Source organism: Pseudopodoces humilis, chromosome 19 (genome assembly GCF_049639895.1).
Source record: "Pseudopodoces humilis isolate 2021_Gansu_Grassland_sample_001 chromosome 19, ASM4963989v1, whole genome shotgun sequence".
NCBI classification, from domain to species: domain Eukaryota; kingdom Metazoa; phylum Chordata; class Aves; order Passeriformes; family Paridae; genus Pseudopodoces; species Pseudopodoces humilis.
The window spans coordinates 13,110,143-13,181,701 of record NC_142218.1 but is presented as its reverse complement, the minus strand read 5'-3'; the positions used below and the strand labels follow the sequence as shown (position 1 = coordinate 13,181,701).

At 44.3% G+C, this 71,559-nt stretch overlaps 2 protein-coding genes across 5 annotated transcripts in view; one reads left to right on the top strand and one right to left on the bottom strand.

Moving 5' to 3' along the window:
• TSHZ2 (teashirt zinc finger homeobox 2) overlaps nucleotides 1–19,423 on the top strand; it is a 201,973-nt gene extending 182,550 nt beyond the window's left edge. For both annotated transcript variants that reach the window (XM_088064761.1, XM_088064760.1), the window contains exon 3: nucleotides 18,904–19,423. In XM_088064761.1, the coding sequence (XP_087920887.1) occupies nucleotides 18,904–18,905 (2 nt within the window). In that variant the 3' untranslated portion in view covers nucleotides 18,906–19,423. The remainder of the gene's footprint in view (nucleotides 1–18,903) is intronic.
• A 15,661-nt stretch (nucleotides 19,424–35,084) lies between these two features.
• ZNF217 (zinc finger protein 217) lies at nucleotides 35,085–62,396 on the bottom strand. 3 transcript variants are annotated; one of them, XM_005524863.3, is made up of 6 exons: nucleotides 62,281–62,396; nucleotides 46,663–48,465; nucleotides 44,449–44,574; nucleotides 42,037–43,617; nucleotides 38,580–38,703; nucleotides 35,085–37,420 (listed from the first exon to the last, which is right to left on the bottom strand). In XM_005524863.3, the coding sequence occupies exons 2-5, from the start codon at nucleotides 48,059–48,061 to the stop codon at nucleotides 38,594–38,596; spliced, it is 3,216 nt and encodes a 1,071-aa protein (XP_005524920.2). In that variant the 5' UTR covers nucleotides 48,062–48,465; nucleotides 62,281–62,396; the 3' UTR covers nucleotides 35,085–37,420; nucleotides 38,580–38,593. The 3 variants fall into 3 exon arrangements, with proteins under 3 accessions (XP_005524920.2, XP_014109683.2, XP_014109684.2); XM_014254208.2 differs by lacking the exon at nucleotides 62,281–62,396 and adding an exon at nucleotides 61,615–61,738; XM_014254209.2 differs by lacking the exon at nucleotides 62,281–62,396 and adding an exon at nucleotides 54,284–54,378.
• Nucleotides 62,397–71,559: the final 9,163 nt, after the last annotated feature.

The following is a 71,559-nucleotide window of genomic DNA, read 5'->3' as shown; positions in this document are numbered from 1 at the left end:
CTGTTTTTTGGTTTTGTTTGGTTTTGTTGCTTGTTGTTTTTTTTTTCCTTGTATCACATAACATTCTTCCATTTAACTTTCACTTTAATTCTCATATTGCTACAACCAAACTTTTGTTCTAGCAGCAGATTTGTACCACAAATGAGTTTCCCATAGGACAATATAGGAAAATCTTAATTTCTCTGTGATTGTTTCTTTCTTCCTTTTGATGTGGAACAAAAAGATCACAGCTAAGGAGCTCAAGTCCTTAAATGACCCAGAAGATCAGTTGTGCCTTAGTGACCAGAAGCAGGGCCTGGCACTTGCAGTGCTTTGCAGGATCCATCCCTGCTCCAGCATGGATTTCCCATCTCAAGCACACACAGATTTGAGCTGATAGCCTTTGGCTCATACTGCAATCCATCACGTGCAGCTGAGGTGCAGTTCCATGACTGACATCTGACAGACACACATTTGATAGCTCAATTATTCCAGTCATGGGAGCCAAAGCTCCTCTGAATTTTACTTAGAGTTGTCAGAATTGCACCAAAGTACCCCCAAGACCATCTCTTTTTTTATTTCTTTATTTCTTTTTTTTTTTTAAATTAAGTTTTTCGGTATATTGGTAAAAATATACAATCCCCAATTCTCTAAGCAACTGCACACAGCTTGCACTGTGTCAAAACATGCCTAAATTGAGTAAATATATTATTACTCTATGTTAATGTGTGTTATGTAACGGTCATCTATATTAATGTATTCTCGGTGTAAGATAATAGCATTCATTTGCTGGAGTTTGTAGCTTGTGCTGCTCTCTACACTTGGATTTTTACTGCAGAATTTCCTCTTTCAGGTCAGGCAAGAAAGTCTGTGATTTAATAGGCAATGCCAGTCTGCAGTGCAATGAGTTGTGCCAGTCTGCACTGCCCTGCTCAGAGGAGGTTTTGGTTTCTGTGCTCATTGGCACAGAAGGTTTAAGGCACAAACAATCTGGGCAGGGTCCCTGCCCAAGTAAGACAACAGGGCAGCAAGACCCTTCTCTTTGTTATCATATTTTGGGTCCAAGAGTCCCCAGCCCCAGCCCTGGCAGCCACAGGAGCCCTGCTCACACGGAGGGCAGAGCTGACCCTTTCTCCCAGTGGCACTGGCTCTGGTGAGGGATCATTTCAAAGCCAAATGTTGATGGCTTGCCTTTGCTGATTTTGACGGTGTCTGAAGCGACCGAGGGCAGGCACGGGAGCAGCTTGGGAGAGTGAACCCCAGCAGAGCTCACCTTGTGCAGCAGCAGCAGGGGCTGAGCCCTGATGGAAACGAGATCCTTACGGTGCCAAAGCCTCCTTCACCTTTGCAACATTTCCTTGGGTTTTTGGCTGAGCACAGGGAGCAGCCAGAACTTGATTAACACCACCCTGTGCTGGCTCCTCGCAGCAGAGGCTCGGTGCGATGGCAGCAGGTGCTGACTGCTCCCCTCCAGGGAAGCCTCCTGGAATCACTGGACACATCCTCTGGCCAGATCACCAGGGCTGCTTTTCTTTGCTACTTGGCAGCTGCAAAAACAAAACTCAGCTGTAAAAAAGAAGAGTCTCTTGTCTATTTGGCAAGGCCTCTTTGGATTTGGAGTAGTGTGTGTCTAGGCAGGACCAAAGCAGGCTCGGTGAGCAGCGTGGTCTGGACACGTTTGCCACCACTGATATTCTCAGATATTCCCAAGTGCTGAATGCCTGGGTGAAGGAAGGTGTGTGGCTGTCTCTAACAGGGTGCTGACAATCAGGCTGTGCTCTCCACCCCAAAACAAAGCACGCTGTCTCTGTGCTGCACTTGCTTTAAATGCAGAGCAGAGCCCCTGTTTGGGAGTGTTGTGCTCTGGTCACTTGGCAATGCCCAGCTTTCCATTCACGCATCTCAAACAATTCTGTGTGCAAAAGTCACTTTTGGTAATTGCAAGGAGAGGAACTCAGCCACAAAGAGATGGATTCTGATTATTTTTTTTTTCCCCCATTAGGATGATTTAGGATTGTACAATATGCATCACAGCATGGCTGCTGGATAATGCATGTTATTAATTTGGCACATACTATTGGTCTATTTATGTAATATTTCATACATTTTGTAGAGCTTTATATTCAGAGAGCACCCATACAAATAACAGACCCTCAGGTCTGCTCCTGCCACTTCATTTCTTCCTGAGCAGTAGAACAGTAGCACAAGGAACTCCTGAATCACAGGTTTCCTTGTGCTGTCTCCACAATCAACCCTTCAGATGGTCCTTACTAGTTTGGGGACAGCTAATAATTAAATCCTAACTCTTTGAAGCTTAAACAAATGAGGACAAGTGGTATAATGAAAGCAGAGAGGTACCTGACTTTTCATCCTCCTTAGAAGTTGCCAAGTGGCCTGCACAGGTCTCTCTTTTTTGTGCCAGAGTTTTTAATTTCAGGCACTTCACCTTGCAGGAAGGGACCTGCTCCTCTGTTATCAGGGCCCAGGCACATTCTCCACTTGACAGAAATAGCTGAGGATCCACAGGATTAACCTGTGAAAGAAGTATTAGGGGTTGAGGACTTGCAAGTCTGGACCTTTTTATGAAAGTCCAGCATGTCAAGAGAGAGGAGAGTGAGAATCCTACAGGGAAGAAGTTGGGAAATTGAAATTATTAAGAAAATAAAAAGTTTATCTGAGAGTGAAACTGCAGACAGAAAAGTGATCCCATCAGTGGAGCTCACTTGGGAAACAAAGAGCTGAACTTTGGTTTCCTCCTCCTTGTGTCATTACTCTGCATTAGCACCAAAGATCAGTGCTGGCTGGATCCAGGAGTTTATTCAGGAGCAGGCCAGGGCTGAGGACATTGCTGTGAGCCGTGTCTCCAGTGCTGTGTGCCATCAGGTGCTGCTGGAGCTCCTCTTGCCCTCCTCCAGCGCATCTCGGTGCTCTGTGCAGGCTCTCTGCTACAGCCGTGGTGATGAGCAGTAGGAAAGGTTGTTGCTAAGTGACATGACAACTGCAAAGTGCTTTTCAATTCCTCTTTCTGTTTGCTACTCCCACCCTCCACGCTCATCCTGCATGGAGAGTTTGCTGCTGGAACATCCCTGTCTGGCAGCGAGCAGGGTGTGACAAAGCTCCAGCTCTCATTTCTCACTGAAGTGATACCGAAGCTTCTGCTGCTGCCCCAGTGCTTCTAAAAGTTGGGGAATTGGGTTTGGCCAAAGATTTTTCCCATTTTCTTTTGCTGATGTGTAAATTTGGGTGATTCAGAGTGCAGTCTGGAAGGGGTTTGGTGGCATCTTGCCCATCCTGTGTGGCAGCTGCTCCCGGCCCTTCTGAGCTGTGTACTCAGCCCTGCAAACACAAAACACAACCCTGGACAAAGTTTTGACTTTGATGAAGCTGCTCTTGCTGCTTCAGCCTGCTGTGGGTAACTGCCATGGGCTGGAGAGCACCAGGTTGTGCTGTAGTGGAAGATTCTATTTCCAAACCCTGCTGGTAGCCCAAGTCTCTGTTGCTGAAGCTCTCCTCAGGTTATTTCATCTACTGGCTCCATGTAGGAAGGTAGTTTAATAATAACAAAAAAACCCAGCCAAACTTCAAACAAGCAGATTCTTTGAACTTTACCTCTTAGAGCAATCTTTATGCTGCTTACACCTCCCTGCCTTGAGTATCCTCGGCCAAACCATCTCCTTTTGCTCTGTGCCAGTGCAGTGACTCTCGGGTTTGATGGGAACAGCAAACCAGTGAGAGGAGAGCAGTAAATTGAATTACAGGGCTTGTGCATCTGCCTGTCCTGGGCCCTTCTCTGTTCCACACCTAGGTGAAGTCACAATTCCTTGCCATGCAGAGTTTGTGAGTGAAAGACTGGAATTCTACCTCAGCTGTCTCTTCTTTACCACATTAAAAAGGTCATAAAAGGAGAGTCAGTTTAAAAATCGTGCTGCTGAAGAAAGCCTCTGCACTGAAATAAATCCCAAGCATGATATTTCTTTTTTCAGTTTGGGAGGAGGGGTGCTGTTAGAAAAAAATGTGAGCTCAACTATTAGCTTTCCACTTGTAAAACTTCATATATCACTAAATATATTGCCCGTAGAGGACAGAAGTTGTTAAGACGGAGAAGAATTTTGAAGATGGATGAATGACAAAGACAAATGAAGATTTTTATTTTAGCAGAAGTTTCCAAGTGCTGTCTCTGGGTTGGGAGGGTACTGTTAATAAAGTACACTTGACATATAGCTGTTCAAGTTCCTGAGAAACAGCTTTGCTTTAAAGTTCGGTGGAGGATCAAAAAGAGTGAATTCTCTGTTTTTCTCTATAAAAAAGAAAAAGAAAGCCCTGAAAAAGGATAGGTTTTTTTGGGAAACGGCATCTATGCCTTTTGTCTTTTCTTCTCTTTGTGGTCCAGAGACAGTGCGTTGACTGACTTCTTCAGAAAGGAGATCAGTGAAATTGTCAGTTGATTACTTCTCCTTGATTAGCATTTATAAGAGCCCTGTGATACATTATTTGCATTCCTATTTAGCCGTGATTTTTGTGGGGCAGCAATGATTAAACTTGTCACAGGGCCTGATTGACAGGGTCAGATCTTCACTTTCTACTCTTTTGAAATTAAAAACAAATGTGTCAGCTCCCTTCATGGGCCGCAGCGCTGTGAAGCTTGCTTGCCTTGTCATCGCAGATAGGTCAGGAATGTTTTAATTTTAGGGATGGATTCTGCTTGTCAAGCAGAGTGTGATGGCGTGTAGTTCTGGAGATGAGATGTGAAGGGTGTAAAACAAAGAATGGAAAGAACAAAGACAAAGACACTCACATTATTAGACAGATTTAATTAGTCTGAATGGATATTATGCTAGATGAAGCAGTGAGCTGTGAAATTAACCCTTGATTACGGATTGGCGGATCGTGCTCATAAAGGGAATCAAACCTTGGTGAATGGGAAAGAGGTGCTGTCCTACCCTCCCAGCCTCCATCCCCATGACCCTTCCCGAGTCCAGGAGGGGGTGGAAAGCTTTGAAGGAGAAGCTGTTGTTGGTGGCATTTGGGAAGTTGGGGCAGTGTGTCCCTTTTTCCCAGCCTCAGAGGCTGGCCTGCCCAAAGAGCTGGAAAAGCAGCAGGCTCCAGGGAGAGAGGCTTTTGCAGGAAGGATGGTGAGGACTGACTCCCACCGAGTGCAGCCCGTTCCCTGTGAGCAGCACAGAGCCCAGATCCCCTCTGGAGACACATCCCCACCTCATTCCTGCCTCCCTTCCCACCACTGCCACGCAGCTTTGATATTTCGCCTTAAAAATGTACTTTATTATGATAAGCTGTGAGTTAAGGTGAAATTACTCACCCCTAGGTGAGGATTCAAGCATTAGAAAGGCTGGTCTGTCCCACCTCTAAAATCAATGATGTCCCAAATTTGAGGCAATGGGGGAAGCAGGGCAGTGACAGTCCAGAGGATGCTGCTGTGTTTGAGCATCCAATGCTCTGCAGAAGAGGCACTCCAGCCTTTTGTGCGTTTCTCATCAGCATTCCCAGAGCTCTGTATCAAGAACTCCTCTAATTAGCGCCACTGCAAGGAGGAAAACAAATAGAAAATACAGTGTTACCCTCTTGTTAGTTCCTTGTCATTTCTTCCAAGTTGTTCAGCTAATGGAGTAATCAGCCTTTCTGTTAAAAAAGAGGGGAAAAAAGCCAAAGGGCGTTAGGTGCACTGATCTGCCAATAGGTGTGAGGCCCCTGCTTCCCTCTGGCACATTTGGGAGGATCAGTTTCAGTGCAGATTTGCATGCCAGAGACTGTGAGATTGAAAAGGAGTGAGACATGAAAACAAGCTGGGTCAAAGACTGCTTGGAAATGGTGGCTGGTAACTTCCTGAGCAGCAGGCTCACCTCTAGTGTTGAGCCTCTGTGGGTACTGTGCTGCACTGTGCTACCTCTCACACCATTTTTGTGTATCTGATATCAAGAATTCTCATTTTTACTTAACATTTAGCAGCATTTAAGTAGTGTCTCTGCGTGGAGTGAAAAAAACCCTTTGATTAAAGACCTACAGAAGATTAATGAAAGTCATTATCTTTATATGATAGCAGAGAGTTACTACCCACAGAATAAAAGGAATTTCTGCCTGCACATCTTTTCTGCCCTGGTTTCCCCATCTCTTTTCATACCCTGAAAGAGAAGAGGCAGCATGGGAAGGTGATGAGGGAATAGGACATGACACAAATCCCATTGAGAAGCCTACTGCTGAATCTCTGTTGGTGTTAGAACAAGTCACTGTGCCATTCTCCAGATGAAAATTATTATTTAAGGACAAAAGCCTAGTACTTATCATGAAACCTGAAGACACAGACTAGTTCTTAGGCAGAAAAGCCTTGTCATTGAACTGGTGTTTATGTGAGCAGTCACATATTAGTGTTGCTGCTTTCAGGGGCTTTTCATCAGAGTCTTTATTATTACAGATCTATTGAGCTGTTCCTCAGGTGCTGGGAATCAGCAGAACTCTCCTGAAATTAATGGTGCTACATAGTTTTACATCAGCTGAGGATCTGGCTCTTAATTTCTGGTTGTTGTTAATTATTCAGCTGAACTCTTCCAGTACAGGCCGAACCTTCCGAGAAGGATCTGCCCTATACCTTCAGTGTTGGGCCTGTAGGCCCCTGGAAAAACCAAGTGTGTGACAGATTAATTTAATTAAACTGTTTTAAGGTAATGATTTGACTCAGTAGTTTTTGCCATCTCTGCTGGGTTACCTGCAGCAGGGCAGCTGAGCTGGTGTGGGCTCAGGGATCTGGCCAGGCTGCTGGTCTGTGTTGTTAAAAGAGAACAAAACACATGAAATCCTGGAAAATGAATGCCAGTGAGAGGGAAATGTCTGTATCTCCTGTCTGTGTATTTACAGAAATGCAGGTGAGGTTTGGGTGTGCTTGTTTTGCCACAGCTGTCGCTCTGGGCACTGCGCTCTGGCTCACACAACCTCCCCATGGCTGATGGTGTCACCGCGCTGCTCCTCCCGCTCACTCTGCACAGACACACTTCAGCTCCTGCATTCAGCTCCCATAAAAACCATCAGCACACAAAAGGGATCCAGAGGAGAGGTTTGGACAGAGCCATTCAGTGCAGAGACTGTTGAGTAAATGCTCCAGACAGCCCTACAGCGTTGGAGGCGCTGCTTCAGTGAGGAACAATGAGCACTCACGGGTGGAATACAATGCGCATCGCCTGGGATGCTCAGTTTGCCATTCCCATCCTGCTGCTCCTGAGCAGAGCCGAAGGAGCAGTGCTGGCAGCACTGGCCCCATTTCCAGGGGCATTTCTGCCTCACTGCTGTGCCCTGAGAAGGAGGAACTCTGCTTAAACCAGGGAATTAACTCTGGTGTAAAACAGGAGTGAGCACGGCAGGCTCTTCCCCCAAATGTGAGCTCAAACTCACATTTCTGCCTCCCAAATACAGCAAATATTTCCTAATTCTCCACACGGGATGCTGGCTCACCTGAGGCTCAGGTCTGCAGCCCTGGTTCTCCTTGCTGCCTGGATTCAAAGAGCAGGAGCAGTCGTGTGCCCCTCGCCCTCCCTTTATTTCTCCCACGGAATTGTTTCGGCGCTAGCTTGGTGTGTCAGCTTGTAAGTCTATAAAACAGTTTTCTACCAGCTGGAAATCCAACATGCTACATGAATACATAACAGTGCCTAACCAAGAAGGTTTGTAATTCAGTAATTAGCTGTAATTAATGAACACAAAGTGAAGACTCATTTACAGTTTAAATTATCACATTAGCTCCTGTCACCCTCTATGTACACAAAACAGCAGGAATTCAATTATTTTTATTCTTCAAAGCTAATTTAAAATTTAAGGAATGCCATTACATGAAATAATAGGTAGGAAATGTAATAGAAATCGCTGAGAACAGTTGGCCATCCTTAGAATGGGAGGAAAAAAATGCTATCAGTGATGATTTGGAAATGTTATTTCGTCTGTGAGCAGATGAAGGATTGAAATCTACACTCTTTTCAGTGTATTTAAAAAGAAAACGAGTTTGGTGGTTGCTAAGTCTTTGTGCAGGAAGAGCATAATTGTGCATTGTGCATAATTGTAGAAGCAGTTGATACTGATAATGCTGTTGATAGCAACACGATGACAGCATGGAAATGCTCACACCATTATCTTTAATGGGGCTGAGCCGACTGCAGCAGCACCGAGCCCCTGGAATCCTCACCAATCTTACTTGGGAAACTTCAGCCTAGCAGGCCTTAAGTAATTGTCACTTTGCAATCTGCCTCCAGTCCGTGTGTGTACGTAGGGCTGTGTAAAACACTTTCATTGTGCTTTTAAACCCACCGTGATGCTGCTCTCTGCAGCTGCCACTGATTATTTTTTCCCTCAAACAGTTGAAGAGCAAGAGAATTCCAAACCCATCTGATGCCACATATCTGCATTCCAGCCCTTCTTCTTTTTTTTTATATGTTGTTTTTTTTTTTTTGTTCTTTATTTCTTCTTCAGTTCCTTTTTCATTTTAAATAGGCCACTGGAAGCTCCGGCGTCTAATTTTTCATAGGTGATCGACTGCTGAGTTGTGGGTTTATGTAGACAGAGGGAAGGTAGCGATAAGCCAAGAGAGAGGATTCTATTAGGGAAATGCAGCAGTAACTAATGAATCCTGCCAGTAATTGGGAAGGTGTAAGCCTCTGTAATATCCTAATGATAGTCATCCGTTGTGTGCATCCCCCGGCAGCGGCAGCGATCCCTCATCGGCTCCGTGATCTCAGACACTTAGCCATGCAAATCTTCCTGACAGGACTCTATGTCTTTGTCTCCCTAATTGGACAGTATAGAGTTGTTTATGGATATTGCAGACATTTAGACCTCAGTTGGAGGTTGTTCAAAAATCGTTAGCAAAGTTGCCTTAACAGCATTGTCAAATATTTATTCCCCTGTTTCAATATCTGTTTTTAACCCAGGCATGGTTGGAGAGAGGATTAACATTTTGAAGATAGAGTGTCTCCTTCCAGCCTCTGGTTGAGGTTTTTATTAAGCCATTTTCTTGCAGAAAAAGAGAACAACAACAAAAAAAAATCTACCAAAAGTCCTCATTTCTTAAGGATAAAATGTGAAATTGTAGGGCAAATGTGCTGATTTTTAATACCATTTCCATGGGGAAATACTAGGAATGCTGACAAAGGCAATTCCAATTATAAAAATTACAGGAAGCTTATGGGGCAAAAATTCCAGTTTAGTGCAAGCCAAAATAAATGGAGAATATTCCCATTCACTACACCACTTCAAGTGAGTGCAGACTCAGGGACTGGCTCAGATATATTAGAAAAACCATATTTTTTTCCCTTGGTCAAGAGTTGAGGGGTTTAATTCTTGTCTCTAATCATCTCTTGGTAGTGGGTGAAAAGTAAGATATAATAGATACATCCAATGCTGTGCTTTACCAGAAGGAATTTTTTTTTCTTTTAAAAATTTGACACTAGGGGGATTTCACATTTTGTGCATAAAACATTTCTTATAGAGAGTTTGGGGTTTTCTGAGCACAAGGCAAAGTCTTACAGGCACTTCCATGGACCACGAACACGAGGAGGAAAACTGAGTTTAGGAGAGCAGGCTGGGGATCAGAATAGCCACAAATATTGGAATTTGTGAGGAAGATCAGCTGGATCAGGCAGCAAAATTTACAATCCATGGGTCATGTGCCATTTTACTCAAGTTGTCCCACAAATCAAGAGGATTATTTGCCTCAATAAAAGCAATCAGATCCCTCTTTTTTGTAATTACTAAATTAATCCTTTGAAGAGTTAACTCCATATAGACTTCCATTGCCATCTTGTCTCCCAAGGCTGCTTATCGTAAACTGCATCTATTTTATAAATATTAGATAGAAATAGATATAAACCCAGAAAAAATATATGCAAAAATTGCCTAAAATAATCATTTGGCTCTTTTTTTTTTTTTTTTTTTTTAGCCAACTCTTTACACAAATAGAGGGTGTGAAAGCTTCTGTTCATGGGAATATTTCTAGGAACAATTTCTGAAAGTATTAATTTGCGCCTGTCTGGCAACTATCTTGAAAGCTGTTTGTAGTTTTGGAAATTATTCAGCCAGGGAGCAGTAGAAATGACACATTATATCGTTGATTAATGTAGTAAAAAGCAAATTACTGAACAGGGAATAATCAAAGCCATAGTTGTAGCAAATAGTTCCCTTATCTGATTTCTCCTGGGTTAATCCAAAGTTCTAGGTACTTCCCACAATCAGATCCAAAAGATAAAGATAGAAATTAAAGGAGAACTATTTGTAAAACAAGGGAAGAAATAGAATTATTTTTACTTTTATTTTTGTGAAAAAAAATTTGCATATTTGTCATAGTTCTTTCGGTAAGCTCCCATTTTTTCAGTTTTTAGGTCTTTTTATATGAAACTCCCCGTTCCCCTACAGCACTGCTGACACCATCTGTAAACCCATCAGCTTTTCACCTCTCTCCCTAAACTGCTGAGGAAAAAGTTCCATCCCTTTAAGGTCAGAGAAGGCAGAAGTGCCTGGGTATAGAGCTGAATTCATGCAATGGTGGAATCAGGCTGGAAAAGCCCACTCAGAACTTTGAGTCCAACCATTCCCTGTCCCACCATGTCCCCAGTGCCACATGCACATGGCTGTTCAATCCCTGCTGGGATGGGGATTCCACCCCTGCCAGGGCTGGCCAACCCTGTGGGGAAGAAATTTTTCCCAATATCCAACCTAAAGCTGCCCTGGTACAGCTTGAGGCCATTTCCCCTTGTCCTGTCACTTGTTCCCCAATTCCTGACCCGCCAAGCTCAGGATTTGCCATCCCAGAGCTCACAGGGGGGACAGGGGCTGGAGCAAGGCTGTCCCAGCTCTCAAATATGCCTTTTTCCTGAAATGAATCCCTGTTTCCCACAGATCTGATGGACCCCTGGCTGCAGGGAACATCCTAGTCTCATCCCAGTTAGAGCCACTCAGCCTCTGAGGTCACCAGGTTTCCACTGCCGCTGCTCCAAGGTGGGCCAGCAGCATCAGGATCAGCCTCTCTTCTCCCTGTGATGCCATCCTGAAGCAAACAGGCTCTGGATGTGCTTGCTAGAACCTTCTCCTCCAGAAAACAAATGTATTGGCATTTAGGGGTTTTTTATAGACACACACTCACCTATATATATTTAAAATGCCAGCATTACAAACTTACGTTGGTGCAGCAGCCCGTGACACGGAATACAAGCTGCTGTGCAAAACAATTGCCAAATGTTTACATAAACACATAAATAAGACAAATAAATTCATTTTCATTATTCATATTTTCTGCTCTTTCTTCTCCTTTTTATTTATGCCTTAGACAATGGCTCCTGTAAATATTCTGATTAAAAAAACACCTGCAGTGGACAGAAAGATGATCAAAAAGCCCTGATAGAGAGCAATTCATGTTTCTTCTTTACAATCACTAACGAATCTTAACTTGAACCATGTTATGTTCCCATGTGAGTGATAAGCAATGATTTATTATGAAGTGTCAGGAAATCAGAATGCCATACAGTGAGACATGAGCTAGTGGAAAATGTGTTCCCTGTTTCCCAGCCTCATTACTCAAAGATGCAGTGTCCCTTTCTCCAAGTCTAATTTACCTGGCTTTCCAAGGCGCTCTGAGAGCAAAGGAAACGGCTCCAGGAGGGGAATACCTGATCCAGGCCGTGCCTTCACCTTCCAGCACCGCTAAACACCGCGGAGTGACCGGGGAGAAGGGCCTGGAAACGCAGAGCTCTCACTGTATCAAACATTTCCAACCCTAATGATGCTCCCCCCAAAAGCAATCGCTCAGGATTACAGCATCCTTTGCCTCATCAGCGCTGTCAGCGCCTGAAGAGGAAATAAAACAGGCGGCGCTGAGGAGACAAACGGATAAGTTTTCTTTATGTGTTGGAGTTTCTTCTACTCTCTAATGATTCCCTTCTCCCCATGATCCTAATTCAAGTAACTGGCATGTGATATATTTTGTAGACAAATCAGCAGCAGAAGAGCATGTGCAGCTCTGGCACCACGGAGCCCGTGATTTACTCGCAGCTCGCGCCCGCTCGGGTTTTAAGGTGGGAATTTGTGTTTTAAGAGCTTCCTCACAAAGAAAGGAGAAAGCATCAGATCCCACACTAATTCACATGAGCAGCCTCCACTCCTACCCACTAATACTCTCTGCAGAAAGGAACCCAAACAGGCAGAGTCTTAAAAATTAAACATTTTTCTGGATGTCTCTTTAAAGGCCCCAATCCCAAAAGCATTTGGGCTCAGTCAGATGTGGATGGAAAAAGGTGCATTTCCCTAGGGAAAAGCAGGGGTTGAATGTGGTTCTGTTCTGCAGCAGCAGACATGGAAGTGGCAGCATTCCCAAGGAGGTTTGGCTTGGATGGTCTGGGCACATCAGAGGCACTCACACCTGAAATGATGAGCAATATTTTGGAAAGGCAAAGTCTTTTTTTTTAAAAAAAAATATTTTAAAATAATATTTAAATAATATTTTTTAAATATTTAAAATATTTTTTAAAATAATCTTATTTTCCAAAAGCATGGATTTAATCACAGCAGATTGGTTAAAAGCTACCAATGGTAGCATTTCCTATTACAAAACATTATCCCCTTCTGCTGTGATAAAATGGGAGAGAAAACCAACAAGTTAAACTGAGAAGAATAAACTTAAGGACAAGAAATTTGTGTCCTGCAAATTCCTTCACATGAAAAAAAGAATCTCATATCTAGGCATGTTACAACTAGTTCAGTCTGTCTTAAGGCAATGGTAGCTGTTGTTTTCCCTCGCAGAAAACGTGGAAATCATCAGAAAAAAAATTAACCAGAACTCATCCTTGTCTGAAAGGCTGAGAGACTCACGAATTTCAAAAACCTTTTTTTTTTTATTTTTCTTCTCTATAGAAATGCTTTATAGAGAATCTTTGTGAAGTACAAACCAGAGAGTGGTTGTCTCCCAGCACTGACAATGTCTGCTGTTCCAGACGAGACGGTGTGTGATGTACCATCCTGAAATATTGTCAGCAAGCCTGCAAATATGAAGGCACCTTCATAGCGAGGCAGGGATGAAAGGGAAGAGCTTTGGGTTTGCTTTTTTGTTTTGCTTTGTTTCTTAGTCCTAATAAAATCTACCAGCATGCTCTTAACTTTTCCCCTCCCGTTTTGTTCCGAGGAGAAAGGGAACATCATTCTCCTGTGAAAGCGTTCAGGAGAGAGGGAGGAGGTACAAATTCCCTCCTGGAGGGGTTTGCTGTAGCCAGGACGAGGTTTGTGTGATATTTAAGTAACTCAGAGTGCAGAGACAGATCAGCATCTCCCCACTGTCAAGTGGCCTTTGCTGCCTCACAGTGAATTGTGATATTTTAGTGGCACAGCTCAGAGGTGGGGTTGAGATAAAACCCACCCACAGCAGCCTCTGGTTTGGTCATTTAGAAATTCTCTTCAGGGTTTAAAAAAACGTGGGTTTTAATCTCAGGGGGAATTACACCCCAAGGAAAACAGGGAGGCAATTGTGGATTATGCAACAGTTGAGTGAACACTTTGCAGATAATTCAGCCTTTTTAAGCCCCCCACATGAAATGAGGGATCTTCCTTTGAGTGACCCACGAGTTCCTCCTGACCTCCATCCCTGTGCACCTGGGTCTGGAACACACAGCCCTTCTCCAGATGGCTGGTCCATAATTGCTTTGTCTCATCTGCTGTAAATTCATGTTTTGCAAGGTGTGTTCCAAAAGCTGTTTCTCTGCTGGGATCCTTACAGGTGGCACTTTAAAATGTAGTGAGCACCCAATCCTCCAGAACCTGCTTGTCACAGAAAATGGCACAGTTTGCATGTGACCTGTAATGACAGTTGCTAGTTGAAAAGAAACCAGAAATTCAGCTTTATCTTCCACACTTTGGTTGCAGCTGCCATCAACTAAATCTCTCTCCAAGGGCAGATGGTGCCCTGTACAATGAACAATTTAATCTTTAGGAAACTTTGCCAAAAAATCCACTTTTCTTCCCCCCTCCAAGAATAGGCTGTCAATAACATGTGCTCCCAAATACATTGTGATTTGATGGCTATACTTTATTTATAGGAAGAAATAGAAGTTAAATGTTTTGTGTTTTTTTTCTCTTTCCAAGTCTGTGATTGTTCCAGCCACCCCTGTAACAGGCTTTGTCTGCAGAAGCAAGTGGGGGGGACCAGGTGAATGTCACACCTTTGTGCTCTGTGTCACCTCGAGCCTCAGACTGGGCTCAGGGGGGAAATCCTGGCCTCTCTCAACACCAGTGGCACAAATCCCCCTCTTTCCAGCAGCCCAGGATTCCATCGGGTCTCTCTGGGACCACGGGGAGCTCCAGCCCCAGATTTTTGTCTGACTCATCCACAGCTTCCCTGGCACCTCCTCACCCTCAGGGGAAGAATATTTTCCCAATATCCCACCTAAACCTCCTCTGTGTCAGTTTGAAACCATTCCCCCTTATTCTGTCACTCCAGGCCTTTGGAAATTGTCTCTTCCCATCTTTCTTTTTGGCTCCCTTCAGGACTGAGCTCCTTGTCCCTCCTGCACCATTGCTGCCTCAGCTCCCTGCAAAGCTCTGGACTGCCCATACAATTGGGGAAAAAAGTATCATCCCAGGCAAGGTCTCTAAATTCTTCCACCTGGGTGTAACAACAATTAATTCTGTGTTCAGGCAGACACAGCCCAGAAATAGCTGAGTTGGAGCTCACATCTCCTTCCTCTTGCCCCACACTCTCACAAGCTGAGGTCAGAAGTGGTTTCCACACCTCTCTCTCCGTGGGGCTGATGGCTGGGGGTGAATACACAAGGATTGGTGGCTTCCGCAGGGGCATGAGTGGCTCAGGGACCTGCTGGTGACACTGGGGGCTGTGGGAGCCTTCACTGTGCAGGACATGAGGGATTGTCCCTGCTGGAGCCTCTGCCCACCTTTGGGTGGGTGCTGTGCCCTCAGCAAGGTGAGAATTTGGTTTTCCTGAGGGTTATTCCTACCTCTCCCAAAATGTTTTCCCATCCTATTAGAGCGTGTTTGCTGAAACAAATATGTTCTGTTTATTTATTTAATGTGCTGTTAAATGACCTTCTGGAAAGCTATTCCTGCCACGAGGCTTTAGAATGGATGGGCAGGCAGAACTCCAGGGAGCATGCTCCTCCCAATCAGGATGAATCATTCCAGTAGTTACTGTTTAGATTGATATAATTTTAGTTATAATTATGGGTAACGAGAAGGCGTTTAGAGCCTGTAACATTGTAATTCATGGTGAGAAGAGTCCTAAATGAAATAAAATATATCCAGATTTGCTGTTTCTCCTTTTCTAGGTACTGTGCACGTGGCATGGTTCTTTAAGGAACAGATTTTGTGCTGCTGCAAAAATCTAGCAAAAGTAGGTCAAAAATGACATCTAGAGATAATGTGTTTGGTAACCACAAAGGGCCTGTCTGTGTCTTTCTATGTGGCCTTTAAAGAGTCCTGCAATTTATTGTGATAGGTACAGCTGCAGCCTGGAAAAGTTTTGATCCATAGGCTCCCATGGACTGCGGTGGGTGGATCACAGAGGAATATTGTCAGTTTTGTTATCCCATTGCATAAATAGGAGCTGCTAAAATGATATTAGCAAAGATATGGAAATACAAAGCAGACAGAAATACACGAAGCTGCTGACATCTGCCTGGCTCTGGACTTCCATCCCACCTCAGACTCCCACTGAAGAGGTGGCAGAACCCAAAAATCAAATGGCGACAGCAGTCCCCAAGAAAAGGACTTCAGATACTGGAAGGACCTCACAGCACCTTCCAGGATCTGAAGGATCTACAAGGAAGCTGGAAGTTCTTCAGCAGGAACTGGAGTGACAGGACAAGGGAAGATGAAAGGGGGACATTTAGGTGAGATATCAGGAAGAAATCCCTCCCTGTGAGGGTGGGCAGGCCCTGGCACAGGTGCCCAGAGCAGCTGGGGCTGAGCCCGGGTCCCTGGAAGTGTCCAAGGCCAGGACTGGGGTCTTGGAGCAGCCTGGGACAGTGGATGGTGTGGAACAAGATGAGCTCTAAGGTCCCTTCAACCCAAACCATTCTGGGATTCCATGACTGGAGAGCCATCCCATGAGCAGGGAGCCCCCAGGAGGCCGCGCCACTCCATCGGTGTGGCTTTTGGCCATGAGGAAAAGGGGACACTGGAGCAAGCAGAGCCCTCTGGGGTGTGGGAGGGGAGCTGGCCACTGCTGGGTGAGCTGGGAGCCCAGCCCAGCTGGCCCCAGGAGCTCCATGAGCCCGGCTCAGCCTGGCAGCGCCGGTGTCACCGCCGGGGGCTGGCGTGCCACGAGCTGCTGACACACACTTGACAGTTGTCTGGGGCTGCAGACGTGTGTGAGAGCTCCCATTTCAGAGGTTTCACAGCTGTGTTTTTCTGGCAGTGCTCGGATGAGGAGAGGGAAGCTGTGCCATGGACAAGGAGAGGGAAGGATGCTGAGTCCTGACACATCCACATTAAAATAGATACGACTTTTTACATCTGTTGATGGCTCGATAATTAGTGTTAAATAAAAGCAAAGCTTCAGTATCTGCAACTGATATTTCACATATGCTGTACAAGACATCAGTATAATGAACACCCTCAGCCACGTTTTCAGAATATGATTTAAGTGATGGAGTTTTCTTTATGGCACAGGGTGAGCTACATTTCAGCAAATGCCCAGGAAGCACCAGACTCTGCCCATCAGGTACTGTTGGAATGTGCAGGCTGCTCTGCCCTGACTGCAGGTGACAAGCTCTCCACAAACTCCCTGAATCTCTTACAGACTTGATAATGAAATACATAAACTATGACCCTTATTGATCAGGGCTCACACTAATTAATTTCCCAAAGTCCTGTCCCAGCCTGTAGTAACAAAAAAAAACCCAACAAACCCACAAGGATGGAGATTTCAGTTGGCCAAAAGACCTTGGGGGTGAAGTACTTATCCCATGGAAATCAATGCCAAGTCCCAATTGATTTGACTTGTGCACAGATGTTACCATTAGTCAAGTACATGGACACTGAGCCTCCAAAGTTTATTTGTTGCCAGAAGAGTTTCTCGTGGACCTTCCCTCTGACCAATGTTCCTCTGAAGCATCTGCCCAGGGCTAACAGCGTCCTCAGTGTTGTTCTGTGACAGGGAAGTGACCAGGAATATTGCTTTGCTGATTAAAAAGTGTCAGGGCCTTCCTCACAATGGCACAAAAAGAAAAGGAGGCAGGAGTTTGCCTTTTCATTTTACCAATCCAAGTTTTTATAAATATTTCCCACTGACAGAGAACCAGTGCTCTGCAGAAGCTTCAAGACTCCTTCCCAGATTTAGCACTTTCAGTGACAGTAATTTGGCCTAATTATCCTAAGGATGTTCTGGAGGCAGGGTTGACCTAGTGAAGAGTCACACTCCTGCCCTCAGCTGGGTCACACTGTCCCTTGTCACAGCCCGTGGTGCCTCTGTCTCACCTCCATGAGGGAGGCAGGTGTTGCAGGGCCTGGTGTGATCCAAGGCAGGACTCAGGTGGGATGTCACAGGGCAGGATAAGCCCCAATGCCTCTTCCATCCCCACAGTCTCTCTTGGATCATTTGCAGAGGTGATTCCACAGTGAGAATTTGGCTGCAGAGTTGCTGCGTGTCAGCTCCAGGTGCTGCAGCAATTCTTCTGGGTTTCTTTAAGATCTGAGCAGGGTATAAATGGCACAGCTCTGCCCTTTTGCAGTGAAAAATAATAGCTTTGCAAAGTGAGAATTGTTCTGGAGCGTTACCTCTGAAACCTAAAGGCAACATCTTAAAGTGTCAACATGGATTGCTTTTAATATCTTTTAAGTGGGAATAATGATCCAAGGTATTCACCACAGTTTCAAACTGACTTCCATGCATCCTCAATTGCCAAAAGTCTCTACGTTCAGCTGCCAAAACCTCCTCTTCCCTTCCAACAGTTTCTCCACAGCAGGTCTGGGTTGCCAATGCAAAACTCAGCATCACTGTGAAAACTGAAAAGGTGAAGATATTGTAAACCAAACCAAATTATAAACTAGCTAGCATGAAGTCAATGGACTTTTTTGTTTTCATATGGAATTTTTTGAAAAGCTGAGTTTATTTTACTTTAAATAAAGCTGCTACTGAATTTCCAGTTGATTTAGCCAGAACACAGAGAACACACTGCAGGATTTGAGTTGTGTTTGCTGAAATATCCATGGCCTTGAACAGATAATATATTTTTCAGTAACATATTTCTCTTTGCCCACTGCAGCTCTTTTCTTCCTCTGTGCTCTCTCCAGATTGACTTTCACTCTGCTTATTGCCTGCCTCATTTCTCACCCTATTTTTCCAGTTGGTTTTTTCTACTGCTTTCCTCAGTATCTTTCTCCCAGGTTATAAGCAAAGCAGAACTCAGCTTTGGGCTGAACTTTTAAACCCACATCTTGAAATTAAATAAAACAAGCCCCTTCTGTTCCTGTGTAGCTGTAGCTTCACAACTTGAGTCACTTAGCACTTTTAGCAGCTGCAGGATGGAAAAGGTCCATTGGAAGATGGCTTTTAATGCCGGGGAGGTGCCACAGCAAGTAGGAATAACACAGGAATAGCAGGGTAATTAGACACGGTGTGGGTACTGAGACATCCAGCTCTCCACGAGGGTTTTAGAGCAAGGAACTCCAAATTTAAGGAGCATGGGGGAGAAGCAGAGTAAGAGGCTCAGTGGCCAGGCAGAGCCTCAGCACCAGCTGGAGTTCACCCACGGATTCCTGCATGCTTGTGGAACCAGGATTCCATCCACACCTGTGTGTCCTTGCCTGCTGTGGGCACACAAAATGAAGCAGAGCCCCCCTGCAGACGTTTCTGTGGCTGAAGGTGCCTGCTCAGTGGTGTGGCCACGATCACAGCGTGTAACTGTGGCTGTGTTGTTGTTGTTGTTGTGCTTGCAGGACGAATGCCTTAGCCCAGCTCTCCAGCCCAGCTCCGCACCCGGCCCCGCTCGCCACCGCGGCCCTGACATTGAACTCACAGCAACCCGGACCGAGGAGGCTGCCAAAAAACTCCTGCTATTCTTCTTCATCCTCACTTACAATTTGGTAATGAAGTATTGATTTCCACTCCCCTGCTTATGGACGATATTAGATTTTCATTGATAAACTGCACTGGGGCTGTCTGGTCTCCACTGTCCCTTTTTGCTGTCACTAAAACAAAGTGCCACTGAAGTAAGATAATGACTGAGAACATTGATGTACTTATTTCGTCAATTTGTAACATTTGACAGGAAAAAAAAATTCTTCATAGTTTAATGTCCAAGTGTGCTACACAAGATGCAGTCACATTGGAAGCTTTACTTTTCATGGTAATGTCCATTTCCTATTTATAACCCCTTTGGGATAGTTTGTCTAAAGGAAATGTTTCTATTCTGTGCAGCTATTACTGTTGCACCTGGGTTGCCCAATCCAGTCATTGCACTAGGGATCAATACATCACAGTAAGTACAAGAATTATTAAGTTAAAACAGATTCTGAGCCAAAAAACCTCTGAACAATGTTAATCTTCTGTGCAAGTTGTTCAAATAGTTATGCTTAACCATGTTGCTGCCAAAGATTTGTTTGAAATGGATTATTTTCAGTTTGTTTTATTCCTCAGATATATATATATATATTTAAATCTCCATTACGGTTTATGACGAGACATATGGGATGGAGGGATTTTTAAACAAAAGTACTATTGTTAGATTATTGAACATTATATAAATATAGATATATCTATATATAAATATCACTATATAAATATCTATATATAGATATAAAAGAATAAAAGTAGAATTCCTTTCTCAGCTAGGTGAGTGTAAATCTGAAACTCTGTTGTGGTCAACAGAGTGACTTTGGATTTGTGCCACCAAAACTGGGATCAGAATCTGGTGTCCGAGCTCTGTCCGGCCCGGCGAGCACCGCCTTCAGACCCACCCCGACCTGGGAGAAGGGGGCTACAAAAATGGCAATTTCAAATTTGTGCTTGTAACTTTTTTCATTAAAACTTCGAGGCCCCAATTTTAATTTGTGGAATATTCACGTTAATAATGAGATCTAATTAAGACATCCATTAAAAGCCCGTTAAAGTTAATTTAACGTAAAAATTCCAATAGAACTGTATTAGATTTTCTCCATTAAATTAACGTTATGGATTTTTAACGGATGTCTTAATTATACATTATTATTAACGGGAATACTGTATTACACAGATTAAAATCGGGTCCCAAGTCAACTCCCAGAATCTTCCAGGATATGCCAATGTCACTGTTCCTAGTGCACTGCTTGGAAATCCAGGCGCAGCCCTGTTTGCTCTCGCTCAGAGAAAACAACCTCCAGTAGACAAATCCATCTCTGCATTTAACGATGAACTTCCCCTATTCTCCAAGGAAAAATAAGTCTGGATCAAGTTGTAAATCGCTATTCCGTGGCAAATGAAATATTCAAAGTATGCGAGGCACAAGTGGAGAAGAGGCTCTTTCTCAAATCAGAAAGGGCTTTGGAGTGTCTTTTCCTGTTGTTTTGTTTGAGATGTTCAAGAATATAATTGAAGTGCAGCAGTCACAAAATCAGACTAAATATGTTCCCTGCGTTCCCTGTGGCCTGTGCAGAAGGGCCTGTTTTGGCACTGCTGGGGAAATTTCGACATGATCCCTAAACTCAACGTGGAGGAGAAAAAAAAGGCCCTTCTTATTTACCTCCTAGGGAAAGTGTTGCCCTTATGCCACATATAATAGCAAATTGCTTTTTTTATGGCATGCATAACCTAGATGGGAAAAAATATGGCGCTTGAGGGAAGGAGGGAAAAAGTAAATGAAGTTCCAGGAATGTCATTCTGAAGTAATGAGGCATGGACAGAAAATATACCCCTCACATCATCGGATTGAGATGGCAGTCGAAATAGCTTCATTGAAGTGTCAGCACTCATCCATCAATCAATCATCCACAAGGAAAAATAGCGACAGTACAACGGGGCGGCTTTTATGGGATTTACTCATGGGCATAGGGAATAGCAGCTCAAATGTAGTTCTGACATGAAAAGCAAGGTGCTGATATTATTTTTTATGATGGGAGGATCATAAAGTGAATTGAGAACAGTGAGGTCTGTCTTTGCTTAACCTATTCAACTGGAAATGAACGGAGCTCAACTGGAAACGAGCAGAGTCTTCAGATGGGTTAAGATTGAAGCCTGCACCGTGCTGAGCACCGGCCATCGACAACAAAATTCTATTAAAGCAAAATCAATGCATTAGCATCGAGCTCCTCAGAAGCCGTTAAATTGCAGAGCCCAGGCCGGAGTTATGAGGTGAAGTTGCACCGACCCAAGGGCCACGAGCACTGCAGAAAATGGTCTCTGGGAGAAACCGCACGTGTGGCTCCTTTCCCCTGAGCTTTTGGTGCAGGGAGAAAATGTCAGGCTGCTGGCAGCGTGTGACAGGTGAAGCTCCGAGCCCTGGCACTGTCACACTGGGAGTTTGGCTGGTTTTTAACAGGATTCTCCATGCTGGGGTTTGTACCTGTGGCAAGGCCAAGCTGTAGGAATTCCCACATGGGGAGATCTCCAGAGTCCCTTCCCACAAAAAGGAGGTCTGGGGTCCCCACCAGCCCTCAGCACCCAGAGCTGGGGCTATTTGGGGCACCAGCTGCTCGGTTTTGGCAGGAAAGAGGCATTGCTGGTGCCCTGTGAGCTCGGGGTGACCATAGGACACACAGCCCCACCCAGGACCCCAGAGCTGCAGAGGTTTGGGGAATTCTGGAAAGGCCAAACCCCTTGCAGGAGGTCAGGTTTTGCTCAGGAGTCTTCACTGTGTGGGAGCAGCTACTCTGTTTAAAAATCTGGCCACAAACCTTTATCAAACGGTGCTAAAGCTTGATCATTTTGCCTGCATCGCTGTCCTCGGGGAATGTTTTAGGTACACATTTGAATTAAGTGATTTTTATTTTTTTTTTACAATACAATATAAAAAAAGGAAAATGTACGTCTCTCCTCTCTTCTCTGTACAAAACTGGATGAGTTGATAGTTTTTCTGTCATATAAATCAGGTAACACAAAAAATCATTGCATCTTTTCTCTGTCTTCACTACTCAATATCTATCGTTCTGACTTTTATTCTTATTGGAGATCATCAAAACATTAATTAAAAGCCTGGTGATCAAACAGCCAAATATTTATGATTCACATCCTTGCTTATTAACAAGTGGCATATTGATACACCACATATCCAAGCTGTTTATGCTCTTGCACTGAAATAAAGCAGGAAGAATTGTTACCCTCACACACTGCTTTGAAAGATTTATTCAGAAACCGGAGCTCCCTTCCCGCCACCATCCATGTCAAAATAAGCCATATCACCTGAAAAAAAAAAATGTTCTATTTTAAAACAGGGAAATGTAATTAGCATCCCTTTGGGGCCTAATACATGAGAATTTCAGTGAATCAGTCTCAGGTGTTTTTTCCAGGTTTTTGTTACTTAAGCTGAGAGGGAGAAGGACACTTAACTTTAGAAATGGCTGTCATTAGTACAATAATAATTGTTGGGTTAAAAAAAAATCCTTGAGAATCTGCTAACAAACCTGCCCAGTAATTACTTGTCAATGCAAGTTATCATGGGTTTTATTGCCTACTTGTAAAAGTATTTACAAGACTGACCTCCCTAGCTTTTTTAGAAATCAGGGAGGATATAAAAAGTCATTTTAAAAATCAATAATTATATATTAGCAGAATAGGGGGTGAAGCCTTCCAAGCCAGCTTTACAAGGCTATTGAGTCAACTCTCATGCATTCAAATGGCAGGGATTGTTTCCCTCATTTTTGGCCTCTTTTTCTTTCCTTAATCATGTTTTGATAAAGTGCCATATTTATTGATTATTTCATACCCACAGTTCAGCTTCTAAACCAGAGGGGATATTCCCACTGGGAAGCACCAGTGCAGGATTTGCATGGAGAACGAGCTGCCCTTGGTGACCAGGAAAAAGGAATATTGGAGTTTGGGATGGGAGCTGCTGAGGGGACGCTGGCCCTGTGCCTGTTCTCCGTGGCCTGATCCAGCCACATCCCAGCCTCTCAGGGTCATGCTGTGGCTGTTATTTTGGGATTAAACCTGAGTTAAAGGCACAAGGGAATGAGGAAGGCAGCCTGACTTTTGGCAGAGATTGAGGAGATGGCTCTGGCTGGGCTGTCCCCTGTCCCCTCTCCCTATTCCATCGTCACTCCGGGGCTGGCGGAGGGGGATCTCCATCACACAGGGCTTTTGTCCTCACCAACAGATATACGATGCAATTTATATTTAAAATTCTCTCTATAAAGACAGTATTGATCACAGATTCCAGATCAATACATTGCAATTACAGCAGGCTTTAAAGGCCATCTGTCCCCAAGCAGGAGCACCGATAGAGCCACTTCCACAGACTGTGAGCGAGTGCTGCTGCTATGTGCCCATCTTCTCCCAGCACAGCCTGACATGTCATTTCTTCTCCCAGGAAGTTTGGTTAGGGATTATGGAGCTGTAATTCCTGGATACTGACCACCCAAGAGCCTCCAGACCAGCTTCTCAGTGAGTTTCACAGCAGGGTCAGTGACACTGTGCTTTTCCTCACCTGGGTTTCCTGCTCCCCATCACAATTTGTCCCATGGGTCACAACTTTTCTTGTCCTCAGCTGGAAATGGTCAGCAAGAAGTTCTTGACTTTCACTAGAAGTGAGAACATTTCCATAATGGGTGTGAAGAGTTTGAGCTGGACATTGTGGGTGCAAACAGAGCCTTTTTTATGTCACAGAATTATTCAGGTTGGGAAAGATCTCCAAGATCCTTGAGTCCAACCTCTGACCATTTGTGTTAGTTTGGACCACAGCAAGTGTAATATTTTTAAACATAACAAAAACACAAAGGACACACATCTAAAGGCAGATTTCAATTACATTTCATCAATGAGGTCTTGATTTGCCAGCACCCAAACTCAAGACCAGCCTGTTGGTTGATGTCCTGGGTGAGCCACTGGGTTGTCATTCCAGAAATGCTTCCTGACTTTTCTGTTTATCTTCATTATTTCCTGCAGTGGAAGGCACGCAGAATTTAAAACTTTTATTGTCCAGCTGTCTTCTGAGGGAAAAAACAAAGACAAAAAAGTTGTCTTTCTGAAGGAAATGATATAAAAAAATGGGTTTGCAGTGGTACTGGAAGCTGACTCACCTCTGCACCCCACATGTGCTGTGCCACATCCCCCCTGATCCTCCCTGCAACCACCTCCCTCCCATCAGTCCAGTGTCTGAAAAGCAAAGCCAGATTCTGGATGGATTTATTCCTGTACAAATCCAGAGCCACCCTTTCAAATCCAGCAGATTTACCCTTTGCCTACCCAGCTCCAAACGCCATCCTCGTGCTCCCAACCTCAGATTCCAAACATATTTAGGCCCTTTTGAAAACAAGTCCAGCAAACTTCAGTCTCTAGCTCCAGGCAAATTAAATCTGCACTTCAGAAGGTTTTTAGTTATGTCAGAGAGGTGATTGCAAAACTTTGATATTGTAAAAGTAACACCAGTTGTATCACTATAAAGCACTTTATACTGGTACAGCTCCTTTTGCTCTGCTGGACCACTTTTACACCAGTGCAAGCACTTTCATCCCAGTATCCTTCAGCCTAGTGCTGTTTTTTGCTTTGATTATGCCAGAAGAGATGTGAAGAGTAGATGAAGTTTCAGACAACACTTATTTCTTGTACCAAAATATCTGCACAATATTTTCTCGGAGAGTATTTTTAAAAGTGAACTTGCAATACCACTGGACTTAACTGCAGAGTAATAAACTTCCAGTTCATCATCCCTCTCAGCTCATGAAATGTCTTCAGGCCTTTGTAAAAAGCCCTGTTTGAGACAACAGATTAAACACTAATCCTGGCGGATCGTACAGCTCCACTTCACACCATCGAGCTGAGCAAACTTTTCTTCTTATCCTTTTTTTGATCCAAGTAAAGGCAACAAATTCATTTGTTAGATTCCTTAGATGAGATAGCAGGGGGGGAAACGTATTTCATGATCAGTATTTCACGAAGAAAATGGAAATAACATTTTTTTTCCCTTAAAGGCAGGGAACGCTTTCCCCATCCTCACATCCTCACAACCGCCTGAATCGTGGGGTATTGCTGAGGGTGATATTTTCACACAGAAAGCGCTCCAGGTGACAGGAATGGCATGCCCAGGAGGATATGCAGGTGCCCACAGACATTTCCCTGCAGCACCCATCAGCCACAGAGCTGTGTGGTGTTCGTGCATCCCTTGGGGAGCGGGCTGGGCTGGGGCAGCAGCTGGGCTCTGCTGGCAGCAGCACCCTGCAGGGTGTGCAGGGCAGGATCTTGGCTGGAATGTGCAATACAGGTTGCAAAAGCTGACAAGCTCAACAGTTCTCATTTGGCTCAGGGTACTTCTCTGTCCTATGTCTCTGGTACAATGCGCCCTTTTGTCTCGTGCTCAGGCACCTCTCCTTAATCCTCTGTTGGTCTTTTACCCTGTGTGTTTGTTTTGGGTTTTATTACCTGGAACATGTCAGCACGAATCAGGAGGGCCCCACCTCCATTTAGCTGATGGAGCTCTGCTGGCCACACCGGTGGATTTGGATGGGTTTGCTCTGCCCCAGCGCTTGTGGCTCATCACACGTTTGTTGTCGGCAGCATCCTCAGGTTGCGTCGTGACCCGTGGTGTTAGCATTCTCTTTGGAAAACAATAAGGAAAATAAAGAATCAAAAGCTCATTTCTCTTTAACAAACAAAATGTATATACCCCAAACGGCAAAAAAGGCGAGATTAAACCCATTTTTTATACGAACAACGCAAACGGGACTCGTGGTGACTTTCCCTGGCGAATGTCTCAGTGCTCCTGCACTCATTTTGTAACCAGTGCATGCTGTATAGAAAATATTGCCTGTAACTTAGAGAGGAGGGGACCAAGCTGCTCTTCCTCGGGCACTGCAGCTTGTTTGGATGAAAAGTTGCGCCTTTGATGCATTTTTATACTGTACATATTTGTATATATTAACTATATTGCCATGTTATGAACACAGATTTTGTTATATTTGCTTGTTTCGGTTTCCTACAAAAAAAAAGAAAAAAAAAAAGTGGTCCATAATGGGGGATATTATTTTTGTTTTTCCCATAGAAAATACACTTGTAATTTTTGTTTGTTTGTTTTCTTGGTCATCATCTTTTAATGGGTCATAAAGGAATTAGAGAGGAGTTTTTGGAGGAACTCGGAGAAGCAAGTCTGTGTTTGCATGAGACCTGCCCAATTGCTGGCTAGAAAGGGGGGCGGGGGGAAGAGGGGAAATCTAAGTCAAGTTTTGCTTTTAAAGCATGCTTAGTCCCACGGGAAACTCATACATGTACAATTATTCTCTTTGTATTTTATCTAATAGTGCCTGAATTATTTTTTTTTAATGTCTTCTTGGAGGAACAATTCATAATTGTCAAAATTTGAAACATTAGCTTAATTTTGTTTTCATGACCTCTCATTTCTTCTCCTTATTTATTTTGTTGCTGTTTATAATGGGCCCCAAGGCCATCTCTGACATTGCAGTGTTCTTCTTCCACATTAAGGATGTTTTTAAAATTACCGAGATTATTGAGCCAACAGGCTGCTTTAATCAAAACCATGTTTCACTTGGTTTGGATGATTATGAATGGTCCTTGCATGGAAAAAGCCCTTTCTGCTGGGAGGACCATACCATCTAGTGGTCCCAGAGCTTCATCACACACAGACATCTTCCCAATATTCACTTCCTCCAAGCCTGCCTGGCAATTTGGCTTCCAATTATTTGCTTATTATACCTAACTTCAACTAAACAAATTGATAATGTTAATGGCTTTTTTTTTTTTTTTCCCCCTCCCTTCGGTTGATTGCTAAATAAATTCGTATAATTTATACTAGAGGAGATTATTGCTTTTATTGTTTTGGGTTCCCCCAAACCAATTATTAACAATCAGGACTATGTATCTCATTAAATTTAAATCAGGTCAAACCTATTTATCTAAGGCCTTTTCTGATTTACAGGAAGATGACTGCATTCCAGAGCATTTAAAATGTATTTCTGTGTATGATTTTGTAGCATTGAAATCTATTAAGGGTGATTTTTTTTTGTTCTGTATTTTCACCACGGTAAAGGCATTGTATTAAAAAAAAAAAACATCCCTCAACTTTCCCACAGAAAACGTTACTTTTTATGCCCAGGGATTTTTATTTTTTTTTAATAAAATCACTGCAGTTTTAGAACTGTAATTAAAGCCCTGAATAATAGATCACACATCTTTATCTGTTGTGTTTTAAAGGAAAAAAAAAAAAATAGCCCAAACTGTTCACATAATCCTGAATGCCTCATTTCCATAAAAAAGGTTTCTATACATATATTATTTACATTTTTAAACATGGTAATTCTTCCCTTTGTGGCATAAAATGTCTCTTTTCCACTGCAGCTACTGGAAAGCGACTGCTCACATCTGAAATGTTATCGTAATTTGCATCAGGAAACCCAACTGCAGACATTAAGGACTTGGGTGTGTTCAATTATGATTTTGCTGGAGGCTGTCCCTCATTTTAATGCTGCACTCATTGAACTACCTTTCTGAAATCTAGCTGATATGGCTCACCACAGACATGCTTCACAACATCATTAGCTTTGCAAATGGCTTCATTTCAGTCAATGCAGACTTCAGTTTTTTTGGCCAATTGTAAAATGGAAATTTGAAAAGGGAAAAAAAGAAAAAATAAAAAAAAAACAGAAAAAAAAAACAGATGCACTTAAAACATGAAAAGAATTATTTATATGATAAAAATATATTTAGATTTTCAAAGCACAAGACTGAACAGAAGTGCTCTTTTTATGCTTTCTGAAGATGTTACTGTTAAAAGTCTTTCTACATCAGGCTTAATAAATCTGTAATGACATTTGATGGATTGATTTTTGTGTGGGTTTTTCTTTTCTTTCGTTCTTTTTTTTTTTTTTTTCCTTTCTTTCTCTGCAGAGAATGAAAAAGACTGACCTGGAGAGGCTGTGGGAGTACAAAAACCACAGGAATGTGCCTGTTTCAGTAAAACTCACGCAGGATTTCTCACAGGCTCCTTTCCCTTCGATAATAATCACTGAAAGGAATAAAAAAATGGGGGGAAAAGCAACACCACCACCCTGTGTTGGTTTTTCCTGATCTCTCCTCTCCCTTCTGTGGCTCTGGGGTTATTTTTGGGGTCCCCATCCCTGTGGGGAACACAGCCCACTGTGTCTCCATCCTGCAACACCCAGCTCTTCTCTTTTATTTTCCAAAGTGATTAAAAAAAAATAAAAAAGGAATATATTGCACACATTTCAAGAAACCCCTCTAGGGTAAAATAAAAAATATATATAGATGGCTAAAATAACAAATGAATCATAAAACTTCGAGATGGAAAAGGACTATTAGATCATCCAATCTATCTTGCTGTCTGCCAATGGAGGTTTGCTCCCCGCAGACCGTTCCCCCGGGCTCTGTCTCGCCTCCCCCCTGATCTCCCAGCCGGGAATGGCTGCTCACGGCTCCAGAATGTTCCAGGGGATGGGGCCAGCTCCTGCCTGGGGCAGCCTCACCTGCCCAAGGATTGCAGTGCCCCCCTGGGAGGGCTCTCAGCTGCCTATGGACCCCCTGGGCTGTGGGGCTGGGATTGGGATCCACAGGGATCCACTGAGATCCACAGGGATCAGCATAGATCCACAGGGATCCACAGGGATCCACTGAGATCCACAGGTATCAGCATAGATCCACAGGGATCAACAGGGATCCACTGAGATCCACAGGGATCCACAGAGATCCACAGGGATCAACAGGAATCCACAGGGATCAGCATAGATCCACAGGGATCAACAGGGATCCACAGAGATCCACAGGGATCAACAGGAATCCACAGAGATCCACAGGGATCCACAGAGATCCACAGGGATCAACAGGAATCCACAGAGATCCACAGGGAGCAACAGGGATCCACAGGGATCCACAGGTATCAGCATAGATCCACAGGGATCCACAGGGATCCACAGGGATCCACTGAGATCCACAGGTATCAGCATAGATCCACAGGGAGCAACAGGGATCCACAGGGATCAACAGGGATCCACAGGGATCAACAGGGATCAACAGGGATCAGCATAGATCCACAGGGATCCACAGGGATCCACAGGGATCCACTGGGATCCACTGAGATCCACAGGGATCAACAGGAATCCACAGAAATCCACAGGGATCCACAGGGATCCACAGAAATCCACAGAAATCCACAGAGATCGGCACGGATCCCCAGTGATCAGGAGACATCACCAGGGATCAACAGGGATCCCCAGAGAGCAGCAGAGATTCACCACAGATCTACTGAGATCCCCAGAGATCCCCAAAGATCCCCAGGGATCCCCGTCCCCCCGTGCCAGAGCCCAGCACAGCATTCCCAAACCCTGCAGCAGCCTGGAGAGACGGCTCCAATTTATTCCAAGGGTTTGAACTCGCTGCTCTCCCTTTTCTTGTTGTTTTTTTAATTATTGGTGATACACTCCAGCAGGAGAACAAACAAACAAACAAGTAAAATCCACCCTTCAGCTTCTCAGATGGATGTTTTGGCTACAGGGCAACTTTGAAAGCTGGTTCAGTTGTTTTTCTGCTTTCTTTTTTTTTTTTTGTGCTGCTCCTTAAAACTGTCTTGATTTAATAAAAGTTAAATGTTTTCATAGGAAAATCAGGCTGGGTGGTTTGTGATTCTTTTATGTACAACACGGATATTACATTATTCAACAATTCAGGAATCAGGGTGGTTGTGCCTACCTTGGCTGTTTTGCAGTGGGAGCGGTGGGGAGGCAGCAGAGCCCAGGGGATGCTGTGACACCTCCCTGCCACCCACGGGACACAGGGGACATCCCCTCAATCCCTGGGAACATCTCCAAGGACGCCAGGAGGGAGGTGCCAGCTCTTCCCAGGGACAGGACGAGGAGCAGTGAACACAAACAAAGCTCAGCATGGGGACAGAGCTCTTGTGCAGGGTGGCAGAGCTCGGGAGCAGCTGCAGGGAGGGCGTGGATCTCCCTCTCTGGAGACACCCCAAAGGCACCTGGAGGAGCTCCCTGTCCCCAGAGGTGCCTCCAGCCCCACGCTTTGCTCTGCAGGGTCCAAGAAGATCGGCTGGAGCTGCTGGCCCTGCCCTTGTCCCCTCCAGGGTGAGGCCATCCCTGGCCAGGGCATCTCCAGCTGGGGCTGCCAGGGCCGGGCTGGGCTGGAGCCCCACGCTGCAGAGCCAGCTGGGACACCACGCCTGGCACAGCCACTCGGGGAAGTTTCTTAGGAAATTTCTGCCTGGGAAGAGGAACATTTATAGGAACAAACCTCAGCATCTGTTCCCAGCTCACAGAGACTCCTCAGCCCCGCTCAGAGGCAGTTCTGGAGCAAACCAAGCTCTTCACAGGGCTCCAGACCTCAGGCTGCCCTCGGGGAAAGAGCAGCAACAAACATCACAAAAACCAATCCAAAATCCAGCATTGAACATCAGGCTGCATCCAGCTTCTCCCTCCTGCTGGGAAGACCTTTGTTCAGGGAAGGAGCTGAGTGCTGAGGATGATGATGATGATGAAGGGGATTCTCCTGGGATGCAGCACACACAGAGCACCGGGCTCCATCCACTGGGCTCTGTCCCAGCAGGGATAAACAGAACCCCCAAATTTCATCTGCAGGGCCCTGTGTGCTCGTGTTCCCTGGTGCTGGTGCTCAGCAGCACACCTGGCACCACAAATGAGAATAAAAAGGGATGTGCTCCTGTAGGATTCCATCCTCTGGTACCTCCCCAGCAGCCCCGCGCCCTGGAGCAGCTTTAACCAAGCTGTGCCTGGGGCAAACCCCCCTCAAATCCTGCACTCATTTTTTCTCAGTGCTCACACCAGCCTCACGGAGCAAAGTCCAGACCTTGTAATTTTGTAAAATTTAGGACTTAGAGTTTTCTGCAGCCTGAGGCTAAGGCTTCTGCCACCTCCTCTGTGTCCTAAAAAATCCACCTGAAACCCTGAAATCCGAAGTGTGAAGGCCTGGCTGGGGTCCCTGGGCTCCCTGGCTGTTCTGCAGTGACCACTGGGGTTGGATATTTCAGGTGGCACTGCACTACAGAAGAATTAAATTACATAAAAGATAGATTTCCCAGAGAAATCCACCTGAAATGCATTTCTTTTTTTAGAAATGGATGCCTGCTTTATGTTAATACTCAACTTTAGTTTATAATGATGCAAGCACAGCTACGGTTCCTTGGTTACCAGTTGTGGCCCTCCACCAAAAAGTGCTTTTTGCTGTCCAGCTATCACTTATTCCTACTTTTAAAGCATTCCTGGCCAGTGGTGTGGGGCAGCTCAGGTGGGATTAAGGTGTCCTTAGAGTGGCCTCTATAAATCTGTGCCAAAAATCATTAACAAACCTTTAAAAAAATAAAAATCCAGAACCAAAGCCAAATCCAAAGCATTTTGTGCACCAGGATATTCAATATTTCCCTTTAACTGATAAAAGCTGAACAGTGTCACAAGCGTTAAAGAATTTTGTTTGCTTGTTTTCCCAAACTAATAAAACACCAATAGCTCTGGCTAAACTCATCCAGAACATATTGAGGTTAAATTAACAAAAGGAGAAGCCCCTGAGCTCAGGCAAACAGCAATAATGCCGGCTTGGAGAAGGGGGAAATCACATTTTTATATGAAAAGTCCATCTGTAAGCAATTGTGCTAATGCTTTAAAGATGATCAGCTCAGGCTTTTGGAGTCAAACAGGAAAACAACCCAAAATCTTATCAGGAAAGAGATTTTTCAGCCTGGAAACAGATTCTGTCAAAATGTCAAAGGCCCAGATTTAGGTTCTGCCAAAAGAGACTTTAACAAGACCCAGTTTGAAGAGAAATGCTGAGTTCAATTACCTTGAACCTCGTGTAACAGCTGGAGGGAGACCAGAAATGCAACCCCAACCACAGCCCCGAAGGGGAACCTAAAGGAAACTGAAATTAAATAATGCCAAGCCTCATCCTCAGCCCCTCTGAGAACACACAGAGTGAAACCACGGGGCAGGTGTTCCACTGAAGGTGGAAAAACCAAAAAAACTGAGCCTGGAAATGTTCCCTGGACAATCCAGAGCCACCAACTGAGAGCAGGAAACATCCCAGAGATCAGGAATATCCCGGCCTGCTGCTGGAAAACTGGGAGGTTTCAGAAGGCTTTGGTGGGAGGGAGCTGGAAAGAAACAGAGGCAAAAAGAATCGAGTTTGGTGAAAATGTATTTCAGTGTTAATTATCATTTCACTCAGTTCTGATCTTCTCTTTTCCCAAACTATTTATGCTCAACTTTGACATTAAAATTTCATTGGGTTTGCTCAGATCTACTTTATTTAGCAATGTTTAATTAGACTTTTGAGAGCATACATATATATATTTATTAAAAATTCAGAACTACCCTAAACTGAAATAATATTTCATGACAAAATGTGATTTTTTAATTTTTTTTTGCTTTAAGTGCAAGCTCATTCCTGATTTTCCAGAATTCTCAGTAAAAAGAGAAGTCCAGGGTTTCCTTGGCTCACAGGGATAACTCAGGCTCTGCCCGTTCAGGCTTTCCCACTTGTTCCACTGAAGGGATGAAATCACAGGAAAGTTCTTTGGAATTACTCAACAAGACAAAAAAAATCAGTAATTAGGTCACGACTTTCAGAGAGGATTAATGAAAACATTTCACACGTGCAAAATGAGTTTTAAAGTGTGCTGCAGTTATTTATGGGGCTGAATTTGCTGATGCAGAAGGCTCTGTCCTGGGGATGGGTCCCACATTCCAGCCCCCAAATCCGCTCGGTGGCAACGAATTTCAGGAAATATGGATGTGAGGAGGAGGGAAAATCAGGGATAACCTTCCAGGACGGGCAGATTTGCTGCTGTTCACATCCCTGGAGCTTCCCGGCCATTCCCGGTTATTGGACGGCTCCGCGCCTCTCTCGTGCGGGGCTGCTCGGGGTTTGTTGGGAGCTTCGATGGAATTTCGCGTTAATTTGGGAATTTACACTGACCTGGTCCTCGGGCCGCGGCTCCGGCTCCGCTGCTTGGCCGACACCGCCACCTAATGCCGGGCTGTTCCCATGAGTACCGGGAATACCGGGAACACCGGGAATACCGGGCACAGGGAATGCCGGGCTGCTCCCGGGAACACCGGGAATACCGGGAACAGGGAATACCGGGAATACCGGGCACCGGGAATGCCGGGCACAGGGAATACCGGGCACCGGGAATGCTGCTCCAGAGCCCTGGCACCGGGAATGGAGCTCCCAGAGCCCTTCCCCGGCCCTGGAGCAGCCGGTGCCCCCCAGAGATGGGATTCCCTCGGGATGCGGCACACACGGAGCGCAGGGAACCGCTCCCATCTCAGGGACATTGGAGAGGTGTTGAAAGAACCAGGGGAGCTCCTGGAGTTCTGCGTGCTGGGAAAAGGTACAAACAGAGGGGTAGCAAAGGGAGGAAACTTGCGGAGAGGGAACATTATTCCCAATATCCGGATTTCCCGTCCTGCAGGAAGGGCTGGGGCGCTTTGGTTTCACACAGACAGGAGGATAAAAAGCGGCTGTGGCTGCCCAGACAGACAGAAGTGATCACACAGTGAGGGATGGGCTGGGAGGACACCTCACCTTCCCTCTGGAGCTCGAGGCGAGCCTGGGGCAGGAGGAGAAGCCTGAAGCCAGAGCGTTTTGTGCTTTGCAATGCCACGCTCATCCCAGCAGCCTCCTCCATGGAATTCTGCTCCAGCTGCTCCCCCAACTCCCGATTTTTGCCGTATTTCGCACCTGACCCAATCCCGGACTCCGTGTCCACCAACAAAAACCTCCAAATGAAATAAAACTTCGCTCACACCTGCCCCTCGATCCAGACAACACGCATCAAAATGGGCATTCTTGCAATTAGCACGTGATTACTCAATCTGCATAATTACACGTGCTAATCATGCTGCAGCATGTTTGGAACTGCCAGATCTCATTTTCCCCAGTAATCCCGGATCATATGAATATCTTCAGTAGGAACTACTACTTTAGATGTTATGAATTAATATTAAGATGAAATTGAATTAAATGTACTGATTTTAATGTCATGAATGCACTCATAACTATTTTTTTCCCCTGAGAACCATCTGCAATTTAGAGACTTGCTAATCCTAATTAAATGCACTTTTCTCAAGTGTGTGCAAATGAACAGAGAAATCTGCTCGGGAGAGCACTTGCGTATTTTCCTCTTTCACAAAGGGGGAGAAGAAACTGTTTGGAGGTTTAACATTAGCTCTTCCTCCTAAGTGAGAACGAGTTGCTTCCTTTCAATTTCAGGACCCAGAGCAGTCAGAGATGGATCTAAAGGGGAAATTTGCGAAAAGCAGAGGAGGAGGAGGAGCCCCCGAACAAGCGCTGGTGCTGCTGCTCTGAACATTCACAAGGGAGTTCAGCTGTGCCTTCCATGGCTTTGGATGGTTCTGGAAATCCCAAATTCTGCTCGGAGCAGCAAACGGAGCCTGGTACTCACAGGTACCAAGCACAGAATGTTCTGTCCTGGCTCTCACAGGTACCAAGCACAGAATGTTCTGTCCTGGCTCTCACAGGTACCAAGCACAGAATGTTCTGTCCTGGCTCTCACCAGTACCAAGCACAGAATGCTCCCACATTTGGAGGGTTTCACCCTCCCCAACAGCGCTGCTTTTATTAAATCCAGAACCTGGCCCAGCCTGGACATCCACGAGGCTGTGCCCCCTCATTAATGCCCCCTCATTAGTGCCCATCCATGGGGCTGGTGCACCCTTGGGCTCTCATCAGGTGAATTCCCCTTCTCCCAAGGATGAGTTGCCTTGGACCAGTCTCCCCCCAATGCTTTCCAAGCTGATAATTTGAGTTTTGAGATGTGGTCAGAGGTGCTGGTGAGGTCGGGCACCTCAGGAGAGTTCCAAGGGCACAACTGCCCTAGGAAATTTTGCAGAACGTATTTGGTTTAAAAAACTTCATTTAATACAAATTATCAAGTCTCACACACACACAAAAAATACAATTGATGCTCCTCTCAATGTTATTATCACAAAAAATGCATTTAATAACTCAGTCTCCTTTCTTGAAGGAAAATAACTGCAAGAGAAGAAAGCAAAAGTTTCTTCCTTATTTCAAGACAGATTTTCTGGGGAGTGACTCAGTATTTTCATGTAACTGAACATGAATTTGGATTTGGTTATTGGCAGCTTCTCCCTCTCCCGCAGCAATGCGAGGATGGTGAAAGGTCAAGTGAACATGAATTTCCAGGCAACTCCTTTTAAGCCTTAAAAGCAAGACACAGAAACCAGTTTTGCAAAACACCAACTCTATATTTACATCCACATGTAATAATATACTCAACTAAAGTGAAATACATCATAAATTAAAAGAGTAATGTGTGCCTGCTGCTTGCCCACTTCCGGTTCCAACAATTAAAATAGAACAAAATGGAATGAAATAAATACATTTTAAAAAGGAAAAAAAAAAGGAAAAAAATCAACAATTTGTACCTCTATATATGCACTGTTATTTCCAAAGGAACATACAAAACCAGTAGTATCCCAATAGTTAATACTGATGGGCAAAGTGTGGTGGTGCTGCCACGGAATGGAGTCTTCAGGTCCATTTTTCCATTCCAACCCAAAAAAAAAGCCTTGAGGGAAACTGTACCAGCATGAAGGGAGATTAAAAACAAACAAGCCTCAGGTCTGTTTGCTGCAGCACGTTAAAAAGCAGCCCTGCCCCGTGTGGCACAGGCAGAGCAGCTCCAGCCACGCCGGGACAGGGAGAGATCACACACAAAAATAGATTAACCCTTTTCCAAGTGAACTCATCTTCAAAAAATAGGCTATAAAAGTGCAAAACTAGGGAAACAAAAACATCTAGATTATTATGTACATATGGCTCAGCTTATGAACAGGAAAACAGGTCAATAGTGTACAATTTCCTGATACACAGCACTTCATTCCATTGCCAGTTTGTGGAGACATTAAAAACCAGTCCCATTTACAGGAACTAAGACAACTGGAACATCTCAAGTTGCATAATGAAAAAACAAGAGTTTCTAGGTTTTGCTATTTTACATTTGCTGTAGGAGGGAAGAGAGAAAAATGAACAGTGCAAAATATTTAATTGTTTTGTTTTACTAAAATATATGGAAGTCAAAGCCAGGTACAGAAGGAATTAACTCTTAACTACAACTTCATGAGAAGAAACGAGGAAGGCAAGTCAAAATATGCAACAGTTCTGCTTTACTGGCTGGTAACTGGCCATCTTCCCTTTACAAGAATTAAACTGCATGTGCATTAGAAAAAACTCTTGTTGTCTTCACAAAAAAATAAAAGGAGACATTCTCCCATCTACAGGTTATTTCTCACGCATTTTAAACACCCAGTGGATGCTAAAAGTTGACATCAAGAAGCTTCCAAGCACAGTCAAGTAGACTCCATCACAGCCACATCCCTTTTGAAGTCTGGAGAACCCAAATTCATATTTCAAGGCTGTTGTTTGAGACTTTACAGCTTTGGACAAAGGTGCAAAGAAGTTTTTTTTTTCTCTAAATGTGACTGTGTGGAGCTTAGTACAGAACCAAACATTTGAAACGTGGAGATTATTATTGTTTCTCAAGCAAGTCCCAGGGATTTTCTGTCTGGATGGTGGCAGAGGTGTTTTTAAGAGGCTTCTCTGAAAAACAGCAACCAATGCCAAGAGAAGAATCCAAGCACATTTCAGGAAATCCAAAATGTCAAGTATTGCCTCATGCTTGCATTTAAAAAGATGCTGGAAAGAGCCCCAGAGAAGCAGAGCCCTCCAGCATGTCCTGGTCCTCACCCAGCCAAGGCAGATCAATGTCAGCACCGTTGCTTTAATGTTCACAACATTTATAAACAGGACAGTTTCAGACAGTTTATTTGGAACTTGTTTTAAAAAACTAACATAGTTCAACAGGAAAAAAAACCAACAGATGAGAAACTTTCACTTATGAAAAAGGAGCATTACGCCAACAGGATTTTCAACTTCAGTATTTACAGTTTACCTGAGGTGCAACGATATATATTCTTTCCAAGAGAAACTCTTCAGCAGCGCTCAAGTATGTAAAAATAGAACTCCTACCTAATATTTGGTCAATTAATTCTAATGAAAAATACTCAAAAGTCAAGGTCAAGATATACATTCTCCACACACCTTCATAACCCAACTGTTTAGACTACTTTGTATGGCTATTTGGTACAAAATGTTAAAATAACCAATATTATAAAACTGTAGTGTTTCTATATACAGTACAATCACAGCTTAGTTCAGTAGCTTTCACCATTTTCTCTTCCTCAGGGGATGCACTGCAGCTATAACTCCATGGAATATGCACTTGTGTTCTTAGACCTGGGGGGGAGAAAAGAGCAATAAATATTAAGTTTGTGGTATACAGCTCTAAAATAGTACAGCTGAGTTTTTGTTGTGAGGAGTGTCTTTATAACAAAGGGAATTCCTTCCACATCCTTGCTAAAGAACTGATACTGCCATGGAAGTCTGGATTGTCAGCTTTACCTGGGAAATGAAGTCTGCTTTGGAAGATGCTCAGCCCCAAGAAGAATTTCAGGCATTAAATCAAGTTAACAACACAACCAGACACATCCATGCTTAGTAGGGGGACAATAAGAGCAGTAAGATTAGAAGAATACCAAGAAATAAAAGTGTTTTAAAAGCTGTCAACTCAATGTTAGACAGCTCTGCTCCCAAAACCCTTCCATAAAACCATGTGTGCTGGCCCAGGTGCTACAGCATTCCAGAAACACTCCCTAAGTATTCCCCTTAAGAGGGAAATGATCTGTAGCTCTGGGTTGGAAAAAGGCAAACAGAGCTGTTTATTTCCAGTCCTACAGAGCACTTCTGTGCTGAGCAGTGAAGGGTGCTGCAGACACAAGGGTGCTCAGGGCTCAGAGCCAGCTGCAGCACTGAGATCACCTCAGCACCAGGGTACAGCTGCCACTTGACCTCCTTCCCCAGGAGAGCACACCCCTGTGCTGAACACAGGGAAAACTCTCTGGAATAGCCTCTGGATGACAAGAAGCTGCCAGGAGCTGTCAGGAAGCCCTGCCTCCCCTCAGGACTCACCCAGAGCTGTGGTTTGAGGAGCCCTGAGGGCTCAGCAGGGGCAGAAGGAGCAGGGTCTGCACCACAAGCCCCAGGACCCAGAGCTGTGTCACTTCTGCTTCTCCACCCTCAAGGACTGACTGAACTTCAACTCCCCGACCTCCACTGAACACTTCCCACTGCAATTATAACTAATTAATATATTTCTCTAGTGTTACCCTCTGGTTCCTCCTCAGAAAGGAGCATCCTGTACCTATCAAACAAACATTACCAGCACTCCAAAGAAGCTGCCACGCCAGCAGCTGGGGGCTTTACAGGAGGAGGCAGCAATGTTTATCTTTTCAGGCTCAGACTTTCACAAGCTCCCCTCACGCTGTGCAGGACCCTTTGATGCCACCAGCACCTCACAAAGCATTTAAGCAACAATTAGTTCAGGAGGTTTGTTTACCGTTCTTGAGTGATTCAGTTCTTCTTGTCACTGGGTCTGAAGGGTGTGTTCCCCACAAAGGGCTCGTAACTTCTCTTCTGCAGCAGATTGCTGGGTAAGTGTTGGTATGACACTGATCTCCTTCCTGGAAAAAAAAAAGTCATTTAAGGCAGTTAGCATTATTTCCTGCTCCTCTCACTCCACATCAGCATCCAGAATCCAAAATGCCTTGACAAATCATCTCACAATCGGGCCTCAAAAATATAGATATTCCTATTAAATGAAATTCAGGATCCAGAATAAATACGAGGGGAATGAAAAGATAATTTAACAACTTTGTGCTAAGTTTTATCCAGTTCTAAGTTTCACTCATTTTATTTTTAAGAAATGTCTTTGCTTAACTCATCCCACAGCAGAGGCCTCACCTAAGGAGGTGTAAGTGCTGCACCCTTAATGCCTAATTCAGTTCCTGCATTCATCTGAAAACCGAATTTTTCAATGAGTATTTGAGAGGGAAACTGGGGATACTTCATTGCTGCCATCAGCAGTTCCAATACATGGAACTGGTGACACTTTGGAGAGTGTTAGTACACATTTACTTGCAGACCTTTGTTAAGCAATTTTCAGTCTAGTATACAGGTAGTTTCATGTTTATCTGAGACCATTAATTCAGATTTATATATGTGAAATCAATGCCAGTTCCATACTAAGTCTTACTAGCTTAGGCAAGCAGTCAGAAACACTTCATAAAATTAAGGCAAAAAGTCCAGAATCATTACTCCCACAGGATCCAAAAAGCCCGACTGCCATCCATATTCCATGAAAGCTTCCAGTGCAGCATTGGAAAAAAACTCTCGAGCTTTAATTAAATTAAAATGGCACAGCTAAATTAATATTACAACAGAATCCACGGAGCCATTGGAGTGTGTCACGAGCAATTGTCTTTAATTTGCAGCCTCTGCCAAATCAATCAGCCAACAGGTTATCCTTGATAACATGTTGCCATTGCAAAGGCAACTAATTTGAGAATAACACAAACTGAGTGGTTTCAGAATGTTTCTGTCTCTTCAGGGCAACACGGGATGGAAAAGCTTACAAGCAGTAAGGGAAGGCATCATGCTTTAATCAAGTTTGCCAAGTGGAACATATTCTCCTGACAACTCGATCCAGCATTTAACATGCGACACAACATGTTCGGGGCACCTCCAGGATGTTGCCACAAGGCACACGGGCCCTTAGAAAAAGGTTTTGACATCGTGGTTTATAAAATCAGCAGGGTTCAAGCAAAGACAGGGCAGAAAAAGCTGCAGGTCTGCACCTGCATGGCCCTGCAGATGGTACCACACAACACGGCTCCCAGAAGTTGAACTCAAGAGAAACTCTTGTGTTTCAGATTTTTAACGAAAAACAGAAAGAATTTAAAGAAACTTTTATCTTTGCTCTCCACCCACAATAAAATTCTAACACTGAGAGGTTGCTTGGCTGTTACTTTTACCCTTCTCAGGAACTATCAAGGTTTGTGTTGGGTACTTGTAAGAAAATGGGTTGAAAAAGTAAGAAATTAACCTTACAGACCCACATCTTCCTGCCCAGGGCTCTTAGGGCAGTTGCTACAAAAACCCAGCAGAAGGGGGTTTGTTTCACCAGTCTTTCCAATGGAAGGAACAGCCAGAAAAAGTTGCTTTTCTCGACCTGAGCCAGCACGGGGTAATGAACAATGAAATCCTCATTTCCATGCCAACAATGCTGTCAAATTAGCTGCAGCCACAGTTGTGAGAGCTCTAAATAACAAAAACCAGTGAGAAGCTCTTGACTGCAGGGCAGCGTCTCCAGGCTGGCACCAAGGAAGAGGAAGCAAAGCCCAGCTCGGTGATTTCTCTGGCACAGGTGGAGGTTCCCAAACAAAAGCAGGTGGATTCCAGTGAAGTCAGTGTTTAAAACCAGCTGCTCCTTCAGCAGGCTGCCCTGGCTCCATCCCTGCACACCTCACTGAGCCCTCTCTGCAGCTCATCCCCTCCCATCGCCAGGAACCAAAGCTCACAGCAGCTCCTGTGCTCCTGGCCAGCCCTGTGCAGAGCCCAGTGGCCACTCTGCATTTCTCACAGCAGCTCCTGTGCTCGTGGCCAGCCCTGTGCAGAGCCCAGTGGCCACTCTGCATTTCTCACAGCAGCTCAGGGTACACAGACACAGCTCTGCACAAAACCAGCAGTGAGCCCATTCCCACACCCCTCCAGTGACTCAGCTGTGCTGCTTCTCCTCCTCCACTCCCTGCCCAGCCTGGGCACACAGCTCTGACACTTCCCCTCACCTTTCCCTATAACCCACTAGGCGAGCCTGCATAATTACATAGAAATATAAATTACTTATATGTGATACGTTTTTTGAAGCCCATAACTTTAAAACAAGCAAACAAAAACCAGAACAGAGTGAGCCAATATGTTTTTTTTTGCCTCATCACTAAATAGGAATTCAGTATTTGCAGTTTGCTCTGACCTGAGGAACACACCCCCGTGCTTTTTACCTTCCCAGACTATTTCAGAGGAACAACTTTACTGCTTCCACAGGATGGGAGCATTCAGAGTTCAGGAACTCCACAGACTTTAAGACTACACAGCCCACACAGGCTATCCATTTTTATAATGGGATCTTCGTCTCAAAATTCAAAGTCCTGTATTTGTAGCTAAGTCCATGCTGATCTCAGCTTCCAGTCATAAATACCACCTTCTACAAATAGTCGGACAACTGCTTAAACATCACCCAGCACCTTTTAATCTTGGCCTCCTGCTGACTTTTTGAAAATGTTGACCAAGGACAAAACAAAGCCCATGTATTTTTTAAGTACCAGAGAGCTCCCAATACATCACAAATCATTTATCTCTGCTAGGCCCAGAAGTTTCCACAGAGCATTACTACACCATAATTAGAATAGCAGAGATCTGTTGTCTTGATTTAACAAAGTATTCTGTTCCTACTGAAAGTTAAACACTAAGAAAAAAAAAAACATTGAAGAGCAGAAGATTTAAATCAGTTTTATGATACAATACATCCTTTTCTGCTCTTGAAGGGAACAACTGTCCATGGCAGCTTTTTTTTTTTCCCCAGAAAGTTTTATTAATATTCCAGATGGTCCAAGATTTCTGGCACATTAAGCCAAAAGGCTCATTCCATATCCTGGATTAGTCAACATGTCTGGAGCTGTCTGATGAGCAAACAATACATGTTTGCCATCAGAAACCCATGGCAGCAGGGGGAACTTGAGGAACTTCAGTTCCTTCTTTAAAATTCAGCCCTTCCACACATATTTCCCCAAGCCAGGAGTTTACTGAACCTGGATTTTAAGTTTAAAATCCAAGCACTGACTGGACTTGGTGAAATGCTAAGAACAGCTGTATTTTCCATGTCTCAAGGTGGGCACACATTTATTTATTATATTCCGTTCCCCTCTGGGTGTGTAAGAGGAGGAAAGAGGGATTTGTACCTTCTCCTGTCGAGCTGGTGACTTGGCCATTGCTAGATCCACAAGAACCATAAAGTGATCCAGAGCTGTATGGCTCGTAAGGTTTGAGAGCAGTCAATGCATTGGCAGGATCAACATCATCTGCACTGAGGAGCCCTTGTTTGGTTGGCAGAACAGAGGATGCGGCTTTGGGGCGAGGGTATTCCTGAGGTAGCAGATTTGCATATCTGTTTGCAACACGAAATCTGCTCATTTCGTATCTCCTGTAATTAGCCAGAGGAGAGTCAAGGTGCTCCACAGCTACCAGAGAGGGTTTCATCCGCTTGGAAGAGGTTTCTCCATAGTCCAGAGCTGCATTGCTCCCGGATTTACTGCACAGATAGTCTCTCCCTCGGTGGCAAGCCCAGCCAGGTTCATTGAGGTGAGACTCCAGAACCCCATTCATGCTGCTGTTGATCAGACCAGACTGAGTCACTGGGGCACCCAGAGCTTTGATTTTCGATTCAGATCTTTTTACTCTGTCCAGTACTGGAGAGATACCGGAACTGGAGTGCACTTCTTGCTGAGGTTGTCTGTAGTTGTTTGCCTGAGCTCCAATATTACTCTGCTGTTTATGAAACTTGAGGTTACTCGGGGCTGTACTGCTCGACTCGCTCACGGAGAAGAGAGGGGCTTTGTTCTGAGGAGGGGCACATTGCTTGGCTTTCCCTGCCTGCAGTGGTTTTTGCTGGGGGTTTGTGGAAGCCTTGTTTTTATTGGGATGGAGAGGCAGAGGAGGCACATCCTTGCCCAGCAGGGCCGGGGGGCAGCCTGTGCGCCGGGCCTTGGCCACGGCCTTGCTCCTATAGCCGTTCTTGTTAACAGTGTCAGGGTTGTACTTGTGCATCAGCCTCTGGTGCATCATGAGGACCTCGGGGTAAAATGTCCTGTAGGTGCAGAAGGGACAGGTGCTGGGGGCCAGCAGGCCTCTGCTTGCAACCACTGAGCATTCCTGGGAAGTCTTACTGGATAAGTCCAAGGGCTGCTCATGGCAGTCCACGACAGGTCTGCGTTTGTAGTTCTCAGTGCATTCTTGCATATTGTTCACATTTTTCCCACCAATAAAAGCACAGATATACTGGACATCATCTTCCTCTGATGCCACAGAAGCCTTTCTCTCTCTTTTAGGCTGAGCTTCCTTGGTTTCCTTCTCAGCCTTTAGTTTTTCTGGGTAAGGAGCGGGCACGTTCTCAGGTATTTGATTCAAACTGCTACAAACAGAACCTTTGTTCGATTCCCTGGAATTGTTCTTTACTTTTAAAAAGACTGTGCTGCCTATTGCATTGCTCAAGGACAGAACTTCCTTTTGCTGCTTGGCAGGTGGGCAGCTCTCAGCATCTTTGGCACCATCAAAAAGCCTCTTCAGATTTTTGGTTTCTGGAGCAGCATCAGCAGCCAGTGACAGCGCTGTCTCCTGACCCCGCAGGGAACCTTTGCTGTCACCCTTCCCATCAGCAGCGCTGTCACCATGCCTGTCCTTGTGGTGTCTCTCTAAATGATACCTCAGGGAAGTTTTCTGGGCTGCTGCATACTCACAGAATTCACATTTGTACGGCTTTTCACCTGCAACACAGATATATCAGTAAATAAGTCTGACATTTTAAATAAGTCTGACATTTGAAGTCTTAATCACAAATGCAACGGAATACTGTGGACTCTCAAACATTAAAATTGATTTTTCTCTCTGCCTCCACACACTCCTAAGTCGCAAACTCATCTAAAACATTTAAACAACAGTATCTTAATGTTTTTACCAACTACAGTGACATCTTCTGGCTGGGCTGGGATGTTTCCACTGGCTACGGATGGAGATGGGAGCTGACAACGCGTTTGGCAGAGATAAGCAAAGAGTGGAACTCTGGGTCAACCCCAACGAGTTGCAGCCCTTGATCACCCCAGAGGTGTCCCATTCCCAACACAAACGGGACAGCTCAGCTGGAAGAGAGCTGCTTCCCAAGAACACACAGGCAGGAGTAGGGTGGGTTTGTCTGGCTATGCAAAACAAGGAGCTGGGTTGAAAAAGAGACTCAGCTTTTCCCCAGGTAGCAGCAGCTGGCAGAAAGCCAACTTAACACTTGAGAAATTGGCTGGTTTTTTAAATTAAAACCCAACCCTAAACTTTTGCTACACTGCTTAAACTAGAAAAAATTATAGCTTTAAAATATATGGTTTTAACAATACTTAATGTAATTAGCATTGTTCAAAATATTTATACTTATGTAAATAAATTTTAATTGCAACTATTTAATTTTGTTTAGAATTAGAGAAAACTTTGTTCTTAAGATCAGTAATTTTGAAGGCAGATTCCATTTTTCATAAGCAAAATCAAACATTTTACCCAAGTGGATTCAGCAGATTTCCCTCCCCAGCCCACAAGGTGTAGCCCCCATTTACCTGTATGAGTTCTGAGATGAATATTGAGGTAATAATTGGAGCGAAAATACTTTCCACAGTAGCTGCATTCTCTGGAGGTTCCAAGGGTTTTAACTTTTGTTCTTTCCAAACTGTCTTCATTTTTATCTTTGGGAGAAAATACAGGCATATTATGAAGAGCCAATGCAAATTTGCAGTCTTGTTTAAAACAGTAACTGTCTTTTTTAATGACAAACATAAAATGACAAACTGCTGTCAAATTCTGCACTCTGCAGGTAACTTCTGCTCTGTTTTGCTGCACTCTGAGTAACAAAAACACAACAGTTAAAAACGTTTCTGTGCAGAACACTGTGGTTTGTGACTGACCAAGGGGCCCAGAGAACAAACAAGATGCAAAACAAGATTTGAAGAAAAAATGTTCTCTTTATTGACCCACAGGACCTTGATAGAGAATGGCCCATCTCAAATACTCACAGGTTATAAACTGTACTGTTCTATTAAAGGGATGCTTGAATTAGTGTGAGTAGGATGATTCAGACTAAAAATGTGCTCTGTGCACAACAGCCAAACACAAAGAGGTGGGGAAGGAAGGCAAATGCACCTTTTCTTTTGAATTAATTCTAACAATGGTATTATTCATGTGCTAATCAATGGAACGTCTGTATAGGAACACTCCTTAGATTTGATGAGGAATATTTTCTATAAGCACCTTAGATTTGATGAGGAATATTTTCCTGTATTAACACGGAGTGAGGAAGCGCCAGGGGGTCCCGATGGGTGCCCCGGATATTCCAGGAACAAATGCAGGGATGATGAAGCGGTTCCACTCCAGTGCAGAGGCAGGAGGTGCCACAGGAGGGCGGCAGGGACAGCAGAATGACACAGAATTCACCCCAAGCCCACCAGCAGCCACAGTGACTGCGCTGCAGCTCCCACTGAAAATCCAGACAGCTCCACTCAATACCCAAAGGCAAGGCTGACTGCAAACCTTGGGAGGAAGGAGACCTTTGGCAGGACTAAGAAGTCGGATATATAATAGACTTTAAAAAGCTCTTTGAGGTTCCTGCCTGTTGGAAAGTTTCTCTCCTGGAAATGCCGCGCATGGCTCAGCCCTGGTGAGTTAAACAAACAGTTCGTGTCTCCAGAGGTGTGACTCAGCAGCTCACACCAAAATCTGCTCTGCTTTACGATAAGGCACCGAGAAACAAAATAAGCAACTTCACATTAGGTCATCATTTCATTCCTTTGTTCCTGCAGGCAAAAGAAAGGGCTGCACATTACCAGAAATGGCGAAGTCAGCCCTGTGTGGGTGCCAGGACATTCTGTACGTCGTGTCTTGCCCTGAGATTATGCAAGTGTCTGTTCTTTAAAGCCGGCTGGGAGCATGTCACACAGAGAACAGGAGATTAGCTACGAGACTTTCTGTCAGGCCTTTTGTCCCCCGACTTGCAATCTTTTTCAATTAAGGAATCATTCAGTATCACTTGCTTTTCCATGACACTGTGACATGCAGAATTAATCCAGGGTAATGTACAGATGGAGCCCATCTATGCTGTCAGCAATCCTTCCAGGCAGAGGAGTTAAATATACACCTTTCTCACAGACAGGTCCACATTTTAACAGCCTGTGCCCTTACACAAATGTTTCAAACATGCTGGTTCTGACATTTAGGCTTTCAAATTACTGCTCAAAACAAACACTGAACTTGTAGTTAGAAAAAAGTTCTAAACTATTCTTTACTTCCAAGAGCGTAAAAAAACTGCTGGTGTCGAGCACTGAACGTTTTTTGGCCTTACAAGATAAAGGGAGTGAAAAAGTGAAACTGCAATTATTTGTTATAAAATACTCTTTGTAAAAACATGCACTGGATGACAAGGGCTATGGAACACTCCAAAGCATCCAGTAAAGTTAGAGATAAGGGGTGAGTAAACAGTGATTTTTTTCTGATTGTTAAACTTGTTGTTATGAAATCTACTTCAATGACTCCAGTACCTACAAGAAGCCCCAACACAACTTCAAAGACCTGAAAATGGCAGCATCCAAACCTTCCTTACCCTCTCATTTTCCTCTGTTCCCTTTCCCCCACCATAATGCTCCCTATCTAGTTTTTTAACATTTCCTATCACATTCTGAAAAGAAAACAGAAAAGCACCACGCATTCCTTGGCTCTAATGAGCTCCTAAACAACTCTCAGTAACAGCCACTTCAAACTGAAGTGCTCCCAGTGCTACTCACCTAAATTAATTGTTTCTGGAAGCCCATCTTCAGAGCCATCCTCAGAGCCTCCTTCCATCCTCTCTGCTGCCCCGTTCTCCTCCAGGTTCGCAATGATATCGGCACAGTAGGTCCTGGCAGCAGTGGAAGTCTCTCCATCACCCCGCCGGTCCCTCTTGTGCACCCTGGAGTGAAGGACCAGCTGGTGGTATGTCCTGAAGGCTTTCCCACACTCGGAGCAGTGGGTTGGCTTCTCTTTGTTCTGGGATGATTTAGAATCCATCTCCATAGAAGGCACTTCACCAGCGGGATGTTTCAGTTTGTCCTGGGTTAAGCTACCATTCCCTGCAAAACCGCTGTTTTTATTTACCTTTGACTTCCCTGTTGTTTCAGCCTGGCTACCTTTATTTGCATTCCAAATTTCACACAGTTCTTCTTTATCTGAAGATGACTCATCGTTGTCTGTACTTCCTTCTTGTCCCGGTTCTTTAATCTGCCCGTGACCAACTGCAATTTTACCTTTGGTAGCCAGCTGCCACGCTTGATACGTGGTGAAAGGATCCAGCTCAGCGATCCACTTGGCAAGTTTCTGCAGTTTGTCCTTTTCCGGAGCTGAATTTGGTCTCAAGTTCAAGAACTGGAAAAATTCTTGGTTTTGAGATGTTTCTTCTGCATTGACTTCAGCAGTCACTTGGGGGCTTTCACCGTTGGGAACTGATTCTTTGGTGTGCACTTTACTGTGCTCAATTAGAGTCTCTTTATTGTGAAATAGGAAACCACAAACCATACAAATTTTGTAAGGTGACGTTACATTTTCAGTTACGTGCTCCTGCACCACCTCATTTATTGTTATGGGGCCTTCAGAACCTTGTTGGTGCTTGTTTCTAGAACCAGGTTTTCCAGTGTGCGTTCTCATATGATTTTTGAGGAACCACGGCTCTTTAAATCTTCGCCCACAAACATTACACCAATACGTGAAAGAATCTTTATGCTTTTTCATGTGTGCTTCAATGTCAAAAGCTTTATCAAACGTTTGCCCACAAACTTTACAGCTGAGTTCTTCGCTGTCCTGCTCGTTGCTCGGTGAAGGTGAGCTGGTTCTTACCTGACATTTATCCAGAGGACTGAGATACTCTGCCTCCACCCTGAGCACGGCGGGCTCGCACAGCGTGGGCCTGTGCTGAGTTAGCACGTGCTTCCCCAGCTCCTCGGGGTGCTTGAAAGTCTCGTCACAGAACATGCAGTCCAGGGGCATGCAGCCCTCGGCCTGCAGCAGGAACTTCTCCTGCAGGCTTTTGTAGGAGATGGTGTTTGTTCCTTTTATCGTCATGGAGGCATCGCTGGTCTCCATCTGGGCGCCCACAGCGCTGGCTATTCCCTCGGGTCCGTCCATGTATGCCAGGAGAGGCTGCGTGGGCATCTTTCCTCCCTTCTGCTCCCTCTTACATCTCTTAATGGCAGCCTGCACTTCTCTGGGGGTGCTCCCTGATCACAGTAAGGACACTTGTAGAGTTCTCCAACATGTGCTTACAAGTCTGCTCAGCTGGAAAACCTCTGCCAGGAAAATGATTTTTTAATTTATTTTTTTTTCCACCAGCAAAAAATTGGTTCTTCTTAAGCTTTATGTGCTTTCACACATGCCAGCAAATGTATCCAAAGGGTCACTTGGCAATGGGATGAGGTTTTTTTGAATGGTTTCTTCAGATTTTTCAAGTCTACAGATACAGTCAGTTGCACTTAGCTTTGTTGCACAAACATTTCAAATGATTGCATTGGGTAAAATACACTCAAGGCCAAGTTCAGTGCCACAAAGAACTCCAGCACCTGGAAAAGAGAGGAAAGAGTTAGTCAGACTTTTCAAAAGAGAAGTATTGTCTCCCAGATAATGAAAATATTAGGGCTGAGAACCATCAAATGCTTTAGAACAAAGTGTATTTTTAAGAGCCAACAAGAGATAGGTGGAAAGCACCCGGGTCACTTTTCTACCAGCCAAAGTTGAAACAGCTTGGTTTTGAACATCCCTCTGTTTCCAACTGTTATTTCTTTGCAAGACTTTGTCTGTCCCTTCTAAACCTGTTCTCACCCGTTATATAAAGCTGCTGAAACCGTATTTCAGTGCACTCCTGAATTCATAACAAACGCAGCAGCCCAAGTAACCTTTCCTTGAACCTGTAAAACCACAGCAGAACTTCACTTGTTTGTCCTCCTGTTAAGCAAATTTATTTTTTTTTAAGACCAGACAGCTTGGAATCAGCTTTTCTAGTTCTGGTACAAAGGAAGTGTCAGCACAAATCTTTGTATTAAGAACCATTCACCCACTACTCAAAGCTTTCCCTATCACCCACAAATTTACCATGTCTGTGACAATTCTGGGCTGGTACAATGAGAGCATCTCAAAATTTTGTATGAAGTAATGATACTGCTTCTTGAACAGTGGTTTAGTATTTAAATAATCCAAGAGGCCAACTGTTACATTATAAAAACAAAATTCTTCTGCTTTCAAAGTGGCACAACACAAAAATGATTTATTAATCATACTCACAAAGGAAGGTTTAAGATTCTACAAGATTAAAAAGGGTTATTATATAGTTAATCACAACTCAAATTTAAATCTCTAAGTTTGCTGAGCTATAATGCCTGCTAGCAGCAACTCTTGAGCCACCACTTTGGGCTGATAAATTACAGTTTTGTGAAGTTCAGAACTCCAGCTGATGAAATTTCTGGTTAAAGGAAAAGTCTAGCAAACTAATACAAGACTAATATAAACTGCAGAAGAATCATTCTGAGGCATTTCCAAATAAAGTAATAACTAATGAAAAGAATTCATTCAAAATCTGACTCAAACTTTGGCAAATTATTTCCTAAGAGCCAGCTGGCCAGTGACCACATGACTTGAATTAATATGCCCCAAAACACATTATGCTCTATAACTCAGAATAGAAAACATCATGGACACACTTGGGCTTTAAAATTCACCTTGATTTCCACCTCTGCCTTGCTTTTATATGGAAAAAAAATTAAGCATTGTTTTTCATTTGACCCAAAGAGTGGACAACAATTCAACCACAACCCTGCAATAGCTCAGGCTGTCAGGTTTCCACAATAAAGATGTGATTATCAATAACTCAGCTATTTCTGATCAGAGCTGGTTGGACAGAAAAAGCAAGTCTTGAGCCATTAAATCTTGCAGCATTTCAGTAGAAATCAGCCCAGGCAAGAGAAGCAGTTGGGGAAGGAAACCTCAGCACACACTGGCAGGAGTCATGGATCCAACATCTCAAACACTTCATCCACTTCCTGCAGCCTTGCCCTCAGAACACTCCTCGCTTTTCATTTGAAAAGTCAGCACCTCCTTTCCCATCATGCAGACCACAAGATCCTGGGGCCTAATGAACATGGGTAAAAATAGAAAATAAAATAGAAAATAAAACACCACCACACCAGAATGCCAGGAACGGAAGAAAATTATTGTTGCCAGCTGCTTGTCTTTCATTTTTTTCCTGTTTCTCCAAAGCTTAAAGTCTCCTCACTGCCCAGTCCTCTAACCCAGGTTTACACAAACAGCACAATATCAAGAATTTTCTAGGGGTTTTTTTATCCAAATTTGTTTCAGCCCTGGGCCAAAGACTTATCCCAGGTTAAACACAAATGCAGGATCTTGCAGGGTAAGGTGGAATATAAGAAGGAACAAATCACTGCTGATGGCGACAGAAGCTGGATTTTCTGCAGCCAAAGTCTCTTTCCTAACTCTGCCCTTTACCCCCATTTTCAGTTTTATCACTGCCATGATTAACACTTCCTCTCTGCAGAATGACTCAAAAATCTCCCATAACAGGCAGGTTCAGGCTGTGGGGTGACACTTCTGCTTCTACTGCAGCCTTTGCCTTTCTCCCTTCCCCACTCAGCTCAGACCTTCCCTCACTCCCAGGTGAAGGAGCCAGAACCAAAGTTTGAAGCTCAAGTATTCAAAAAACTTTTCCCCTTTTGTAAAACATCAGGAAAAAACAACATATCAAAGGCTGCTGGTTAGCTTGTTTTATACTTCATGTTTCAACCTGCCTTTTTGGTCTATTTCTACTAGAGTTTTAAGAGGTATTTTTTACCCAACATGCTACAGCAAAGCTCAGTGAGTATCTGCCTGAAAATAACTTAAGCTTCAAATTAAAAAAAAATAAAATATCCAGGCAAGATTAAAAAAGTGGAACAAACTTAAGAGTTGAGTGTATTTGCTTTCAGAGCCATAGGGAAGTGCTCTGCAGGAAAAAGTGTAAAAATCATGCTAGAGAGAGGCCAGAGGCATTTCTGGGGCATGAAGGCAGATCCAAAGGGCAGTGCCTGGAGTCCCACAAAGAGAACTGCTGGGATTCATCAGCCACTACTTCCTTGCTCATGTCTACAAACAGAAAAAGCCAATTAAGGTTTGTTACGCTCCCACTTTGTGGCACTACAACAAATACACACTAGAGCAGCAAGAACTGAGTCACTGGAGAAAGGAAACAGATGAGAAGCAGCAAAATCCATCCCCAGTGTCCTGTCCTTTGGGGCATTCTGGGGTGAGGTGAGGGACAAGAGAGCCCCTTCTACCACGGGCCACCACACAGGGCCCTACCCAAACCCAGCTTAGGATAAAATCAACACTGTGACAGCCACAGCTCCAGGATTTTTTAGAATTTAAGTGACAGGCAAAAGATCACATCTAGGGGAGGCCTCAGGTTGGTCACTGATGGGTGAAAAATCCACCTCAGTCAATCAGTAACATTTTCTCTGCTAAGTCTTTGGAACCAGGGCTGACACCTCAGCTGTCTGACAAACAAAACCTGTCCTCACAACCACACAAATACAGCATGTACAACCACCACCTGAGTCATGAGAGGACTTCAACAGGAGCTTGGGCCAATTTTGGTGGCTATCAATAGGTCTGAAGCCCAGTGGAGGCTTCATCAGAGCACTGTGAACCCTCCACCAAGCAGTGCTGGCTGCTCAGCGCTCTCACTGCTGTTCATAGAGACTTGGAGCAGCTCTAAGAAGCAGACACAGCTCATACTCTAGGCAGCACTGCAAACAGAGCAAGATATTCCAGTTTCAGGAATCTGCAATGCCTCTTTGCAGCTCTTGCTCTTGGATACACAGGAGAGAGCACCTACATACTGGGAAACAAACCTGCAGGTAGCATTTCTGAAGGGAAGTGCAGATATAACTAGACAGGAATGTATTTAAACTGAGAAGAAGAGAGAATACAAGTACTGGAGTCAGGAGATGAGGCAGAAAGCTCTGGTCTTATTCTGTATCTGGTGATTATAACTTCACTCTGATTAGACCCGTGGCTTTTACAAGCAGGCAGGATTTTATGCTCTCGCTGTTCAGACAAGCCAACACATGCCAGAACTACAACCCAAATATCCCCACCAGGATTTCACCCATTAGTAACAAACCCTTCTTCCTACTGAAGATAACATGCCTTGGGTTTGAGGACCAAAAACGCTGATTAATTACATTCCTGTTATCCAGTACCCTGTAGGCAGCAGGAAAACTGTCCAGAGTTGCCTCAGTTCTGTTGGTTCCTTGGAAAAGTGGACAACCTGCAACACTCTGACTGTGGCTAAAGGTCTGTGCAGGAGCTCAACAAATAAAACACAGTACCTGCACTGCTTCTGCCTTCTTTCACTTTCAGAAGACAAAAGGACACACCAGTATCAGAGATACTGAATAAAGGAACAGAACAAAACAGGAAACCCTTCCTTCCAACAGCTGAAAAGCGATAAACTCGCTACAGATGAACTCGAAGTTGGAAATAAAGAATGACCGATCCCCCGCACAAAGCAAGTCAAGAAATGCCATTTGTGCCTTCCCTGCCCGTCTGTAAAGGCTCTCCTGTCCCTCCTGCCCAGCCCAGGGCCCGCAGGTTCAGGGGCAGCTCCCAGGGGAGGGAACAGGGCAAAAGGCACCTGCACAGCTCCCCTGGACTTCTCCTGCACTGACCCATCCAGAAGTGATCAATTTGTCTCAGTTCCAGGGTGCCACCTACTGCACTTGATGCAGCTAGAAATATATTTCAGCTGAGAAAAAAGAATAAAACTACTGGAGAAGTTTTAGCCTCAGCATTTAGCAAACTTCAGCTCACAAGTGAGTCATCCCTGGCTGAGTATTTCAGCAGGTTCCCAGCGATACCCATTATATTTATAAACACCACAAAACACCCATAAAGATTCCACTGGACAGATGAGAACACCTTGTTTTCATTGCACTTGCCACACAACCTAAGAACCACACCAAAACCCTGCTGCATATAAATGGATTATTAAAACAGAAAAGTTTAATTAAGTGCCTGTAGAGAAATTTAATTTATTTTTATTAAATTACACAACCCAAGACAACACATTACAGTCTTGAAGATTTCTTTGGGAAATGACCTATCAGGAGTAATTTTATTGCATTTCTACTTCCTGCATTTCAAAATTTCCATGAATATGTAATAAAAACTCTAGACACACCTTTCAGAGAATAGCAAAGTCTAACCATTGAATTTCCCATTTTAAACACATTACAGAGGCACTGGGAATAAAAACTGTATGGCAAGTCTCAGGATAAACAACTATTCTTTGCTAATTCTGTGCTGCAAAACTATTGTTAAACTGTTAAAAGCAACATGGAACAATTACAGAAGTTAAAGTAGTTGCTGCAACACTTTCTGAAAAAGAGAAGTGAGAAAACTTGAAGAGTTACAGCCAAATCCAGGACGCTAAAGTTACTTTTCTCCTCTGGCAGATAAAAACTCAGACACAACTACCTCAACAAACTCAGATTCTCAAATTCAAGGCCAGCAGCAAAATTATCACTGCTTAGCTGACCAGCTTCTTCCAACTGCTGCAAATCAACCACCTTAATTTTTACTGGATCTACTGGACTTGAGAAACTTATATGCAACTCTCATTTCCACTTAAAAAAAACCCTGCAGTTCTGCTCGTGTTTCAAGAAGTTTCAGGATATTAAGAGTCATTTTACATGAACTGTTCTTTCCTCTTGGTGTGTTTATACCCTAGAACAGACTGCTGGTAAATAGATTTTACACTGCTGATTGCTTATTGGAAATTACAAGTTTAACACCTTTTTTTGCTTCCAATTTCAAAGATTTACTGTAGTTGTTCCAGTCCTACCTAATGGATAAAACAAACCAGTTAACATCACTTTTAACAACACCTCACTGGGAGCACAAATAAAAGTTACCTTATGTATGTTATCTATTTTATCTGAACACAGCTGTATTCAGGAGTAACACTGATCAAGGCAGAGCAGCTCATGCATAAATAAATGCAACTTCAAATCCTCAAATAAAACCTGAGCTGAGGCTGAACTTAAACTTATTTAGAACATCTTTTAATATTAATATACATCACTGCATAAAGCTAAGGCAGCTGCACCACACCTAAGAAGTTAAGCACAAATAGCACTCTAAAATAGCTCCTCACAATATTTAGGGGCTCCAGATTTTGGGATACCCTCCAGTGTCCTGGCTGAGCATGGTGTCTGCACAAGCCATCAGTGACCCCAGCTCCATGCTGGGAGCAGTTCTGGTGTACCCTGGCACTCCTAAGCTCCCACACTTAGTGAGAAAGCGAAGTGTTAGCGTGAGGTCCTCACTCACCAACTGTCCCAAAAGGTGAGTCAGATTTCCAAAATCCACGGCGTGAAATTTCGGGTTTGTCTCTGCAGGTAGCAGGGCTTGATGGCAACCGCGGCGCTTCCTCTCCGCGCTTAAGCAGAAACGCACGCGTGTCACGCTTCGGGCCACGAGGGGGTTTCCTCCCCGAGGCAGAAATGCCACTGCTACCCCAATCTGAGGGAGGGATAGCCCCCAATTTTAGGGAAGATGATGCACTATTTGCTCCACAGACCATGACCTTATTTCTCAAAGAATACAAGTGTCCATCGCCCACGACTCAAGTGACAACGTTGGAAAGTTATAAAGGTCAGCCCAGATAAAACCCGATTTTGCAGACCAGCACAGAAGCCAATAATTATTCCTCATTACTGGGCATTCTGCTGCTTTCTAGGGAGGGAAAGAGCTACTCCCATCTTTAACAGTAGATCATTTCACACAGCTTCTCAGAGTGCTCTGTCAGTGGAGGAGCACGTGAACGATCCCAGTGCTGCTTCTCATCCACACCAAGCCTTTTATACCAACTGTGCAAGCACAAAACTGTTTTTAATACTTTGTTAACAGTTCAGCCTGATAAAGAACTAACACGAGCACTTGTAAAGGAAATGGAGATTCAGGGGGAGGAAGGGGAGGAAGAGAGTTGTTTGTTTCAGTTGCAGGAAAGATCAAAACGAAGATGTTCAGGTTGAAAAGAGAACATAAAAGATGACCCTAAACTGGAATTTCCACTCCCTCCCATCTGCAAATTTAAGTCCCCCTCGTTAGTCTTCATCCTTCAGGCTTGAAGATTTCAAAGTCATCCTAAACTTAAACTCTTAGGAGGGTTTTCATGGCTTACCCTTTTTATCCTCTCTAAGAGACGCTCAGTTACAGTCCCTTCTAACAACACCACAGAGATTTCCAACACAAAGATCCTAAAACAATTCACAAAAACAGAGTGAGACATACACAGACTTCGAGACTGTTATTATCCAAGCATTTCTGCACACACACTTCAGAAAGATTTTGTGTTGAAAGCCCTTTTGTAGTCAGATAAAACAGACACACATGCGAGTCATTTTCCCCCTGAAGTCTCACAAACAGGATTTTAATCACCAGTGGAAAATAACTCATAGTTAATAATGAACAATATTAGGAAAACTCCCTCCCCCCTTCTCAGACATCTATACTAATAAAAACAAAGGATATCCTCTTTCTCTAAAAAACCTTTTCCTGTGGAGTCCCTTTTTCTTGAAGACTATATGTCTACCAGGGTTTTGGCAGAGGATGGATGAGCTGAGTGTGTCTCCTCAGAGAACTGAATGCCTCTTCTATCAAAAGATGTAATTAGGCCTTTTAAAGCAGGGAACGTATAAGCTTGCAGCATTTTGCACATGGTTTTCCTCCACTGAGCAAGAGCAAATATAAAAGAGACTAATTCTTGGCATTAAAGGAGGAAGCACTACAAGTATGTATTGACTTTTAAAGTTCAGAAGGACTGCCCAAACTGCCAGATTTTTTTTTCCTTTTTTTCCCTGTGATAGGAGAGAATTTCGCAGGAACTACAAAACCAAAGTGTACTTTAGACAATAGAAGTGGCCAATACCTGTTGTAGAAAAGCTGAAAGACACAAGAACAATCCTATTTTAAATAAGTCTGGGACACATTTCACCACTGCTGTAGGATGATGCAACTTAATTAAATCACGAAGTTACATGCACTTAAACTGGCAATGACCCCTTACCTTACAAAACAGTTTATTGTTCTCTCCACAGCAGGTAAAGGCTCTTGGTGGAATGAGTGATACATTTTTACTGTTGAGTCAGTCTCACCTTACACAGACTGCCTTGTATGTTTAGTCTTGGTATTCATTTAAAAGAAGGTATTTTCAGAGACCTTAAAAGCAAATTTGACTTTTTTACTTCTTGGCAGAGGGATGCAAGGTCTCTCCAACAGCCACAACTACAAAGAAGTGGTAAATTCAGTTTACCAAATTAGACTTAATTCCTTATTACTCAAGAGTCAGGAGTTCCTCTGCAGCAATTACAGGCAAGCTGCATCCCTTTGGGCACCATAGGTGAATTAACAGGAAAAGAGATTATTTTACGGCTCCTGCATTTGAGAGAAGTGGTCACTTCCAAGGAGCTCCCTTTGTTAAGGTCACCAATGTGCCCTAGTGCTCTCACCTGTGATTCAAGTCTGAATCCAGCTCTTACCCAGCACAGCTCAAACTGCTGCCCCTTGGAAAGAACAGAGCAATATCTGATCCCTGTCCTCTGCAGGGCACTTGGAAGTTGTCACTCTCAAATACAACCACAATTAGGTGCTTACAAAAGCCAGTCCTGAAAGATGGAAGAAGATAACAGCGTCCAGGGAAAAGACATTTACTTGTAGTTCAGTCATCCCCTGGAGCAGCATCTGAGGATACTAAAATAGAAAAGTGATACAAACAGACACATCCAAAAGCTGCCTCCTTTCTCCCATGCAGGTGGGAGAGCTTCCAGAGACTGATGGAGACTTTTTAATTCCCCACCTTACATTGCCCCTCCCGGTGGGCTGCAGGGATGTGTGTGATGATGCATCCCACAGCACGGGCTGCACAGGCCCAAGCTGGCTTGTAAAGCAGAGGCAGCATCAGACCCCAGTATCAGACCCCAATTTTACCAGCATTAGAACAAAAAATAAGTTACAAACAAACAGGAAAAGTGAACAGAAATTGAGACTTCTCTGGGCCACCTTTACATCCATTTCCTTAGACATCCATTTTCCAACCATCAGGCTTTGGTGCAAATCTAAGCAGATCTAATTTGTTTCTTCCTGAGCACCAAAAGAGAGGCTGAGACAACCCCCAGGATTTCACCCATGCAGTTCTCTACTATCACAATAAAGTGCAAGCACAACACAAAAGGCCTCAGTTTCCCTGATGCAGCTCAATCAAAGGCAAACTGCAGTCCCTTTATTACAGTGAGAAATGCAAGTGTACCTATTGCGCATAAACAAACTCAGACTTTGATACTTTTAGTTACATAAAATCTGCAGCACATAGAAAAGCACCATCCAGTCAATTATTCACTTCTGCTTGGATGGTTTTCTGCTCCAATCTTGAAGTCACCCTGATCTACATAGATTTCCCTGCATATTCTACCCACATTTCCTCTTGTACTTTCTTTTGAAATCCTCAAGGCAGCCTGATAAGCAATTCCATCTCATTGTGTTTCCAAACACGTATGTCACCTATATTTTTAATTTCAAACTCATTTCTCCCAGCATGTACACTCTCCTACTTTGAAACTGCAAAGTCTGCTCTTATCACACCGCTTAAAAAAAATAAGGAGGAAGAATCGAGAGTTCTAGATTTATGATAAGCTATAAAATATGCTCTGACCAAAGTCATATGATTATAACAGTAGAAGTTTTAATATATTTTTCCCATTGACATACACCCACATTTGGCACAAACAAGCTTCATCAGCAACAAAAGGAGATTATTTAGCAATTTCACTGAAGAAAAAAAAAAGTTGATTTCTAAAACCAAATTATTTCAAGAGAACAACTTTCTGTTTGGAAGCACATAAAAACCTAGGTAAGTTTAGACTGAAAAAGACTTTTTAAATCTTAAAATACAACATGTGTTGAGAGTCTTACATAGCTTGGTCATATCCTTTTCCTTACTTTTGTATTCAGTTGCAAATCTCTTGTGGAATGAGTCACATCTCTCTCAAAGCACGCATACAGTAGTCAGCAGAATCCCCTCAGCGCATTCATGCACCAGGAAGAAAAACTTTTTTGTTCCTAAAGTCACCTTAAGAAAGGCTGAGGGGTCATCAGAAATGCCCCAAAGTGGGTTAAAAGTTAAAAGCAATTTGCAAATAATGCAGATATGAGATGTGGGAAGGCTCTGAGGGGGGCTGGAAATGCAGAGTGTCCCCAGTGAGAGCCGAGCTGGCACATGGCAGCCCTGCTGCAACCCAAAGGCTCCCTCCTGCTATATTTAAAGACAATACCTCAACAGTTAAGTATTACAACATTTGAAGTGAGATAAATAAGCATAAGACACAGGCAAATATCCTTGGTTATTTAATCATCCTGAAAGCAGCGTGGAAGTGTGAGGCTGAGTTCAAAGGTCAAACTCTTCTTTCAGCTTCTTGCAAAGAAAAGAAAGCTCAGCCCATTTTACCTTGGGGAAAGGGGGGGCTGCTCTTTCCATATGCCAGCATTTCATAACACAGGAAAGAGGGAGTGTATTTACATATACACTGGATGGAATCTTTTCCTAGGACAATGCATTCCAAATCAAGATTCAGGTTAGAAAGAGCTGGGACAACAAAAAGTCCCAAAGAACAAAGGGAAGTTAAAATTTACTTAACGTTTCCCCAGAGCTTCTTAATTGCAAATTCTCAGATTTTTTTTTGTAACTAAAAGTTTACTGTAATCGCTGTTTTGAAAGTCTAAGTGAAAGCCACAGTTCCCTTTTAAAATAATTTCCCCCTGATCACAGCAATAACTTAGCACTTTGTATAAAATATGGTATTAATCAATCAGCATAGTTCTAAATGAAAACAGTGGGGCAAGAGGAGATATTTCTGAAGGTTAGAAATAAGTGCTCAAAAAGAAATTTTTGGAGTGTGATCTAATGAAAGGAGAAACCAGAATCAAGTAGCCTTTTGTGTAAGACAGTCTGATAAAAAGGTGCTAAAGTTTATTATCTTCCTCTCTTTCTAGCCCCTACCCTAAATCTTGCTCTCCCCACCCCTCCACCAAAACAAAGCAACACCAAAAAACATTATTCACTTAAAGAGGAAAAGAAATCCTCTAATGCAAAGCCTGGAAGCCATTCTCTAAAGACTACTTAATATGAAACTTTGTTTACAAGATACCAATATAGCCTCCTTACCACACTCAAAACCAGAAAACATCCACTTATTTAAAGAAATGCTTTTTCTATTTTGATCAACAAGGACGTCGGTATTCATTTCAATTTTAAATTCGGCCCCAACAGTGCCATAAGAATGTTTTAAACTCATCTATGATATGCACTGTTTGAGAATGTTTAAACAAAGGAAGTAGGAAAAGCCTTAAAATACACAGCAAAACTTAATGGCTTCAATTTTCAAATATATCCTGATTGCAGCATGGCAAAATTATTCTCTTATGCTCACAGTCAGCGTTCAGAAAGAATAAGGGCAGTCAGTAGAGTAATTTGTCCCACTGGAAATTCTGTATAAAACATCTACCTAAAATAAACAAGGCTTCGCAGCAAGAATCGTCAGCTGCCATTAAGGACACACCTTAAAGTTCTTACCACACAGTAACTAAACAAGTACAAACTAGTGGCGACTGTTTGCTAGTTTTGTCTTAAAAGTTAATGAGATCAATTCATTGCTCAGTATCAGATCCTCAGATCATTTTCTGCGAAATGCAGCAGACAAACAACCCCCAAAACACGAACATCCAGGCTTTGAGTGGCTGATGCGTTATCAGCAAGCCTGAGCTTCTTGCAAAGGCGAAAAGAAATAGTCACATTTAAACCTGACACCACGTAATAGTAAAAGGTAAAACACTGAATTGCTCAGAATCTGGAGCTCTGGTACTGGAAGGCAGCTGTTGTTCCCCTGCCTTTTCTTTTGTTGTGCTTAATCTCATGTCAAGTCATTCAACCAGCTCCAAAGCGATGAAGACATAATTGAACAACCTTAACTAAAAACTGATCTACTGTTCCTCAACTGCCATATATGCTGTTTGAAGATTAAAAAAGGCTAACTTATGAAAAAGAATCCACAGAATTTCAATCAGCAACTCTGCTGCATGCAGAAGAGTTGCTTGGCTGAAGGCCAAGCCAATCAATAATCACTGTAATAACCACGGTTCTAAAGTTATTTGTTTTTCATATTCACCACCCTGAAAAACTTAAAAGGCAAAACTTGAAAACTCAGATGCTGATTTCAGGAAAGAGCTGTGAGATCGGAAATCCAAGTATTTTGTTCAGCATGACGAGATTGCTCATTAAAAAAAACACATTGCAGAAAGATCAGTGATCACAAAGCCACATTCCTGCTACAGATCTTAAAATATTGACTCAGTTACAGAACTAGTAAAGGGGAAGAAAAAAAACCCTCCTCCACCCTCTCCCTCTTCCCTCCCCCTCTGCCAAAGAATGCAGTTTATCCTACTTATTTGCAACTGTCCTTTTCTATTATCCAAGGAAAGGCTGAAACCTCAGTGTGGACATCCCAAATTAAAGTCTTAGTCGTACTCCCAAACCTCCAGTTAATAAGAGCTCCTAAGAGCAATAAAACATGGCGTTAAAGCATTTGCAAGCCATTGTCATAGCCCTGTGCTCTGCTACCTTTGCAGCCACAGAACCAGCCCCCACCAAGCATGGAAGCGTTGGTCAGCAAGTCAATGCCTGCTATTCAACTTGTAGTTAGGCGTTTTATTCCTGTGTCTTCCAGATCATATCACTCCTGCATTTCACGGCCTAATAAAATGTGAAGAATGATATGCTCCCTTCTCTCCCCCCCTCCCTGCATCTGAAACTGCGTTATTTCCCTCTCTTCTTTTTTCACACATTCTTACAAAAACTTCCCTTTTCACATACTTCTATAAGAAAATATTTCACTGCAGCTATACTTCAGTTCCTATTTCTATTTTCGATTTTCACTAGATTCTTCTGCTCCTGCCTCCCCCTCAAACCCACTGGTAGAAACTGATGTAGTTTTAAAGCTTTCAAGGTCATTTCAAAAAAAAAAAAAAAAAATTGCCTTAAAAAAAGAAAACAACCTTTAAACACACAACCCCCCTAAACTCAACCCTTTTCACATTCAAACGCCTTTCATCAGCAGATCAATAACCCAACAGAAAGATTTTTGTTCCCCACCACTTCAAAACTATTACACTTCAATTCAAATACTTACTGGGAGTCACACAGCACATTTTATGGGATGGCTCATTAGAGAACATACAGACCTTACTTTGGGTGCAGGTTTTCTGTGTGGGAGACAAACGAACAAAAAAAGCCTCACACCCCAAAACAGAAAGTCCAGGGGGCATTACGGAACAGGAATGAAATCCAATCTCTGGATATTCTAGAATTTTATTGTCCTCGCCTGGCAACCTCTTTTGTTGCTTACGAAGTCAGTTGAGGCTTATTTATTTATTTTCTAAACTTCCTATTCCCCTTTAAAAAAAAAAAAAAAAAAAAAGCAACACGATGCTAAAGAAATGATCGGGAAGGCTTTGCTCTTTGAAAGACAAAGGTAAATGAAACAAAAACTGGCAAAACGGATCAATAAACTTTTCATTAACAACCCCCCCCCTCCGCCCCATGAGCCACTTACTACAAATCCTTCTTCCAGGAACATCTTTGACTCACAAAGAAATAGTCTCTTGTCGCGGCACACCCCCACCCCGGCCGAGAACGGCCCCCGGGCCCGGCCCGGCGCCTCGGGGCGGCCCAGCGACCCCCCAGGTGTTGGATGGCAGCGCGGCCCGAGCGGGGGCGGCAGGGGAGGGGGCGGCGCGGCGGCAGCGCGGGGCCAGCGCCAACTTTGGGGTGGGAGGGAGCTGGGGAAGGGCTCCGGGCCCCGCCCCCCGCTCCGCCCGCCCCGCGCTGGGGAGGGGGCGGCGGGAGGGGCCGCTACCTGCGGCCGCGGGCGGGGCCGGTGCGGCCACACACACCTGGACCTTCCTCCGCCCCCCCGGCCCCGCGCTGCCCTTCCTCCTCCTCCTGTCCCCCACGGCGGCCGGGACAGCGCGGGGACAGGGGGGGTTCTAAGCCCCGCTTCAAACCGGGGTGGGGGGAGGGCTGCGCCCCGAACCCTGCAGACATCCCGGCGGCAGCGGCCTCCCCGCGCTCACTCGCACAACCGGCCCCTCACGGCAGAGGCCGCCCGAGGGACGGGGCTGCGCCTGCCGCAGGTGCCCCCGGAGGGCGGGGGAAGGTGAGGAGGAGGAGGAGGAGGGGGCCCGGAGCCCCCGGCAGGTGCCCCCCAGCCCTGCCTCACCTGAGCCGAGGCGCCGCGGGGGAGCGGCCGCGCCGCGCTCGGGGCACTGTTTGTAAACGGCTCCGCGGCAGCTGTTGCTCGGGCAGCCCCGGGCCACGCCCCCGGCCCGGCCACGCCCACAGCGCGGCGGGGCCCTCATTGGCCACGCGCCCGGCGCGTTTCAATCAGCGCCGGCCACGCCCCCGAGGACACGCCCAGCGCTGGCCACGCCCCGTCCCCTCAGACAGGACAAGGAGTGATGGACGCGAACCAAAACACAGCCGCTTGCACCCAAACACGAGGAGAAACTTCTGCCCGTGGAGCCTGGGACTGCCCCGGGGAGCGCGGGGGGTTCCCGTGTGTGGAGACATCCCAAACCCACATGGATGAGTTCCTGTGTCACCTGCCCCAGCTGGGCTGGGTGATCTCCAGAGGTTCCTTCCAGCACCAGTTATTCTGTGATGCTCTGAGTGCTGCTCCCCCTGGGCCATCCTGGGCCAGGCTCAGCCCTTCGTGATGCAGGATTTCGGCGATGGGCATCGCCTGAATGACAAACTGAGGACAAATGTATCCATGGCCAACACACGGGATAAGCTGATCTCCGGCATCCTTGGGGGGTCACTGCGGCCTTTTTGTCATGGGGCTGGAGCCCCGGTAATCCCGAGCGCTCAGTGATGGGCCTGGCACACATCAGGGCTGCCCAAGGAGGAGGGGGACAGAATACACACATTTACTGTGGAAATTTCCCCAAACAGGCCAAGGGTGCATCTATTTTTCATTTTTTTCGAACACCCAGCTCCTCTCTCTGCTCCAGAGGGATGGACACTACAGAGGAATTCAGTGCGGCAGGCAAAGACTTCAAATACATTTCTGAGTGTCCCACTTGGCACTGAGGAGGTTTTTAGGAGTTAAATGAAATCTGTAATGCTGTTAGCAAAGTGCTTAATCTCTGCTAGACTCTGAGGTTAGCACCTCCCTCAAGTAAATGGGATAAGAAGGAGGTGAGTTTCCATGTGGACTCTGCTTTTTCCCCCAAAGACACACCGAGACCTGCTAAAGTCAGTTTAGTTTACATCACTACGTTTACATCGCAGCCAGGGGCTTGTTTCCTTCCATATAAAAATGATCCTGCCTGAATAGAGGACATTTCTAAAATAATTGCAGCTAAAATCATGTTTGGGGTTTTTTCTAATGTGTTTTTGAAAGTTCTTCTCAAAATGAGCAACCATGCCCAGGCTGAAATTTAGGTCGCTTATGTGGCAAATAAAGATTAATCAAAACCATGACAGAATGTGTAATATACACAAGGTAATATACTTACCAGGTAATTCTGGAAGGTGAAATATCTTTATTGGCAAATTTGAATATTGCGTCATGCTGACTTGAAGCAGATTTATTTTCATGAAGTGGTCAAACCTGATATGGCCAAAATTTTAAAATACAGATGTTTAAGTCCTGGCCCTTCAAGTGGTCATGTGGGTTAATGTGGAAGCCTCATTAATTTCCTAAACGTTAAAAATCTCTGTGTCCATCAGCTGTGTGAACCATGAGGAAATGGGATTTACCTTGTGCTTCTTCACAGATTTCCAGGTGTTAAATCCTGGATGGAGTTTTGAATTGACACAAGAGAGCTTATTGCACAATCCCTGCTAATTTAATGTGATTTTGTTGTAGTAGGATGTATTGGAGCCGCGTGTTTAGGAGCCGGGTGTTTATCTGTGCATGCAAAATATTCCTTTGTCTTGCAAGAGCTCTGCATTTCTTTGGAACTCCCTGCACACCACCTTGCACTATGTGACCAAACCTGATCCCACAAACACTCCCCAGTTGGAAGCACAGGAGCAGTTTAAGTATTGATTATCTCCAAATGGCAGCGAGGCCAGGAGAACAAAGCAGAATTTTGCTGGAAATGGATGTGGGAGTGACCAGCTTTTGCTACAACAAATGACTATTAGCAGTCTGTTAAAATATGTGATTTTTTTTGTGTTACTCTCTGATGTTAGCGTTTTGAAGGACCTTGTATTGATTGAAGAGGTAAAAACAAATTGAAGGCACACAAACTAACAAAAATTTAAAATTTGTATTTTTGCTTTTAACTCGGTGTCCATAAAGACTTCCTGAGTCAGGTGTTGTGGTATTTCTTGTTCTCATGACACACCAAAATTCATTATTTGCCCCCTCCCCCTTTCATTTTTTAAAAATTTTACTTTTCCATGTGAAATCCACTGTCCTCCTTGATCACAAGGGCTGTTCTCTCGAGCCAGGGCTCTGGATAACTGTAAACGTGACTTAGCAGAGAACACAGGAGCCGCATGGTTTTTATCCACTGAGATATGGGACCTCTGTGGAAAACATAAAAAAAAAAAGAAAAAAAAAACTGCTTCAGGAAAAAAGGAGAGACTCAGAATCTCTTAAAACTTTTCTTCTTTTGCTGGAAATGCATCATATAATATCACATTACAGGAGTGAAATGAAAACATCCAATTTATTTTTACAGATTAGCCACAGTGACCTCTGTGATTTATGCTCATGGTGCTGGAAATGTTTGATATGAGGCAAGGGCCAACTTGGAAAAATAAATCCTAGATTTGCTTCTCCCTCTGTTTTGCCCCATGTTGAGGAGATTTGCTGCCTTTCTGGAGAAAAATATCAGTCGATATTTTATGTATGAGGCAAAAACATCTACACCAAACGCTGTGACAGACCTGTGTTTACTGCTCTGCACTATATGTTACTCCACAATCTTGCAATATTAAAGCTAGCCCCAAACTAGACTTTGGAACCAGGCAGCACGCCCAAAATTGTGATAATCTCCTCCAGAACAACAGAAAGAAATAAAATAACACTGATGAAAAAAGTTCTGTTGTGATCCCCAAACTCCTAACGCACTTAAATGTCTGACTTCTTTTAAATTACATTCTCTACAATCACATTATGCAAAAATCCAGGCTGGAAGTTTTGTGATGGGGCTCAAGTCCTGCTCTTCTCAGAGCACACAGAGGGAAACCCTCGCTGTCTGTCGGGGAGAATGGAAACAGAGCAGCAGGAAGCCTTCACCTAAATTTAAAATTTTTTTATTTTTTTTTTTTTGAGTTGTTTGTCTCAAACAACTGACCTGAGCAGCAAAACGCCTGGGCTGTCCCTGGCAGCAGGAGATCAGCCAACTTTCATTCTTCTGCACACACACTCTCTCATTTTAGATTCATATTCAGGCAGCTGTTAAATCTGGCCTGCCGTGTGGTTAAGGCACAAATGGGATTTAGGGGAGCTGTGCTCAGCCCCAGCTCTGCCACACGATTCCTCTGTCATCTCAGGCAAGTCTTCTCCAAGGGCTCCCCAAATTTGGCTATTTGGGTGGGGTTTTTTTAAGCCCCTACTCTAGCAGTCATTACATGAAATTCTCTGTTTGCTGGCGTGAATAGATAAATAAAGCAAATACACAGCGTTTAGGCTTTTAAGGAGATAAGCTTGAAAGCACGATCAGAGTGTGACCTAATGGCTGGAGAAGTCCTTTTTAGAACTGTTTGGGCTGTTGGGCCACGAGCCGGAATATAAAACCCTACACCCTCCATTTCTGCACACCACCACCTATTTGCAAAATCAGGATCGTGTTGCTCCTTCGCTTACAAAATAAATTGTTTGTGCAACGCTCGGACGAGAGCGAGGCCAGAAAATGGAATCGCTTATGAGCAGCTTTATCGGTGTTTTGTGGCTCGGTTCGCTGTTGCGTTTCTTTGCAGAAATCGCCTCTTTCAGCGCGATTTGAGAGCAGATCCCGCTCCGGGATCGCGCTGTCGGGGCGGCTGCGGGTGTTTACAGGAAACGCCCGTGCAGGGGCTGCGCCGCAGCCTCGCCTCGCATTTGGCTGCCACGGGGCTCCTCGGCTGAGCCGCGAGGTGACACAAAGTGACTCCAGCGCCATCGCATCCTGCGCGGGGCGATGCTCGCCGGGGCTCGGCTTCCCCCAGGAACGCTCCCATCCCTGTCCCAGGGCCTCCCCGGCATCCCCAGCTCTGCCCCCCGGCCTCCCCCGGCATCCCCAGCCTCCCCCGGCATCCCCAGCTCTGCCCCCCGGCATCCCCAGCTCTGCCCCCCGGCATCCCCAGCTCTGCCCCCCGGCATCCCCAGCCTCCCTCGACACCATCCCCTCTGCCCTCCTGCCCAAAGTGCCGCATTCATTCTCCAGAACTGCCCTCCCCGGGATTTGGCTGCTGGCTGGAGGGGTTTTGATGCCCCGCTAAAATTTGCTGTCCGAGCAGCACGTTGAACGTAGAACAGTTTGTTTTTGTAGTGATAAAAGAGTCGCAGGGGGGTTCTGTCCCTGTTTTATACATCCTGCCTGTGTAAACTCATAGATTTCAAATCCTGAGGCGCATTGACAGTCCAGCTATGAAAGATTTTCTGTTTGACCTTGATTTTGTTTTGTTTTTGCCGCATATGAACTTTAACAGACTTCGAGCGTGACGTCCTTTCTTTTTCCTTATCACAGCGCACTAGTGTAGGAAAATACAAGTAAACAGAAGCTTCAACAGCACACAGATTTCTCTAAGAAAACATCTCACTTTTTTCCTCTTTCTGCTCAACCTGCAGTTCTGTTGCTGTACTTTGTTCTGCAAATGGATCCTTTTCAAACTGACAGCACAGCACCATGTGGATATTCTCTTTTCTTGTAACTCATGGGGTGAAAGATCTCTGGGATCCTCCTGATATTTATTCAAGCCCAGGGTTGTTGTCTGATAGGCTCTACCACAACAGCAGTAACTGCAGTGTTGTTGCTACTCAGTGATAGAGAGAATCAAGATTTGCATGGAGAAGTAATTTCCTGAAGAATCTCTTTTCTGACATGTGGCTGGAGGAGAGAGAAGAGCTCTTAGGGATGCAACCCTTCCTCTGAAAGGGCTGAAAACAGAAGTGAGCTTCAGGTGCATCTGTGCAGGGCAGTGAGGGAAGAGAAATGCATTGGTGAGACACAAATTCTGTGAGAAGGCTGCTCAGGAAGATAAACAGCCGTGGATGATGAAGTCATACCCTCTGCCCAGAATGGCTCAGTTATCAGCACCAGAGGCCTTAAACTTTTGTTGTAACTTTCCAAATTGTCCTTCCCAGTATCACATGGCTTTTACTCTGAATATCAAGAGTTAGATCTACAGGCTGGCTGTTAATCCTCTCCCTTCCTTGATTAGTTTGAGCTTCCAGCCTTCTCACTCTCAGTTTATAAACTGCTTCTTTCTATGGCTTGGATATGGCAAAATAAAAGCACATTCACTCATGCTAATTAGCATCTGACACCATTCTTCAATTAAAAACAAGTCTAATATTAAAAGCCCAACCCTGTGCTGACTACTCGCATACAGAGGTAGGTGTGCACTGAACTGGTTCTAAAATTGAAACCTAAATGTATTGTTTGGATAGGATGACATGCTTAAATTCTCTTTTTGTTAATGTAATTTCCCTCACTCCATCAGAGAGCTCAGTGCAAGTTTGTTACAAAGTAAGTTGAACAATTTTGTTTTTACAGACTTGTGAGCTCTGAAATATGTTTGATTCTTGGTGGAAATAAAGCAGAATTTTACAGCCATTTTCCAGTTCTGAAATGTGCTGTATGTGTAATTCAAATGTCACTTTTTTTCCACTTCTCCTTTTTGGGGACATTTTCTATTCTGCCTTCAATTATAGAAGTTTATCACTTCTTTGTCTTGATCTGAAATTGAGATTGCAATTACACAGATAGTATTTGTTACAGGGTCTGTCATCAGAATAATGGAAGCAGATTCTAATAATGGAAATGGAGTCTCACAAAATGTTTCCTAACTGAAGAAGGCATTTCTAGATTAATTCCTTTACTTCCTATGGCATATTCCAAGTGTGTTCAGAGACCAAAACTGCCTTTAAGGGTGGCAGTTACTGCTCCTTGTAATTTTGATGTGGAGGCAAATCCTTAAGAAGTCCCTGGGCAAGGAAGCAAAATTATCTGCCTTGAGATGACAGAGAGGCTGAGGCATCCCTGCACATTAATTCAGAGTTAAGGAAGTGTTCATTTTCAAAAGGTTTTACTGTGAGATTACCCAGACTCTGTCAGGTGTAACCCCTCAGAAAAACGTGGCAGTTCTGTTAATTTTTGAGCCATACCTTTGCAAAAGTATTTACTTCAGAGTGTGTCCTCACTGGGCTATAGTTCTACTACAGCATTTAATTCCCCAGATTATAAAGGAGAGGACACAAAAAGTGGGTTTGTGATTCTTTTCACGACTTTTATACTGCTAAAAATTATAATTACCTCTCATAAACTGAGAGTGCTGATAACATTAATAATGGATGGTGGGATTCTTGCACATGTGTTTATTAATTTATAAACACCACAGAGCCTCAGAGAAAGGTGTTCTATAATCAGAAAGCTAATATTGATCCATCCTGACATGGAATTACCATTCTTGGAGGGCTGCAACAGTTTTTTTTCCCTTCATCCTAATCTGCTGCCAGAAAGAATTCCCTGAGCTTGGGCCTTTGTTATCATCATTTGTTTCTTCCTATTGTACTGGCAGCAGCACTTCCTCCTTGGATCAGAAATGCAGGAAGAAAAACCTGGGACTTCTGGGTTCTGAATGCAGCAGAGCTGGTATGGCACCAAATGTGCATTTGAAAGGTGCTAAAAGAGAGCAGGAATTGTTTCCAAGCAGGAATTAGCATGACAGTGGACAAGACGGGTATTCCCTGACCTGTGGGATGGAGCTGCCTCGTGTTCTCACACACAGGGGACTGAGAATTACTCTTCAGCACCAGCAGAAGACATCATTTACTTCCAAACACATTCTCCTTCTCCCTTTTCACCGCTGACAAGTAATCCAACCCCTGTCCTTGCATTTCTTGTGTTTGAGTTATATTTTTCTGCTTCCCTGTTCTCACAAAAATGAGGTTTTACAGCTGCAGGAGGGTGCTGGGGCAGACAGGTGAGGAACACTTGTCATCTCTGGGCTGGGTGGAACAGGGAGGGGAGAACAAACCCTCACAGTTCCCAGATCTAAGAAGCTTTCAAGTAACTTTCAGTACCGAGCCCAAAGTGCAGCCTCTTTGTACCACTTGTGCCAAAACTTCCCAAACAATCCCACCGGGGAACTTTGGTCAATCCACTGCCAATATCACACTGCTGAGAACCAGAAAATACCAGCAAAGCTGCCAGATTATCATTCCTGTATGAAATGCTGAGCTCCTGCTTCCCCTGTGGGCCTTCCCTCCCGGTCCTGCACTGCTGGGATGCAGGAGGAGGAGGATGAGGATGAGGATGAGGATGAGGATGAGGATGGGGATGAGGATGAGGATGAGGATGAGGATGAGGATGAGGATGAGGATGAGGATGAGGATGGGGATGGGGATGAGGATGAGAAGGGAGAGGCTGGGACTAGAGCAGAGCTTCAGTTGCTGCATTTCAATATCACATTCCTGCCTTTAATGCAGCCACGATCATTTTCAGCAGCTGGGATTTCAGCCCAGCATTTCAGTGGCTTAAGGGGAGTTTTGACTCTAAAACCTGTTCTGCTGGGGTGGTGGGCACGGTGCTGCAGGGACATTGCACCCCCTGAAAGCTGCCCATCAACAAGCCAGAGTTCACTCACACATGGAAATTCAAAATGTGACATTGGTGCTTTGCACAATGCCAGTATTGTGTATGGGACACAGCAATATCTTCCTGCAGGCTGCTTGGGGCAGGATATTATTCAAAGTAAAGAATCAGATTTTGCTTCATTTTTGCCATTGTTACATTATTTCCTGTATGGCTGGGTTGTTGGTTTTTTTTTTTTTTTTCTGCTCTAAAGAAATTAGCTCTTACTTCATAATGAAGTTTCTGAAGAGCATTTCCTTTTAAATTAACATGATGAATTTTTTGTCCAGTTAAAAAGGATGTTTTCTAACAAGACAGTAACACACCCAACTGAGGACTCTCTAAACTTAAACTATTGACAAGAAACAAAGAGGAAGGTGATTTGTTCCGTGGAAACAAATGCAGAAATTAAACAATCAAACATAAAGTGACAAATGTAAAACACTTTCAGTTTCTCCAGATGAGATGGTGTCACTGCAGGTGAAACAAGAGAAAAATTTGATATGGGCTTTTTAATAGGACAGTGTTCTCCCAGAATTATAGGATATTCTAGTAACATAATAATGAAGTTTCTGTAACAATTTGGGTGAAGACAGCTGGTTCCTGTGGTTAGAAAAGCAGAATATTTGGGATAGACTATGGGCACGGGCAGTGGGCAGCTGTGGGATTGTCAGCCTCTCTCCCAGGTCTCCCACAACAGCTCCTGGTGCTGACAAAATCCTTGCCCAACAGATGCAAGCGTGGCTTTATCAAGGACTTGTGGTGCCACTACAAACCCTGTGTGTGAAGAAGCCCTTCCTGCTGCACACTTCCTGCTGCTGCTGGGGCACTTTGCTCAGGGCTTGTATCTGTGGCAGGCTGAGAGGTGAATTAAAGCCCTTAAGGAATCCAGAATGTGTAACCTGCTAATGCTGTGTCCTCTGGTGTCCTGTGTGTGTAGATAAACACCTCCATTAGAAGCTGATAGAGAATGGGATTGTTTCATACAAAAAAGCGCTGTAATTATGCTGGTGTAGAGACCAAGAGGTGGATTTTCATGAGAAATTAGGAACTCGAGGAGTATTGCAAATGTGTGGGGAGCTGGATGGCTGCTTTAGGCATGTAATTATTCTAATTCGGGTATGTAAACCAGATAATTGTACATGGAAGCAGCTAATTGAGCAAATTTTAATTTGCTTTTACCTGTGCAGACACTCGGGAGAGATGGGAAGAGCTCGCTAGGAGTACGTGCCCTTTGCATTTCTACTGCAGGGAGATCTGCTGTGGATCCTACATAGAACTGCCTCTGGATCCTACATAGAACTGCCTCTGGATCCTACATGGAACTGCCTCTGGATCCTACATGGAACTGCCTCTGGATCCTACATGGAACTGCCTCTGGATCCCACACACAACTGCCTCTGGATCCTACATGGAACTGCCTCTGGATCCTACATGGAACTGCCTCTGGATCCCACACACAACTGCCTCTGAAGGGAGGAGATCCCACAGTTCAAGTGCCCCAGGCCATTCCAGCATGATGACCTTCCCTTCCCTTCCCTTCCCTTCCCTTCCCTTCCCTTCCCTTCCCTTCCCTTCCCTTCCCTTCCCTTCCCTTCCCTTCCCTTCCCTTCCCTTCCCTTCCCTTCCCTTCCCTTCCCTTCCCTTCCCTTCCCTTCCCTTCCCTTCCCTTCCCTTCCCTTCCCTTCCCTTCCCTTCCCTTC

Coding starts and splice junctions, on each gene's coding strand:
- ZNF217 (XM_005524863.3), bottom strand. CDS start 48,061: ATGCCCACGCAGCCTCTCCTGGCATACATGGACGGACCCGAGGGAATA. Junction 44,575..46,662: donor TCCAGAAACAATTAATTTAG/GTGAGTAGCACT, acceptor TTTCTCCCAAAG/ATAAAAATGAAGACAGTTTG. Junction 38,704..42,036: donor CACCAGCTCGACAGGAGAAG/GTACAAATCCCT, acceptor TTTTTTTTCCAG/GAAGGAGATCAGTGTCATAC.